The sequence below is a fragment of the Cervus canadensis genome, chromosome 8 (genome assembly GCF_019320065.1).
Source record: "Cervus canadensis isolate Bull #8, Minnesota chromosome 8, ASM1932006v1, whole genome shotgun sequence".
NCBI lineage: Eukaryota > Metazoa > Chordata > Mammalia > Artiodactyla > Cervidae > Cervus > Cervus canadensis.
Genome location: NC_057393.1, coordinates 62,477,237 through 62,547,901, shown reverse-complemented (window position 1 = coordinate 62,547,901; position 70,665 = coordinate 62,477,237). Strand labels below are relative to the sequence as shown.

At 48.3% G+C, this 70,665-nt stretch overlaps 2 protein-coding genes and 1 long non-coding RNA gene across 6 annotated transcripts in view; 2 read left to right on the top strand and 1 right to left on the bottom strand.

The window, feature by feature from the left end:
• Window positions 1–33,869: 33,869 nt before the first annotated feature.
• ZNF503 (zinc finger protein 503) lies at window positions 33,870–38,239 on the bottom strand. The gene is made up of 2 exons (XM_043476456.1): window positions 37,161–38,239; window positions 33,870–36,425 (listed from the first exon to the last, which is right to left on the bottom strand). Exons 1-2 carry the CDS (start codon window positions 37,461–37,463, stop codon window positions 34,788–34,790), a joined length of 1,941 nt encoding a protein of 646 aa, XP_043332391.1. The 5' UTR covers window positions 37,464–38,239; the 3' UTR covers window positions 33,870–34,787.
• A 7,629-nt stretch (window positions 38,240–45,868) lies between these two features.
• Window positions 45,869–67,299, top strand: LOC122446357. Of its 3 annotated transcripts, none has more exons than XR_006270854.1 (5): window positions 45,869–46,022; window positions 51,869–52,017; window positions 56,332–56,563; window positions 64,819–64,935; window positions 65,632–67,299. It is a non-coding gene; the product is annotated as an uncharacterized LOC122446357 (long non-coding RNA). The 3 variants fall into 3 exon arrangements; XR_006270855.1 differs by having other exon boundaries at window positions 64,819–65,983; window positions 66,724–67,299; XR_006270853.1 differs by having other exon boundaries at window positions 64,819–67,299.
• A 1,125-nt stretch (window positions 67,300–68,424) lies between these two features.
• Window positions 68,425–70,665, top strand: part of LRMDA (leucine rich melanocyte differentiation associated) — a 1,119,641-nt gene continuing 1,117,400 nt past the window's right edge. Inside the window, exon 1 of one of the 2 annotated variants that reach the window (XM_043476453.1) lies at window positions 68,425–68,666. In XM_043476453.1, coding sequence (XP_043332388.1) covers window positions 68,637–68,666 — 30 coding nt within the window. In that variant the 5' untranslated portion in view covers window positions 68,425–68,636. The remainder of the gene's footprint in view (window positions 68,667–70,665) is intronic. The other variant, XM_043476454.1, reaches the window with a different exon arrangement.

Genomic DNA, 70,665 nt, shown 5'->3' with positions numbered 1-70,665 from the left:
CCTACACCCAACCAACCTCAAGTCCCTTGGATCTCTAGTGCGGAGGTCCCGAGAGAGATAAGCCCATGCCCTGGGGGAGATTCTAGTTGTGACAGAGGGAGAAAAACACTCTACAAGGGTGTTATGGGTCTGCAAAAGTCACAGATGAAACACCGGAGGAGCACATTGCTTCTGACTCTGCACTTCTCGGAAGGTTAGTGGATAAGTTGGTGCCTAAGGGCAGAGATGGAGAGGAGGTGATATGGAGGATGGGGTTGCCCAAGAAGGGGAATGGTAGGAGCAAAGGTATGGAGGTGAGAATGCTTGGAGAATGGGAGGGGGTAGAGGAAAGATTACTCTGAAAGGATGGAGTCGGAGCAAGAAGCACTGTCACTGTGGGGCCGGACTCGGAGGGCAGGGCTGAGAGAGAGAAGGGGCTTTGTACTGAGTGCTGGGCAGGTTCCCTGGCTGGATTGGAGTGGCTGAGCTCAGAGGCAGGGAGCCCAGGCGGATGTCTCTGCTGGTCCAGATATGAGGCCGTAAAGGCTGGACTGGGGCAGGAGTGGGAAGAAAGGGATGAAGGAAGGAAGCAGTAAAGAGAAATCAAGATGAGGCTGGGAACCACCAGAGGTGGGAGAGTCTGGAGCCGCCGATGCCGCTAAGGTAGTGGTTCTTAGTGGTGCACTGCTGCCCAGGGGCTCGTTTGGGCATTTGTGGGGGTTACTTGTGGTAATAATGTTGGCATTTAGTGTGTGGGGAGGGGACCAGGATTGCGTTCTGTATACCACAATGTGCAGGACAGTCTCACACAGTGAAGAACTCTCCCTCATCCCATGTAACTTCAAAAATTCCTTCTGCACAACAAGGGAAACTATAAGCAAGGTGAAAAGACAACCTTCAGGATGGGAGAAAATAATAGCCACGAAGCAACTGACAGAGAATTAATCTCAAAAGTATACAAGCAGCTCATGCAGCTCAATACCAGGAAAGTAAATGACCCAATCAAAAAATGGGCCAAAGAACTAAACAGACATTTCTCCAAAGAAAACATACAGATGGCTAACGAACACATGAAAAGATGCTCAACATCACTCATTATCAGAGAAACGCAAATCAAAACCACAACGAGGTACCATCTCACGCCAGTCAGAATGGCTGCTATCAGAAAGTCTACAAACAATAAATGCTGGAGAGGGTGCAGAGAAAAGGGAACCCTCTTACACTGTTGGTGGGAATGCAAACTAGTGCAGCCTCTTTGGAGAACAGTATGGAGATTCCTTAAAAAACTGGTAATAGAACTGCCATACGACCCAGCAATCCCACTGCTAGGCATACGCACTGAGGAAACCAGAATTGAAAGAGACATGTGTACCCCAGTGTTCATCACAGCACTGTTTACAATAGCAAGGACATGGAAGCAGCCATCGGCAGATGAATGGATAAGAAAGCTGTGGTACATATACACAATGGAATATTACTCAGCCATTAAAAAGAATACATTTGAGTCAGTTCTAATGAGGTGGATGAAACTGGAGCCTATTGTACAGAGTGAAGTATCAGAAAGAAAAACACCAACATAGTATATTAATGCATATATATGGAATTTAGAAATATGGTAACGATTACCCTATATACGAGACAGCAAAAGAGACACAGATATAAAGAACAGACTTCTCTCTGGGAGAGAAGGCGAGGGTGGGATGATTTGAGAGAATAGCATTGAAACATGTATATTACCACATGTGAAATAGGTCACCAGTCCAGGTTCGATTCATGAGACAGGGCGCTCAGGGCTGGTACACTGGCCCTGAGGGATGGGATGGGGAGGGAGGTGGGAGGGAGGGTCAGGATGGGGGACACATGTACACCCATGGCTGATTCATGTCAATGTATGGCAAAAACCACTACAATATTGTAAAGTAATTAGCCTCCAATTAAATAAATTAAAAAAAGAGAATTCATGAGAGTTAAACATTATCACTAGAGTGACTAAATATCAGATTTTTCTGTAAAAAAAAAAAAAATTTTCCAAGCAAGTACCTGTGGACCCTGCAACCCTAGGGGCCACTACAGTAAGTTCCCAACTTACCAACTTTCAAGTTGCGAACTTTCAAATACGTGAACCTGCGTTTGCATGTCCAGTCCCGTGTTAGTTCATGTGGTTAGTTCTGGCGTACGTGGTCACATGCACGCCTCCTCTCTAAGTGGCTGTGCTTTTGTGTACTTACCGGTACTGTGGCTTTGCAGTGCAAGGAGCTTAATGGTGAGGAGCTGATAGAATTGGAGGCCCTGAGAGGATTAGAGAAAGGACAAAGAGAGACAAGAGGAAGAAGTCCCTGAAGAACCAAAGAGGTTCACAATGCAGGAAATGGCAAGGGGTTTTCTTTACTTGAGGAGGCACTGTTAGTTTTTCAGGCACAGGACCCAGACGTGGAATGGTACATAAAAGTGCAGCAGGCATTCAAAGAATGCAGTCCAGTGCTACTGAGTCATCAATGAGGAGGAAAAAAAAAAGCTACTACCCAGACATCCCTGGATCATTTTTTCAAGAGGGTAGGTAGAATTGAATCCAGTAAGGAACCAGAACCTGGGCCATTAACGTCAGGCATGAGTGAGATTGCGGGTTGCCCTCCGTCTGTGGCTGATGATCCTTCAGCCCTACCATCTCCCACCTTGTTCCCCTCCTCCAGTCGGTAACTCTTCTTGCTTCTTCACTTGATGCTAGCCCCTGTATGCCAGCTGTCGTACCGTCCTACTATACTTTTCAAGGTTCTGTAAGATTAAATATGTTTTTATTTTCTGTGCTTTTTTAAAATATTTGTGTGAAAAGTATCATAAACCTATTTCAGTACAGCAATATATAGACAGTTGTATTAGTTAGGGTGCCTAGGCTAATTTTGTTGGACTTAAGAACAAATTAGACTTACAAATGTGCCCTTGGAACAGAATTCATTCATACATAGGGGACTAACTGTATTCACTTGTGTGATGAAGTAAATGATTGTGCAGTGCCCAACCTGTACAACCGGCAATTGGTCCTAGGTGTGACATTGATCCTGGTGGAAAAATTTGTTTACAATGACATGAGTCTAAATCCAGCTTTGTTTTACATACATACACAGAATATCTTTGCATGGTTTTAATATACTCTGAATTTTCTAGGAATGGAACTCCCATGACAACTGAGGGGACAATTGTCTTCTGTTCTGAATCTCTGTACTGAACTTTACCAAGAGTTGGTCACCATTTCAGAAACCGCTGTTCATAATGGGCACAGTACTCATGGCCCTTAAGTCACCAGCACACCCCTCTCCATGGCCAGAGGCACTGACAGCCATCCCCTCATGTGGTTTCATGTTTAGGTGTAGGTATTTGACTTCCTTATTGTTGCTGAGCATTTACATATTGAAATATATATTATTTTATTGTAAGTTACTTTGATTTCTCCTTTATATTATAGTTGGGTCAATATATTGATTTTTTGGAAATTATGTGGATAGATTGGTTATATTATCTCTGCTTTCCATCCTGGGATAGTAAATGAGGCGTGACAAACTTGATAATAAAAGGAGGCTGTGGGTCTGATCGGCTGAGAGCTACAGTTGGGAGAATTCCAGCCTTCTCCAAGAAGCCTGTCTGGCCACTTTAATCCCACAGTCCCACTGAAGCCTCCTTTTCTGCCTTCCTAAATGAAGTTCTTTGTTAGATCTATTTTCTACTTCTTTCCATGATTGTCATCTCCTGAACAATCTTGTCAACTGTGTTCCCATAAACACAGTTTATATATTTTTAACCTCCCCAGAGACAACCTTGCAGGGATCACTCTTTATGGCCCTACCCAGGCTCTGAAGAGAGGAGCCTTGCTGACTGAAGTGTACAACTCAGGTAGAGATGAGGCTCCTGTGGGTCAACACAAGAAAAGGGGCATCCGCTGCAAGTAACGCAAAATTCAGAAAACCCCATCACTCAGCGTGAGAGAGACCCTTGACTCTAGAATAGAAATTTCACAAGTCTCGTCAGTGTAAAGACTGATTTGTGTGTGTGCTAAGCTGCTTCAGTCATGTCCGACTCTTTGCGACCCTGTGTGCTGTAGCCCGCCAGATTCCTCCTTTCATGAGATTCTCCAGGTAAGAATACTGAACTGGGTTGCCATTTCCTCCTCCAGGGGATCTTCCCTGTCCCAGGGATCAAACCCATGTCTCTTATGTCACCTGCATTGGAAGGCGAGTTCTTTATGACTAACACCACCAAAGGCTGATTAGGGGGGAAAAAATTAGTGTGAAATCACGGAAAAAACAAACAAGCCACCCCAGTTCTGGGATCGTTGGAAAACAATGTATCGGCAGTTCAAAGACTGGACATGTTGAGGACTTGAAAAAAAAATCTGATGTGGTGAGATAGTAACTTCAAAGCGACTTGTGCAGGCAAAGAGGCTTCCTTTGTAGATGGGAAGATTGGTCAAGCACAGAGACAGGGTTTAGATAAGTTAATGGATGACAGGATCGTCAAGGGTGATTAAGGGGAACTTGGCTCCTCTGGAGGTAAGCGGTGTCCTGGCGTCCTCACCTGAGGTGGACAATGAACCTGGGCCCTGGAAGGAAGGAGGCAACGCCGGGGTCTCAGTTATTTCTAGGGGTCCCCTGAAAGGATGCAACAATCTACTTCCATTTTTTAAAAAGAAAAGAATAAAAAGAGAGGTGGTTAGATCACACACAGTCTGAGTCTTTAGAAAGAGGTTTTTTTTGTGTGTGTGTGGGTATTTCAGTTCAGGGGAAGCATGAGACAGAACTCAATGGGAGTGCAGAGGGTGTCCAGAATTCCTAATGTAGTTGATGTCATCACTGAAGTTCTAGGACTCAGACTGCCTGTGTTCACATCCTGGCTCCATCGTTGAGTAGCTGGGTGACCTTAGCAAGTTACCTAACTTCCCTGTGCCTCACTTTTATCCCATAAAATGGACATAATGGTATTGTTACCAAACTCAACCGCTCACCACTTGAAAGCCAACACTCAAGAGACTAGGGTTCACAGGAAAGGAAAGTTTGCTTTATTCAGGAGGCTGGCAACCTGGGGAGAAGGTAGACTTGTGTACAGAGGCCAACACCCCATTACTGATCAGGGGTCAAGAGCTTTTAAAGAAGAGTTTCAGGGGTGCAGCAAAGTGAATCAGTTATACATGTATATACATCCACTCTTTTTTAGATTCTTTTCCCATATAGACCATTAGAGTATTGAGTAGGGTTCCCTGTGCTATACAGTAGGTCCTTATTAGTTAATATGTCTTATATGTGAAAGTGAAAGTGAAAGTTGCTCAGTCGTGTCTGACTCTTTGTGACTCCATGGATGGATAGTTCATGGAATTCTATAGGCCAGAATACTGAAGTGGGTAGCTGTTCCCTTCTTCAAGGTGTCTTCCCAACCCAGGGATCGAACCCAGGTCTCCCAGCTCTCTCTCTTATATATAGTGTGTATACATCAATCTCAATCTTCCAGTTTGTCCTTCCCTCCACCCTTAGCCTCTAGTAGCCATAAGTTTGCTTCCGACATTTGAGACTGTTTCTGCTTTGTAGGTAAGTTCATTTGTATGCATTTTTTAAGATTCCGCATACAAACTGTCTTTCTCAAACTTCAAACATTGTAAATCAACTATACTCCAATAAAAGATTTTTAAAAATCAATCAATGTAATTAACTATATTAGCAAACTGAAAAATAAAAACAAACCATGGTATAAAAAGAAAAAAAGAGGAGCTTAAGGGTGTGGAATGACACAGTTCTGATAATCATCTTGAAATCGGTCTTGCAGTAGATCTGCATTATCTTGCTTGTTTTAGGTACAGTTAATCTTCAGTTCCAGGGTCAGTTTGTTTCCATTTCCTTGGGGCCCTTTCTTGGAATTGTGTACCATGGAGCAGCTTATGTCACAGCTGCAGCCCAGTCACCATGTAGCTAACTTCTTCCACCTGGCGGGAGTTTCCATATCTGCAAAACAGCTTAAAGGAAAGGGCTCAGAATATTATCTACAGCCCTTGAGGGGAAATGAGAAGTCCTTGACTTTGTTTAGTGGTTAACTATTATTATTTTGTCTTGTTTGACTGTTTTCCTTTCTTTCTGCATTTTCTCACTTCTCTGATTAAATTTATTCTTTGGCTAAAGTTTCTCAACAGACAGGAGGCATGGCGGGGGTGGGGGAATGGGGGTGGAGCGGGAATCTGTCCTGGGAAGGCCTGTTAAGGTCCTGTTCCATTACAGGATTACTTTACTGAGTTGTGAAGATAAAAGTAGTTACCATGATATATGAAAATGTTTAGAACAGCACATGGTATATGTAGTGTTTGATACACATGTGTGACAGTTGTTCTTATTACTGCTGAGAACAGGGCCAAGCCTCATTAGCCCCACCTCCCTCCCTACGATGAACCGATGAAGTGTGGCTCTGGGGAGCCAAGGGAGGAGCTGGGAGTCAGAGAAGTCAAGGCATGGAGGTCAAGTGCCTTGGCCCTGGTTCTCTAAGCACTGTCTAGAGTAGCAAAGGCATTAGAAGTGGAGGTTAGCCCCTTGGCCTCAAAGATTCAGCTCAGTAGGGGGCAAAGAGTGACTGTGTGCCCCCAAAACATTGGATTGGAGAATGTGGCACTCAGGAGGGGGACTCTCTCTGGTTTCATCTCTTATGTATGAGCCATTGCTTAGAAGCAATCCTATTGAGAGGGTTGCTGAATCCTAGATTCAGGGGAGAAAGTGCCAGGATGGCTGGAGGGGATGAAACCCAGGCAGCTCATAAGAGCCTGGGTCCCTGGATGCAGCAGGGTGGGGAAAGGCAAGCATCCTGACTTCTCATTCCTCCTCTGCCAGGCTCAATGGCCCCAAGTGTGTTATCCCACTTACCCTCTCGCCTGTTTCTCCCTGTATAAATGCCGTAGAGGGCATTGTTTCCCAAGGGTGCTAGGGAACTGTAGGACTTTAGACCTGTAAGGGGTCCTAGAGGGTACAGCAGACACTGCCAGTACCCACCCCATCCCCTCGTCTTTACCACATGGGTGCTCTGAGCCTGACTTCTGGCTCCAGCATCTGCAGTTCTTTGCCCGAGAGTTTTCTCCAGCCACTGATGCACCTTTGTGTGCAGCAGCTCAGAAGCAGCTCTCCACCAGAGACCAACAGGATCATTGTATAAATATCCTAGCTCCTCCAGCCCATGGATGGGAATGGCTCTGAGATGTTGTCCTATGTTGTCCCCCAGAATGTCCCCAGTGGGAGTGAGCTCCAGGTACCCACAGGACTAACTTGCTTCATAACTCACCCCTTATCCTTTTCTTCCCTTTCCTGATTCACTTTCCTACTCCTGGGGTCACCTCCCAAATAAGCTACCTGCCCAAAGCTTCATCTCAGTGTCTGCTTCTGCTGCACTAAGGCAGAGGTTATCTGGCTGAACGACTTGGGGTTACTGAAGTGAGATAATCACCAGAACACGCTTGCCTGTGTGCAGGGAGTAATAAATGCCCACCTAGCAGGGCCCAGGGCCAGAAAGCATCAGAACATTTGCATCATTAGGAAGACGTCCCTCCCTCCGCTCAGGAAATGATCATCCCTCCATCCCCAATCTGGGGAATCTTGTTGGAGGCAAAAGCTCTATAGTGAGACCTCCTTCTGGCTTCCCTCTCACCAGCCGTCTGTTCCTAATAACCCCACCCACGCACTGGAGCCTCTCTGGCTTGATAGTGCAGGACGCTGTCACTTGAAATTAATTGCAACTAATTAAAAATGATCCGGTTAGGACAATTGCACAATGGCGCTCCGGAGACCGCTTCATTCCCAGAGGTTCGGTGGCGTTTGCGGCTGCCGCAGCCCCAGTGGGCCATACAGGGCCATACATCATCATGTCATTTTACATTGTTATTTCTCTGAAAGCAGCAATTTAAAAGAGTCTCAGATGAACCTTGAGCAACTTCGCACTAAAAAGAAAAATGTTACTGTCCGAGATCTGTAAAATAGGCTATCCTAACATATAGGCTCAAAGAGGCTGCTTGACATGAAAAGCGGCCTTAAGTTTGTGCTGTGATTTGCATATAATATATAATGTTGTAGTAAAAGGAACCCACAAAGCAGGCAGTGGCTGTGAACCATCGATCCTCAGCCTCTTTGTTCAAACTGGGTCACCTACTGTTCCCAGTTATTATTTTATCATGGCCATTCCTCATGTGAGGAGACGGGGTGGCACCTAATCCACTGAGTTCTAGGCACTGCCGTCTCTCCGCCATACTAGTGGGAGACCCTGGGTCCTTCTGGAGTCTGACTCTGGAAGCATTGCAAGTCCCAAGTTGCCCTGTCGCTTTCCAAGCTGATGCCACTAGGACAAGAGGCAGTTGGGAGACTTGGAAGTCCTGCTGAGCAACCTAGCAGACCCCCGCATCTCATTTCAAGGAAACCTAGACAGCCCAGTAGTGAATTGTGAGCCTATGTATTTGGGCTACAAACCTCTCCTTTCAAGCCCTCAGCCGCCTCACCTCACTTTTGTGGGCTCCATGGCACCAAACCTCTCCACATCTACACGGCAGGGGAAAAGCAGGCATTTGAACAGAAAAGGGTACGTCAGAAAAAAGCATCTTCCAAAGTTATTTTTCTAATGCTCTGGTTCATTCTGCAATTTTTAAAAAATGAGGTGACTTTCTAGGGTACTAACAAAAATAAACCTCTGCAAAAGAGAAAAAGAAGTTCGAAAATTAAAAATCAAGATCTTTAAAGTTAAAGGGCTAGGAGAAATGTAAGAGACTACACAGATGAGAGGGGAAAAAATGGCAAGCGGGTATGCATACCAAATTTTATGTAATTACTAAAATTGGGCTCTGGGCTTCCTGGACACCAGAGCAAAAATGGAAAATAAGAAACATGATTAATTATCAATGTCAAGTGATCCTTAAAACAAGCGAACCAGCTCCTTAGAAGAAACAAGACATTTTTTTGCTTGGATCTCGTGTGGGTCATGCAGTGGTCACTATCCTCATGGCATCCTGGTGGCTGAGGCAGGGGCAAGGCTTGTGAAGACCTCTGCATTGGAAATTGGGGCCATAATCTGGTGAAGTCATCTCTCTGGGAGATCCAGGAGATGAGGATTAAATGTGCAGTTCACCATTGGCTGGCTTTATTCAGGGATAAGACATAGGTACTACAGGAATGCAGGGACTAATCCCAGCCTCAAATACTATATGACACACTCATATGTGGAATCTAATTTTAAAAAATGATACAAATGAACTTATTTACAAGACAAAAATAGACCCACAGACATAGAAAACAAATTTACGGTTACCAAAGCAGAAAGTGGGGAGGGGATGGGGATAAATTACAGATCAGGGATTAACATATACACACATCCCCAAATTACTCTCCATGAATAGTGTTTCTTTATAGCAGCTCTTCTTTTTTCCTTTAGCATCTTTTTTTTTTTTTTAATTTAAGTATAGTTGATTTATAGTGTTGTATTAGTTTAAGGTGTATAGCACAAAGATTCAATTAAACATATATATACACACATATATATATAGTATGTATACATATTCTTTTTCAGATTCTCTTTCCTTATAGGTTATTAAAAATATTGATTATAGTTTCCAATGCTATATAGGAGGTCCTTGTTGTTTATTTTATAAATGGTAGTGTGTATATGTTAATCCCAAATTCCTAATTTATCCCCATCCCCTCCCCGCTTTCCGCTTTGGTAACCGTAAATTTGTTTTCTATGTCTGTGGGTCTATCTTTGTTTTGTAAATAAGTTCATTTGTATCATTTTTTAAAATTAAATTCCACATATGAGTGTGTCATATAGTATTTGTCTTCCTCTGTCTGACTTACTTCAATTAGTATCATAATCTCAAGGTTCATCCATGTTGCTGCAAATGGCATTATTTTGTTCTTTTTAATGGTGAATAATATCCATTGTTTATATGTACCACCTCTTCTCTTTTAAAAATTTATTTTTTTTATTGAAGGATAATTGCTTTATAGAATTTTGTTCTTTTCTGTCAAACCTCAACATGAATCAGCCATAGGTATATATATATCCCCTCCTTTTTGAACCTCCCTCCCCATCCCACCCCTCTAAATTGATATAGGTTGATCTATGCCAAAGCCTTTGACTGTGTGGATCACAATAAACTGTGAAAAATTCTGAAAGAGATGGGAATACCAGACCACCTGACCGACCTCTTGAAAAACCTATATGCAGGTCAGGAAGCAACAGTTAAAACTGGACATGGACCAACAGACTGGTTCCAAATAGGAAAAGGAGTATGTCAAGGCTGTATATTGTCACCCTGCTTATTTAACTTATATGCACAGTACATCATGAGAAACGCTGGGCTGGAAGAAGCACAAGCTGGAATCAAGATTGCCGGGAGAAATATCAATAACCTCAGATATGCAGATGACACCCCCCTTATGGCAGAAAGTGAAGAGGAACTGAAAAGCCTCTTGATGAAAGTGAAAGAGGAGAGTGAAAAAGTTGGCTTAAAGCTCAACATTCAGTGCTCGCTTCGGCAGCACATATACTAAAATTGGAACCAATGAGGTACCATTACACGCCAGTCAGGATGGCTGCTATCCAAAAGTCTACAAGCAATAAATGCTGGAGAGGGTGTGGAGAAAAGGGAACCCTCTTACACTGTTGATGGGAATGCAAACTAGTACAGCCGCTATGGAAAACAGTGTGGAGATTTCTTAAAAAACTGGAAATAGAACTGCCATATGACCCAGCAATCCCACTTCTGGGATACACACTGAGGAAACCAGATCTGAAAGAGACACGTGCACCCCAATGTTCATCGCAGCACTGTTTATAATAGCCAGGACATGGAAGCAACCTAGATGCCCATCAGCAGATGAATGGATAAGGAAGCTGTGGTACATATACACCATGGAATATTACTCAAAAAAAAAAAGAATTCATTTGAACCAGTTCTAATGAGATGGATGAAACTGGAGCCCATTATACAGAGTGAAGTAAGCCAGAAAGATAAAGAACATTACAGCATACTAACACATATATATGGAATTTAGAAAGATGGTAACGATAACCCTATATGCAAAACAGAAAAACAGACACAGAAATACAGAACAGACTTTTGAACTCTGTGGGAGAATGTGAGGGTGGGATGTTTCAAAAGAACAGCATGTATATTATCTATGGTGAAACAGATCACCAGCCCAGGTGGGATGCATGAGACAAGTGCTCGGGCCTGGTGCACTGGGAAGACCCAGAGGAATCGGGTGGAGAGGGAGGTGGGAGGGGGGATCGGGATGGGGAATACGTGTAAATCTATGGCTGATTCATATCAATGTATGACAAAACCCACTGAAAAAATAAATAAATAAAGGGGGAAAAAAAAAACTCAACATTCAGAAAACTAAGATCATGGCATCCGGTCCCATCACTTCATGGGAAATAGATGGGGAAACAGTGGAAGCAGTGTCAGACTTTATTTTTTGGGGGGCTCCAAAATCACTGCAGATGGTGATCACAGCCATGAAATTAAAAGATGCTTACTCCTTGGAAGGAAAGTTATGACCAACCTAGATGGCATGTTAAAAAGCAGAGACGTTACTTTGCCAACAAAGGTCCGTCTGGTCAAGGCTATGGTTTTTCCAGTGGTCATGTATGGATGTGAGAGCTGGACAGTGTAGAAAGCTGAGTGCCAAAGAATTGATGCTTATGAACTGTGGTGTTGGAGAAGAATCTTGAGAGTCCCTTGGACTGCAAGGAGATCCAACCAGTCCATCCTAAAGGAGATCCGTCCTGGGTGTTCATTGGAAGGACTGATGCTTCCAATACTGAAGCTGAAACTCCAATACTTTGGCCACCTCATGTGAAGAGTTGACTCATTGGAAAAGACCCTGATGCTGGGAGGGATTGGGGGCAGGAGGAGAAAGGGACGACCGAGGATGAGATGGCTGGATGGCATCACTGACCTGATGGACATAAGTGTGAGTAAACTCCAGGAGTTGGTGATGGATAGGGAGGCCTGGCGTGCTGTGATTCATGGGGTCGCAATGAGTCGGATATGACTGAGTGACTGAACTGAACTGAGGCTGAATGATAGTCTGTTGTTTATATGTACCACCTCTTCTTTATCCATTCATCTGTCAATGGACATTTAGGTTGCATCCATGTCTTGGTTATTGTATATAATGGTGCAATGAACATTGGGGTGCATATATCTTTTTGAATTATAATTTTCTCCTTACTATCATTATGTATTATTTGGGAGTTTTAAAAATAATTTTTTAAAAGTCAAGAAAACAATGCAATTTTGTTAAGAAGAATGAAGCATATCAGTGTTACTGAAAAAGTAAGATGGGAAGAGAAAATCTGGGTAAATGTAGATCAGATGTCTAAAAGTGGTTGTCTTGGGGAGCTAAGATTATAGAAGACTTTCATTTTCAAGTTAATCCTTTCTGTAATATTTTTATAATAGATATTTCAAAACAATTTTTTTTTAATGGCTGCACTGGATCTTTGTTGCACTGCACAGGCTTCTCATTGTGGTGGCTTCTCTTGTTGCAGAGCACAGGCTCTAGGACACGGGCTTCAGTAGTTGTGGCTCTCAGGCTTAGTTGCCCTGCAGTATGTGGGGATCTTCCTGGACTAGGGATCAAACCCATGTCCCCTGCATTGGTAGGAAGATTCTTAACCACTGAACCACTAGGGAAATACCAGTATTTATATATTTTTAAGTTACTGTAATAATAATAATTTAAAAAGCAACATTTTAAGTCAACCTGGGGGATTGTCAGATTGACTACCTTTTATGAAAATTAAGAAACCTAATCAAGACTTATCCAAATGAATGGGTACCCTACTTCTGTTGGGCAGTGAGCCAGAAGAGAATCTGTAAGAAAGATAAGAATTTTTCTCAAGGAAACAGTAGCTGTCTGTTCTGGCACACAAGATGAATGATCCCCACTCTGGCCTCTCAGAGTACTGATGCTTACCTGGGTTGGAGCTTATGGCAAAATCCAGAGGCTGGTGTGGTTCTGAAAAAAATCACACTTAAAAATTATTGTTGTTTCATGGTAAAATAATATATTTGAATTATTACTTAATTTTTAACATTCTGGCTATTTCCTTCTCTTTGTCTCTCCCCGACTCCCTCTCTTTTCAAGGTAGCCTGTTCTATACTGCGTGCCTCAGGGAAGAGAGGGAAGGAAAAAAAAAGGCTCATCCTTGCTTTTGACTTTCAAAGACTTAGGGACAAAGACCCAGGGAAAGAAAAAATAATGATCAGAGAGACTATCTTACTCTCAAGAGTAGAAAATGGGGAAACAGGAGGATTAGAGGGGAGGATGCTAGGAGGTTTGAGGCTGATGCTGGTGGTGCAGAGACAGCCTCTAGGGAGCTCAGAACTTCCTCTCAGAGAAGATGAATCAACACCCTGGTCCACAGCCTCCGTCTAAGGGCTGGGAGGGGCTTCAGGAAAGTCCTGGAGTCCTGCAGGGCTTCAGGAGAGGGTAGCTCCCACTTCTCTCTCTAGGCAACTGTTTTAGTCTTTTCTCTCACTGTCAAACATCTTTTCTTGTTCCTCTTTCTGGTTGGCTGAACATGCTGCTTCCAGGTTTCCTGCCTTGATTTAACACCCAGAGCCAGGCTGACTTCTCTCTTGATTCTCTAACCCTTGCTCCTGGAGCCATCTGTGATTGGCCTAGCTTGGATCAGGTGCCCAACAGGCATCCCCAGGCACCCCTGGACCATTCTGCTGTTTTTAGGGGCTGAGATCTCTGTTGCAGTCACATTTGGTGTCAGCTTTCCCTTTAACCCAGTCCTGACTTCCTAGTTTCCTTACAGGTGGCACTTCCCCATAAACCTGCTATGTGCAGCTCTCCATCATCTCAGCATCTATTTCCAATCTAAGATACTTGCCTTGCAGACTTTGTCCCTATAGGATATCTGGGGTCAACACTAAGGGCTGTGGTCACTTACCTGTCTGGAAAGTGCTTCCTTGGAAAGCGAGGGGGCTCCAAACACCATTCCACATCAGTAGACAGTGGGAGATTGAGGGAAAAGCACTGGGATGAGAGAGTTTGGGAGCCCTGGGTTCTGCCATTGGTGAACTGTGTGACTTGGCCAGTCAGTTACTCCTCTGACTCACAAGTTTCTCAAATGCAAAACAAGGATAGGAATTTCCCACCTCATAGGGTTAATTCAGAGTTCATTTAGAGGATCTAAGTAAATGGGTCTCTAACAGTGCTTGGCACAAAGTAGAAATATGATACATATGTGAAAAGGTTGGCTTTCAGAACTTCCTGCCCATCTCCATACCTTCCTCCCTCTGTCCCCACACCCATCCCACTCTTTCATACCAGGACAGGTGTGGCCATCAGCAGAAGGACCACATGACCCTCACCAGGAACCTATAGCTTCATGACCTGTTATCACTTTCTTTGGCACGCTGCAGAGACTTTGCATACATTGTATGCATGTTAAGTTATTCTGAAAAAACAAGTCATAGTGTGTCATGTTCTCTGCTCAGAAGGCTTCCCATCCCACTTAGGATCTAGCACGCTGGCCCTATTGTCATTCTGATCCTTTTCTGCTCTTCATCCTCTCACTTTCTCTAGCCATATTTGTCTCCTAGCTATGTGTCAAACACACTAGGCATATTGCCACCCCAGGGCCTTTGCACACACCACTCCCTCTGGCTGCAGTGCTCTTCCACCTGGCTCAGTCTCTCACACCTTCAGGTTCTTACATAAAGTCAGTGAGACCTTTCCCGACATCCCCATCCCCATTTAAAATAGCAAATTTTATTTGCATTAAATAAAATTTAATTTTAGCATTGCCTCTTAACATTGCCTTAGCATTGCCTCTCCCCTCTCTACTTTAGCGCTCGTTAACATCTGACATGCCTTGTATTTTATTTATTCATTGTTTATCTTTATTAGAATGTAGACTCCATGACGGGGAAGGCAATGGCACCCCACTCCAGTACTCTTGCCTGGAAAATGCCATGGACAGAGGAGCCTGGTAGGCTACACTCCATGGGGTCGTGAAGAGTCGAACATGACTGAGCGACTTCACTTTCACTTTTCACTTTCATGCATTGGAGAAGGAAATGGCAGCCCACTCCAGTGTTCTTGCCTGGAGAATCCCAGGGACGGGAGCCTGGTGGGCTGCTGTCTATGGGGTCACACAGAGTTGGACATGACTGACATGACTTAGCAGCAGCAGACTCCATGAGGACAGGGCATTTTGCCCATTTTATTCTCTACTATGGCCCGTGACAGTATCTGGCATTCTATAAATGCTTAGTATAATTTTGTTAAATGAATGAATGAATGTGTTTACAGGCACTTGAAACTGAAGAGAGCAAGCCTACTATTGAAAGCAATGGTAAATCAGTGTCAGCCCATGGGAAATGAGGGACAAAAGACCCAAGCTTAGCTAGAATCTCTAAGGTTTCTTGCCAGGCCAAAGCAGGAGCCAGGCTCTGCCCTGCTGCACCTGCCTGAGAGTGTGTTGCGGGCAGGAGCCACCTGTCTGTTAGCTGAGTGTCCGCCTTAGTCCCTAGCAGGTAGCAGATGCTCAGTGAATGTTTGCTGGTTATGCCAATGCATCAGGGTGCTGGGAGCCGAGGGGCAGTAGCTATGCCTTTGGTCACAGAGGAAAAGATGCTGATATATTCACCTGCCTCTTATCTCAGCCCTTGGCATTGGCCAGTGTTTCCCAACGTGTGTTCTGTAGAACCCCAGTGCTAATTCGTGTTATGGATGCCAATAGGTGTTAAGTGGGAAAAGTGTTTTATGGTCAAAACAAACTTGAGAAATGCTGGATTAAATAACGTAAAACAAGTTTCCTGACTTTGGGACTCTTAAGAGCCTTTAATATGTCAATATAAATTATAAATCCAAGAGGGGGCTTATATTTTGAAAATGTTTCCATACTTATCTGACCACAAAACACATTTTTCAAAGAGAGTGGGGTTCCACTGAGTTTTCTTTGGGAAACACTGACCTGGCTCACACCTCTCAGACACAGGAGAGATTTGGGAGGAAATCTAGTGCATCACACCCTCTTCACAGAGGAGGCAAGAGAGGCGAAGACCAAAGAGGTATAAATGGATGGATTGCAGTAAACACAGCGAGCTGGGTTCTGAGCTAAAATTCAGCTCTGGTCTCCAGGACACTTGCTGCCTTTCGTTGTAACTTCTATGGTTCTGAACTCTGGCTTGTCAGGCCCACTTTGCTTACTTGCACTCTCAGAGTCACAGAGACTAGGAATAGGAAGGCCCTCAGAGACATGGAAGTTCCACTCCTAACCTCACTGCCTGTTTGTGACCCCAGCTTCCTGGCCATGACCCACCTCTGGGTTTGTAACGTGTACCCGGCTATCCAGTGCTCCTCACCAACACCTCCCCCTCTGCCCATCAACCCTGGTTTTCAAAGTGTGGCCCCAGGACCAGCAACATCAGTACCATCTGAGAACTTGCTAGAAATACAATTCTTTGACCTAACCTCGGACTTACTGAATAAGAAACTCAGGAGGCAGAGGCCAGCAATCTGTGTTTTAAAAAGCCCTCAGGTGGTGCTTCTTTTTAATTTTATTGGATTATAGTTAATTTACAATTTTGTGTGAGTTCTGGTGGACAGCAAATTGATTCAGTTATAGATATACATATATTCATTCTTTTTCAGATTCTTTCCCCATATAGGTTATGGAAGAATATTGAGTAGAGTTCCCTGTGCTGTATAGCAGGTCCTTGTTAGTTACCTGTTTTATATATGTGTGTATATATATATATAAAATATATATAAAAATATTACACACTACATACATAAATGTATATATGTGTGTGTGTAGTGTGTATGTTAATCCCATAGTGTGTATGTTGATCCCCAGCTCCTAGTTTATCCTTCCCCCCAGCCCATGTTTCCTCTTTCATAAACATAAGTTTGTTTTCATTATCTATATTTATAAAACAGAACTTATTTTCTGCTTTGTAAATAAGTTCATTTGCATCATTTTTCAAAATTAGATTCCATGTATGAGTGATGTCATGTAATAGCTGTCTTTCTCTTGTCTGACTTCACTTTAGTATGATAATCTCTAGATCCATGCATGTTGCTGAAAATGGCATTATTTCATTCTTTTTTGTGGCCAAGTAATATTCCATTGTATATATGCACCACACCTTCTTTATCCGTTCTTCTGTTGATGGGCATTTAGGTTGTGTCCACGTCTTGGCTACTGTAAATAGTGCTGCCATGAACTTAGGGGTCCATGTATCTTTTTGAATGATGATTTTCTCTGGATACATGCCCAAGATTGGGATTGTTGGATCACATGGTAGTTCTATTTTTAGTTTTTTTTTTTTTTTTCCAAGGAGCCTCCATACTATTCTGTATAGTGGTTGTACCAATTTGCCCTTAGATGCTTTTGACTCACATTGAGGTTTACCAACCGCTGCTCTCAGCTGGCTGACTGCTCAAGCAGCTGAGAGAAAGGCCTTTTCTTAACCTCCAGGCCCTCCAGTAAGCAGAGCAGACACCTTCTCTTTTCTCAGTAAGGGTCATGGAAAACTCCAGACACAAAATCTTTTTTAGAGATTCCTGTAGTTCAGTGGGTTCCAACCACTTGAACTCGGTGCCCTGAAGTGAACCTAAGCCCTGAAATTAATTTATATCAGCCCCATTTTATTAGTTGGTCTAACTGATAGATACAATTTTATAAAACAGCCCTGGGTTGGAGGTGGTTCCGGGCTGAGTTGCATCTGTCAACACAGTCAGCAGCCCCTCTGAAAGAAATCACGGTGGGAGGACGGCTGTGCTTGGCCTGCTTTGAGGGATCTGGACATGGCTGAGGCTTACCTCAGTCCCCTCAAGCCGAGGTGGGACCCTTTCAGTGCACCAGGAGAAGTGCTTCAGTTGGATTTAGTAACTCAGTTCTGGGACATTTTCCTCTCAAATCTATCTGCTTCCTATATTTCCCTCCAGGCTGATGTGGGCCTGACTCAATGGTGACCTCAGGGTTGCTGCACTGAATAATTCTCAGGAATGCCATTGTGTGCAATGCAAAGTCTATGTGGCCAGAAGTGGTGGTCCTCAGACCCCTATTCTCTTCCTTCAGAGAGAGGATAACCCCTCTTCCTGCTCTCCACCCACTCCTCGTTCTTCAGGTGAACGGGAAGGCCTTCAGAAGGGCCCATTGGAAGGTTGGCTGAGAGAAGGGGGGGTGGTTCTATCTGCTTGCTTCTGAGAGACGCAGCCGTGAAAGTCTCCATGTTGCATCTCCTGTCATGGGGAGAGTATTGGTCACCCACTCACTCATTCACTCACTGACTCACTCACTCAGCCCGGGCAGCAGAGCCAGCTGCTGTGGCAGCCCTCCATCCATCCTCGTCATTCAGGGGCCTCTGAAAGTGCGCCTGTCAATATAATGCACGGCCTGTTGAGGGGAAGTGACATTTTGAATAGTGGACACTTTTCCAGGAGCATTCATCCTGGGTCAGCCTCATGATAAATAAACACGTGTGGCGTCTGGAGTCAGCAGGCAGGATACAGTGACCGAGACGCCGGCCCAGATGCACATACCATAAGGCTGCGCTGATGGGGTAGAGGTAGGATGTGAGAGCAGGGGGAGAGGGAAGGCTCTGGGAGCCGACTTGGGGAAGAATTTATCTCCCTTCTTCCTGGCACCGCCGGGGGAAACAGGAAGCAAAGGGAGCTTCAATTTCCCTTTATCCCTGAACCACCAGAGGGGGGTTCCCATCACCCGCTTTGCTCCTCACCTGTCCACCCCCCTGCAAGAAGAACCCCAGTCCCTATCTTAATTACCCCTAACAGTGTCCTAAACAAAGTATTTATAAGGCTTACTGCGTTTGTCTTCCCATTCCTATTAATAAAGTCTGGGAATGGAGGGAAGAAATATGGGTGGGTGACAGAGTTTTTAATGGTGCCTCACCTTAAATGCATTTTAAAATATGTAAATCAATAAAAAAATTATTTGTAATAGCAGCCTAAGAGTGCTGGTTAGCCTGGCGCGGAGTGAAATGCATGCTACAAGCCCTATTACCATACATCCTGGGAGCTGTAGTTAGGATTAATCTGTCAAAGGGGATGGTTTAGTGTTGATGAATATGACATGTGACCATTAACGATGTTGATTTTATCTCCCGAGATTAGCATGATTTACTTCGGATGGATAATAATGTCATTTGCTTGATGCAGTAGATCTGTTTACGAGCTGATTAAATTGTAAGGCCTTGCCTCATTTCACGCTATTTGGTTTACAGCTTCATTACCACAATCACAAAAGCTGGGGAAATGTCCCACATTCCATGTCACAATAAATCACTGCTTCCCGTTGCTGGGATGGATTTTAGCAGTTCTGCCCAGCACGGACCATTCTTGGCTCCCTACTAATCTGTGATCCAGAATACATTAGGGGGATCTTCAGGAACACTGGAATGAGAAGGGGCAGGAATCCTCTTGGATCTTTTAATTGAGATTAAGGAAGTCCTTGAGTAATTAGCTGTAACAAATTAGCTTATCATTTAGACAGTGAAGTCACTGTTTTTGTTGCAGGGACGATTACCATAAATACACAGAAAAGTGATGCTTAATGAATCGGAGGGATGCTCATAAGCAAATTTCATTTTCACCCTGTTATCCTTTGCTCTGGGAGAGGGGTGACCTGGATGCAAGGTGTGTGTGGGGAGTGTGTGCGTTAGATTCTCAACCCTGCCATGCTTCTTCAAAGTGGACAGGGTGGGCCTGTGCACCACGCACCCACAGCAGAGCCCTGGCCGCCTCAGCACCTTGGGGTGGGGTGTGCTGACGCAGAGGGAAGAGTGGAGGGCACCTGGGTCAGAAGAGAAGCGTGTAAATCACAGACCTGTTCATGCCAACTCTGCATCCAGAGTGACCTGGCAGCGGGCTTCTCTACTCTGTGTGTAGGAGAAGGAGGGGGCACGTGGAATGGAAAAGACAGAGCCCTTTACCCCTCAAGAAGCTGGGGAGGCAGAAAACAGGCTGGAATGACTGTGTTTCTAATAACACCATTTCTAATAACATCTAAGACTTTTTGAGTTCTTAGTAAATGCCAGGTCTTATTCTCACCACAGAGACCACTCTGTGAGGTTGGGATTATTATTCTCACCGCATGTTATAGATGAAGAGATGGAGCCTCTGTGGGAGGTTAAACACATGCCTAAGGTCACAGAGCTGGTCAGAGCAGAGGCGGAATTTGAACCCAGGTGACAGGGCCCTGGAGCTTGGCACGGTGCCTGTAGGCTGATATTGTCTTTGGTTCAGAATGAGGCAATTGGGGCAAGGGCGGAGACTTTTCAGGACTTTCACTTCTTACTCCTGAATTGAAGCCTGTGACCTTGAATGGGTCCTGTCTGCAATTAATTAGGATCAGCAGTAAACAGGAGTGCTGAGGTCAGGTCTTAAATAGGAACTTTAGTCAGATTTTGTGATGAGCACTCACGAAAGATGCAAAACTATACTTTCTGAAGGTCAGGTCTTTGGGAATAAAAGCAATCATTTCAATGGGCACAGGTAACCTCTCTTTTGGCTGAGTACCTCCCTAGGATGCTATGGGTCGAAGGGAAAGATTGTGAACCTCTGAAAGTTCTGCAGAAGAGGTGGTCCCATTCCAAAGCTCCATGCACATTCACTTCTGAACTTGAGATGTGGTCCTCAGATGCCTGCATCCCTTAACCAGAGCTCATCACTGTCCCTTACAGCAGAGGCCACATGGCCCTCCAGTCTCCATTCTCCTTTTGTCCTGTCCTGGAACCCCAATGTATGATTGACTTCAACAAAATGCATTTCCAAGCCTCTCTTGCAGCTAGATGAGCCATGTGACTGATACAGCTGCCATTTACTAAGCATTTATTCTGAGCCAGACCCTGTACTAAGTGTTGGTTGAGACAAAGATACATAAGGTTCAAACATAGTCCTCAGACAACCTGGCTGCCACCTGTCTGTCATTCGTTGATTTGGCAGTCTGTCAAGTGTTTAATTGATCTATCAATCAATCAGCATTTCAGCTACTTGATCAATGGCCAGACGTTTGGCCCATCAGGAATTAGTCCTAGTATTGAACCCTCCAGGTGCATAGAGAACAGACTGGCCACAGACGTGGGATGTGTAGAATTTGATGCCAGGCATAGGGATAAATGCCCAAGAAATCAACATGCTCTTATCTTACACATATGAAAAAGTTAACTAAAGACTTAAATGTAAGACTTTTATGTTGCCATAAAACTCCTAAAAGAAAACGTAAGGACACACACATAGGCACAGTAACTATGTGAGCTGGTGAATGTGTTAACTAACCTGATTGTGGTGATCATTTCACAAGCTACCCCAATAATGCTGTGGCTGTGAAACCATGCTCACCTCCTTACCAAGCCCCACCCAGCCACTGCTGCCTAGTTGGGGGTCATGGCTCTGGAGCCAAGTCCCCCCTGAGGTCTCTTATCCCCCAAGAATGTGGTGCTTCTAACCACCTTCTTATCCCTGATCCCCTGGGTCTAACTCTTGGCCACAGAGGTTTCCCCTGTGACCTCCATCCCTCTGTCTCTCCAAGTTCGACATTTGTTCCTTATGCAGATATTCTAAGGGGAAGTGAATATATTAAAGGGAACACAGCAACTCTCCCATCCCTTGTGTTTGAAGACCTCCTGCTCCCCTACCATTTCTCTGCCACTGACTGTCCTCTTGGCCCTCTGGGGATGGAGAGAGAAAGGGTGCAGCCTGGGAGTGTCCTTTGTGGGGAGGACAGTGAGACCCAGCCTAAAGGGGGCCAGAGGCAGCCATGCTGGGGGTCCCGAGGCTGGTCAAAGCAACAAGCTGGGGGCTAGATAAACGGACATGTCACGGCAGGAGAAGGGTCAAGCAGAAGACAAACAGAGAAGTATGGGGATGGGCAAGGTCAACCCAGGGTCATCCCTTTTCTGTGAGGTTTGGGGTAGTCTCCTAGGGTGGGAAAAGGGAGTCTGACCTGTATCAGTTACCTATTGTTACAAGAAAAAGACTCCAAAATTTAGTGGCTTAAAACAATAACATTTATTTGGTTCATGCATCGGCAACTTGAGTGGAGCTTTGTGGGGAGGACTTGTCTCTGCTCCTGTCAGGATCCCCTGAGGTGGCCTGAAGGCTGGGGGCTGGGATCGCCCGAGTCTCATCACTCCATGCTGGCTGTTGATGCTCCTGTGGGCTGAGACCTCAGCTGGGCTGTTGCCACAACACCTACATGTAGTCTGTCCATGCGGACATTTGGTTTCTTCACAGCACAGGGTTCCCAGGATGAGCATCCCTAGAGGAAGTGGCATCACCTATCCTGACAGCCTCAGTCACATGGTATCATTTCTGCTCTCATCACAGGCCTGCCCAGGTTCAAGGGCAGGAAACTCGAGCCCCACCACTTGAAAGAAGAGTGACAACTTCATAGCATAAGAAAAATACACGGGACGGGATGTATGGCCACCATCTTTGGAAAATACTATTGGCAAAAGATATGGAAGCATCCTAAGTGCTCATCAACAGATGACTACATGAAGAAGATGGTACATATACACAATGAAATATTACTCAGTCCCCCAAAGAATGAAATTCTGCCATTTGCAACAATGTGGATGGACTCAGAGAGTATGTTGCTTAGTGCAATAAGTCAAAGACAAATATTCTGTTATTACTTATATGTGAAGTCTTAAAAAAAATAAAATGAATATATATGACAAAACAGAAACAGACTCACAGATACAGAGAATAAACTAGTGGTTACCCCTGAGGAAAGGGAAGTTTGGAAGGGTGAGATAAAGGTATGGGATTAAGAGACACAAATTACTATGAATAAAATAAATAAGCAACAAGGGTATGTTATAGAGCACAGGGAAATATAGACATTATTTTGTAATAGCTTTAAATGGAGTATAGTCTATAAAACTGTGAATCAAAATGTAGTACACCTGAAACTAATATAATATTAAACATCAACTACACTTCAATTTAAAAAAAAATTTTAAAAAAAGCAACTATTGGGTTAGCCAAAATATTTGTTTGGGGTTTTTGCAACATTTTACGGAAAGCCCCAAACTAATTTTTGGCTAACCCAATGCTATTGGCAAAAGGACTATTCCTCATAGGACTTTCTCAAGAGTCTCAGGCTCCATGGTTAGCCCAATTTTCTTCTTCTTCCCTTGCACTTCAGATTTCAGCTCTCTCTTCTGCTAACTACTCACAAACTTATATTTCCACCCCCTGCAGGTATGAGAAACTTAACCCACACAAAATCTACACTGTGTATTCTCTGCCAAAGCCTGCTGCCCCTCGGAATTTTTTCTAGGTACCCAGACGTGGTGACTCCTGGTTAGCCCTCCGACCCCAGGTCTATTCTCCCCTTCTTCCTTGCACATGGTCACAGGGCAGAAATAACATTTCACAGCCTCCCTTTGCAGCTGGCCAGGTGACTATGAGCAACGTCTTCCTCACTTGTTCAGAAGGACACTGCTTGCCCCAGACTTCCCCGCTCTCCCCGTCCCCTGGGTAGGAATAGCACCCATATTTAATCACACCAGTGAGCACAGCATCCTGAGGGGAAGAAGGAACACCAAGATGGAAGGCACTTGGGCCCCTGAATGACGTCACGGAGCAGAGCAGCCTCACAAGCATAGATGACAGAGGTCTGAGAGAAACTTCCTTCTGATTTAAGTCACTGTATTTGGGGAAGGGGCTTGCTTTCTTTCTTCTATATTTTTTACAGCCTTTACATAGGCTAAGACCTCAGGATCATATGTGCCTTTCCCCTCTCCTTTCCAACCCCTGCCCTTCACCGAGTCCAGTCCATCCTACCCCCTTGCCATCCCCTGGGAAGGTAATGGCTTTGTGTGTCCTGCAGCCACCCCCCCGGCTTTCATCTCTCACCTTCTTCTCTCTGAACCACCTGATGTCTTAGTCTCTTTTTCTCCAATCTCGTTGTTCTATCCCATAATGGTACTCCTCTGCTCAAAGACCTCTGATGTCTCCCCATTGCTTACTGAAGGACAGGACACCATCTGTTCCCACCACGCTCCCACCCACTTCCCTTACCACCACCACATCCCTGCCAAACACCCTCATGGGCAGTCCTGCCTCCATGCCTTTGATCTCATTCATCTGTTCTCCTGATTCCCAAGATCCCCCATTTGCCACCCATTAAATGCCTAATCATTGTCCAAACCCAGATCAAGTGCTGTCTCCTCCCTGAAGATTTCTGCATCCTCCTGTAGAAATTAACCCAATGCCTCCAGTGAGATAGCCCTTGTCACAGGTCACCTTAAGGCAGTAATAGACTGGACAGTAAGTTATCTGAGGGCAGACCTGGTGTATCCTAGTCATCTTCCCACTGCCTCCATGCCTAAGAGAAGGCCGTGTATGCAGCAGGCCCTGCATACAGGGCCTGATGTGCTTGCCAGTGAATACTCGCTTTCTATGTCTGGTGGACCACACCTTGGACTGGGCAGTGGTTTTGCTACAGGTGACCAAGGTTGTCTTCCCTCTGCCCTTGGAGATGTCCCCAGGGAACCCCAAGGGAGGCCAGAGGGGCTGCCCTTCCCACATTTCCCTGGGGGGCTGGGGAAGGAAGCAGAACCTGTCAGTTGAAGTACACAGGTTTTAAGGCATGGGCTTTGGAGTGAGACAGCTCTGGCCTTGAATTTTCGCTCACCACTTGGCTGTGTGACTTCCGGCATGTTACCTAACCTTTCTGAATCTCAGTTTTCTAACAGGGGGTTAATATAGCACTATCTCCTAGGGATCTTGTAGGGATTTAAAAAAGATAATATAAAGTAATATAAAGCTCTTGGCACGAGGAAAATGCTCACTAAATGATAATAATCATAATAATCCATTTCTTTCCTGTGGTCTGAGAGTCTGCTTGGTGAGGGCACCAGGGAAGCCTCCACCCTAGGCCTGGCCCACTGGAATCCTTGCTGCTGGATGGGGTTTCTCTATGGACCAAAGGTAGAGAGTGCACATTGTCACCACTGTCTTGGTCACAGCTGGGCAGTTTGCTGGCTGCTCCCAGAAGGTAGTGGAGAGGGAGCAGGGCTGGTTTCTAGTGAGGCTGGAGGAAGGGTCCAGCTGCCTGTGGCTCACCCCAAAGGGAAAGGGTTAAACTAGAGCTGGCTGGTGTTAGTTGCTAAGGGTCCAGTGGCAGGGGTACTGAGCTGGGAAGGCCACTGAAGCTTCTGGGCAGCCAAGCACCACCCCCCACCTGCCATATCAGGTGGGCTGCCAGGTGCTGTAAAGGATCTGGATTCCAGGTGACCAGTCCCAGGTTCTAGGACAGGTAAGGGCAACTGGAAGATAGCCTACCTACTCTGGGGTCAGAGAGGAGGCTGCATTCTCCCTAATTACCCCCTGCACTAAGCCTGGGGGAAGCAGACCCCATCCAAATCCTCCTCACTGACTGGAAGGAAGATCCTCGCTTCCCACGGACTCGGGGTCTGAGTGGTTGGATGTGCAGGTTGCAGTGGGACTAGAGTATGTGTGTCCAGTGGTGTGCTAATAAATGCTTAATAATCAGCTCTCTTGGGAAAAAAAAGCCTTCACTTACAGTGTTTGCAAATTGCTATGGTGTAAATATTCCCACCATGGCAAATTTCAAGCTATCAACATAATACCACAGAATGAGGAGTTGGGAAGAGAGGTGCACAGCTGGCTCTTGTGAGCCAGTATGAGCCAGTTCCGGCATGCTGCTGGGTGGGCCTGATACCTGCATTAGGGTTAGGCAAGTTTATGGGGCTTCAGTGTACAGAGAAGTAAGGGCCACCCCACAGTGGGGAACAGTGTGCAACGAATGGCCCTGGACTCTTAACAGCCTATAACACGATCTCAGCTCTGCCACTTCCTGGCTGTGTGATCTTGGGCAAGTCATTTTAACCTCTCTGTGCCTCAGTTTCCTCACCATAAAGTGGGGCCAATGATAGTGCCCACTTCATAGAATTATTGTGAGGGTTGCAAAGGTTAACACTGGCCTGTGGTAGGTTGACATAAGTTGTTAGAGTTAATTGCTACAGAGTAGTTGGAATGTAGCCTTGGTGAGAAAAATTTAGAAAGGAAAGCCCAGAGTCCCTCAGGGTGTTTCCCAAGGGCATTTTTTTTTTTTTTTAAAGCTTGGATTTCCTTTAAGATCAAGGATTGAAAATCTGCAGGTCCATGAGCCCCCTGAAATTATTTTTCCAATGTTGAGTATGTGTATTTATTTCTATAAAGAGGGGCCATTGCTTTTATCGAATTTTCAAAAAAGGTTGTGGTTTCTGCGTCCTTCCCTCAACCCACAAAGGGCTTAAGAACTAGTGATGTGGAGGGTATAGAATTCCCATACCACAGGAATCGCCCCTGTAGAATGTTAGGGAGAGATGTTTACGAAGCATGTGAAAGAAAAATGGCAGAGAAATAGAGAGACGTGCAAAGTCAGCCCAGAACCCTGAAATGTTTCCCTTTTTGAGACCTAAGGCTGAGGAGGCTTCCAGCAACAGGGCAGCCAATCTGCTCACGTGCACAGATCTCTGTGCCCGCTTTGTCCTTACCCTTTCCAGCCCTAGGAGTCTCCTCTTGCCTTCCCTACTCCGCCACCTCTCCTCACTCCCCAGGGCCCTGTTCCAAGGACCACTGCTGTCTGGGTGTATGGAGGCATGATTAGAACCCACTCGGGTGTCACTATGATTCAGCAATAATGTTTGGTTGGTTGTGTCTTGTTTCTTTTACATTTCTGTAGTTACACTATAATTATTTAAGGTAAAGTCAGTGCAAAGTTACATGAGCACTGGGCTGTCTCTGCTTTGAGTTGGAGACTATATTTTTGCAAATAACGTGGAAGGAGGTAGGGGGTAAGTTTACAATGCTACTCCCTTTCACCCTTTGAGATTTTTGTTTTCCTTGTTGTTGTTGCTGTTTTTTTTTTTTTTTTTTTTTAAACAAATATGATCCCTTCTTCTTAGCTTAGTATTTTGTGTGGGGTGCAGGACCAAAATGAACGGGTCTCTAACTGAAGATCTTTATAGGAATAAAAATTACTTTTTGATAAATCCCACTCTAAATCACTGCAGTATACAACTCCAAACACCTAGAGGGAACAAGAATTACAACTTCTGAGGGCTTATAAGTACGACCCCTGCCCAGTTTATCAATAAGGATCTGTGGTTTAAAGAAGCAAGTCATCAAATAGTGACCCCCTGGAAGGCCACCACCAAGAAAGCTCTCTCTGGATTCCAGTTCTAGGTTCACCTATCTGTGGATTGCAGGGGAGTCTGCTAATGTCCTGTCCCAGTTCCCACCCTTTTTGCTCCCTTGAGTATCAGAACCCTGACTTTACTTGCGGCAGCAGTGCACCCAGCTAACATTATGTTCCCCAGCTTCCTTTGCAGCTAAGGAAATCTTGGCCACATGACTAGATTCTTCCTAATGGGGTGTAAGCTGAGGAGTTGTCTGTGGATTCCAGAAAGACCCATTAAAAAGGAGTGGACCCTTTTTACCTCTTCTCCCTCCTCCTTCCGGCTGACTGTAATGAGGTGATAATGGCTGAGCCCCAGCAGGCATCCTGAACTCAGAGACCACATGAGGATCAAGTCTTCCTGATTGAGCTGGTATTGAGGAAGGCAGAGGACCCTGGGTCCTTCATGACTGAGGGCCATTTTTAGCTTGGACCGTCCACCTGCAGACTGAGAGAAGAGAATATTTATCTACTTCAAGCCACTCTTTCAGGGTCTTCATTATTGTCAGCAAATGCAGTTTCTAACTGATGTGTGGAAACTTCCCAGGCCTCATTTTGTGCCGTGGGCAAAGACATCAAAGTCCACTGCTGCTGCTCCTCCTCTCTTCGGAAGGGTCATCCTGCCCAAGCCAGCCCAGTTCTCTTGCATCGTTCCTCCATTCTGTCTTTTTGTTTTCCTCTGTCTTCCTCTCCCTCTCTCTCTTTTTTACCTCCCTTTCCTTCCTTCCCTCTAACATTTACTGAACATCTACTAGGTTCCAGGAACCAAGCCAGCTGGCGCTACTAGAAACGGGAAGAGGAGACAGTCCCTCCTCTCCAGTGCCTCAGAGTTCAGGCTGGGAGCAAAATGTAAAGAGAGTATGATGGGATGGACAGGTGCCACAGGAGCAAAGAGAAGGGCACTGAATCCAGTGGAAGGACCTGGGGGACTTCCCAGAGGCGGTGACACTGCCTGAGGTTTGAAATAGGAGTTTTGAGTTACTGGCAATTAGGAAAAGAAGGCCAAGGACCAAGATTCCAGGCCCAGGAACTAGCACAGTGCAGCACAGTGGTTAAGGACCCCATTGCTGGAGCAGACATGTGACTTCTCTCTAATGCTCAGTTTCCTCACCTGTAAAAGGACAGAGGTAGTAATAGGGCTAGATGAGTGCCTGGAAGTAGACATGCAATGCATGCTGCTTATTAAAATATTGCTGTTGGTAAATGTGCGTAGACAAATATCAGTTTGGGAGACTAGTTTCACAGAGGCCATAAGTGATTTGTCCATGGTCAATAACCATGAAGAGGCACCAGTCAAACCCAAGGGTCCTCATCCCTAGTCTGGTGGCCTTTATTCATCCACCTTTTGTCATTGCATTAAGTGCTGAGTGAAAGATCAGTGTGTGGTCAGGGGGAAACCTGGAGGGCTTCCTGGAAGAGATGGGTCTTGAGAAAGTTTGGAAGGGTGGGGAAGGAGGAAGGCATTCCAGGGAAGTAGTGTATGATGAGCACCATCATCAAAGGGGCTGGGGGGCTAGCTGGCTGGCAGAGGGTCTGGACTGTGAAGACTGGTGAGACACAAGGTAGAACAGGCAAAGAGAGGCCAGGTCAGAAGATGAACCATGGCCAGATGGCCAGATAGTAGAGTGAGAATTTGACCCAGTGAACCACAAGGAGCCACAGTTAGTTCTTGAGCAATGGGGCTGATCATAATGAAACTATACTTTGGAAAGAGAAGAAGGAAAGAAATCTGTCTTCACTAAAAGCCAGTATGGGCCAGACAGAAGATTGGGGATTTTCACGTTAATTATTTCACTGAAGCCTCACAACAACCCTATAAAGTTGGCATCAGTTGGTAGCTCAGACGGTAAAGAATCTGCCTGTAATGCAGGAAACCCAGATTCGATCCCTGGGTTGGGAAGATACCCTGGAGAAGGAAATGACAAACCACTCCAGTATTCTTGCCTGGAAAATTCCATGAACAGAGACAAGCCTGGGGATGAAAGTGTTAGTTGCTCCGTCATGTCTGACTCTGCAATGCCATGGGTTTCATCCCCACTTTACAGAGGAGACAACTGAGGCTCAAATAAATTGAGTCATAGAGTTTGAACCAGGGGTGGGTGTAGCTAAAAGTTCAATTTTAGACCAGTCTGACCCCAAATGTGTGCTCTTCACACTGTACCATGTGGCTTTAAGCTGTTCTCACTCTCAGGATGCCCTTTGCGCTGTGAGTATCCCATAGTCCTGCTGCTTCACCAGGGACTCAAGACTCAAGAGTCTTTCTACAGCCCAGACAACCCCTGGGTAAGCCCTGGGTTCACACTGGGGAGAGAGAGATCAGTAGCCCCAGGACTTTGGGGGATTCCCCAGCACAGGGTTGGTGAAGTGCTCGGGCTCTGGGTCTGATAGAAATGGGTTTGAACCCCAGCTTTGCTGTGCACTCACTGAATTGAAGCCTCAGCTGAGAGGGGGGATGAGCCCTAGCTTGGGAGCCTGGCAGGAAGTGACAAACATCTAAGGATGTGAAATGACAGGATGTCTGTATTCACTTCCAATTAATGGTGTGGGAGAAGCAAATAGGAGAAGTAGAGAAGAAACAAGATTGGTCATAAACTGATACCTGTTGAGCCTGGGTGATGGGTTTGTGGGGCTCTAGTATACCATTCCTTCTACTTTCGTGGATGTTCCAAAACCTCCATAATAAAAAGTAAAATAAGGGACTGCCCTGGCAGTCCAGCAGTTAAGACTCCACGCTTCCACTGCAGGGAGCACAGGTTTGAATCCTGGTCAGGAAACTAAGATCCCACATGCCGGGTGGCCAAAAAGTTCAGGGGAAAAAAAGTAACATAACAACAACAAGATGCTAAGAACTTAAAAAGAAAAATAAAACAATTCTGTCTACCACACTCTCTCCCAGGTGAATCAGAGTCTCTGCCTTCCAGGCATTGTTATACTTTAAAATCATCTCAGGTGACAGCAGCCAAGGTGAGAACCTCTGCCTTGACTCCATCATTCACTAGCTAGTATCCTTTCCCTGCTGAGCCTCAGTTTCCTCATCTGTAAAATGGGGGTAAAGCTTCTATCAACCTCATGGAATTGCTGTGAAGTTTAAATGGGATAATACAGGATAGTATGGCTGGACATAAGCATGAGCAGGTCAGTCTGCATTTTACAGTCACTCTGAGCATCACCAGGCCTCTAGGCATGGGAGGTGAGGAGCCTTAAGCCAATACGGTAGAAGAGGCCGGCCATCAGGTAGCCTCACAGGGACAGGCCTTGTCTTCTGGGCAATTTTTATACCTTTTCCAAAGCACAATGGCTTTTTTTTTTTTTTTAAATCTGCTTTTCCTCACTGCTTAAAGACCACCCAGCACAAAGACATCAGGGTCACTCAATGTCACTGCCAGAGGTACAGATGGGTGGAGGGGTTGAATGGAGAGAAAGGCTTGGGCTTTCTCTGCTGGTCTTGCCCTTGGCTTCCAGGATTTAGCCTTAGTTTCTCCATCTGTGTCAGGAATGAATAGAGATGGGAAGCCCTTGGCGAGGGGTTGCTGCTGCTGCTGCTAAGTCACTTCAGTCGTGTCCGACTCTGTGCGACCCCATAGACGGCAGCCCACCAGGCTCCCCCTTCCCTGGGATTCTCCAGGCAAAAATACTGGAGTGGGTTGCCATTTCCTTCTCCAATGCATGAAAGTAAAAAGTGAAAGTGAAGTTGTTCAGTCGTGTCCGACTCTTACCGACCCCATGGACCGCAGCCTACCAGGCTCCTCCATCCAAGGGATTTTCCAGGCAAGAGTACTGGAATGGGGTGCCATTGCCTTCTCGGCGAGGGGTTAGGTCATAGGAAATAATCAGAGAATGGAAGTGAATGGATGCATGAATGGGTGAGATTCACTTCACTATGACAAAGTGACCTGTCAGAGCCTTGATGATGGTGGTGGGCGCTCCCCGGCTTGCAGAGGGGCCCTGGACACCTGGGCCAACTCCTCTGGGGTAGAGAAAGAGCACGAGGAACACAACAGCAGAAGCTAGAGCAGGTGGAGAACCGCAGAGGACGTGGTTCGGAGCCGGAGAGGAGCGAGGAACTACCAGGAGAGAGCTACCGGACACCGCTCAGAAAACCGTGCTAACGTGGAGGCGCGGGGTCTCTGTCTGACCACCCAGCCTGCGTCCCGCGCGCTGGCCAGGGTTCCGGGTCTCCCGCCCGCTCCGCCGGGCTCCGCAGCGCCGCCTGGCGGACACACTGCGCTCCGCTCTGGCTTTGGCGGTAGCCGCCGGGCGCGCGGGGCATCCTGCCGCAGTTCCGCAGACAGGCGGAGAGAGCCAGGGGCCCGCAGTTAGGATGGGGCGTCTTTTTCCCGAGGGGGTCGCGCCTGGACTGGACTTGCAGCACATACCGGCACCCTCTCCTTACCAACCCCGGGCCTGGGGTGACAGCTCCGTCGCACACGTCGGGGGACCATCCCCGATCCTCGGCCCTAGCTCCAGAATTTTGCTGCCTCTGAGTAACTTCTCCGGGAAGGAGGTCTCATTAAAATTTTAAGGCGTTTTGGGTTTGATTTTTGTTACTATACTAAAATACCAAGAGAGGGCGTAAAGGCACGAGAGGGCCTAGTTTGTCTCCCTGACGGTCCCAGGCCTGAAATTCCAGGGCTGGGGGGAATTTCTAGGCCCTTCCCGCCCAAGTGGGTCCCTGTTGGCGAGGCGTGGTGTCCCTGTCGGAAGATGCGAGGCCAAGGAAGGCGAAGCGTGTGGGTCGGAATGACCAGGGGCTTGGGGCTGGTGCTGGTGAGGGGTGAACAAGGGCCTAGCTTTCACGTCGCAAGCGTGGGCACTTGAGTCCCCGGGACTCGGGCCGCACCACCTCCTCGAAGGTCCTTCTATCCTGAGTGTGTGTGTGTGTGTGTCCGAGAGCCTGGAGATGACAAGCAACCCCATCGGCCGGGGTTCTCGATAAGCCGGGCCCAGCCAGGCCCAGCCCAGCTTCTCTTAGCCGGATCAGAGTGGGAGCTGGGCTGCAGCGTCCCGGGCGCGAGGCGGGCAGGCGGCTCGGAGGCGCTGGAGGCTGCCCCCTCCGGGTAGGCGGTACGGAGCCCGAGTCTTCCTCTATGAAGTCTTCTCCAGGCGGAGGCCTGAGAGGCGTCCCGGAGGTCGCCGGGCCCGCTTTGCGTGCAACCCGGGAAAAGGCCCTGCAGGCGTGAGACTGATGCTGGGAGGAGGGTGGAAAAATCTGAGTCACCAACCCCCGAACAAATGGCGGCGGGGGCCGTGCAGTTGACTGACCGAGGCCCGAGGCCGAAGGCGGCCTTTGAGCGGCGGTGAGCTTCCCGAGGCAGCAGGGGGAGCCTGACGCCGAGGGAGGCCGGTGGCTCGGAGAACCCAGAACGGCCTGACCCTGGGGAGAGGAGAGTTCGGGGTCCGCGCTCAGCGCCGCGACTCCGAGGTCCCAGGATCCCAGAAAAGGTGCGCTCTGGACCAAACTCCCACGGACCCGGTGGGGAGAGCGCCCCAACAACCAGAGAGCAGGACTCGCGCCCGGGTCTGGGGTGTGAGTGTGTGATCGCGGTCGGGATGGGGGCTGGGCCTTGGGCCCCCCCACTCCCACCCCGCCCCAAAACATACAGACGCGCGCGCGCACACACACACACACACGAAGATTAGACCTCTTCTCTGCCTGGTTCCAGGGGCTCTTCAGGCAGCTCAGTCCCGCCGCGCAAGCTGGGGAGAAGGTAGCGGTGCGCGCTGCGGGAATCGCTCCGGGACGGAGGGTCACGCCGCGACTTTGCCGAGCGGAGCTCGCGACCCAGAACTGCGCTCCGCGTCCACCAGGTCGCCCCAGCGAGGCTGACAATGGGCGCCAGGACCCTTGCGGGGTCGAACTGGAAGGGGCTTCCGGGTCCCGGGCCCCGGCGCTTTCTCCTGCGGCGCAGACTGGGATAGAGAGTAGACTGCAGAGAAATCGGGATTCGGAAAAGCAGCTTCGGCGCCGGCCTGACGCGGGTCCCGACTCGGGAGAGAGGAAGGAACCCTGGGGGGAGAGGGTTGGCTGGAGGGGTCGGCTGGTGGCCGCCTCTAGCCCTCGGCAGCCAGATGAAGAAAAGGAAAGCGAACTCATTTTCCTCGGAAGGACAAGAGGGCTCCAGCGCGCTCTCCTCCCCAGGCCTAGGAAACAGGTTCCCAAGCACCCTCCGACCGCCAGTCGATCCCGGCTGCCCGCCCGTAACCGATGATGGTAGGAAAGCAGAGAGGAACTGCGGGCAGCGGCACCTCCCCCGGGCCGAAGCTGGGCGGGCGAGTCCGGACCTGCGCCGCTCTCTGCACAAAACGAAACCCAAACTCCTCAAAATCTTAAGAGGGAAATTTTTTTAAATCCCCCCTTTCCCCTTTCACTTTTAACAAACCAGCTACTGGGAGAAAAAAACGAAATGAGCGATAGCTAAGAACACTATCTTTCCAAATTGTGAAATCCCGTTTAAAAATATTTCCTCCAAGGCCAGCCCTTCTGAAGCCTTTGCCTCTTCCTGAAGATCACAACAAAACAATCGGAATTTCGACCACGGTCCTGGGAAGAAGGAATAGCCGTGAAGCCCAGGGAACCCACTGTGGCCGAAATTGCCATGCTCTTCTTTAACCAAAAAAAAAAGATAAGAAGAAGTAGTAAAACCTTTTAATACATCAAATATACGGAATTTTAATCTTTAAAGCGATACATTGTCTATTATTTTAGTACATGACGTAAACCTTGTCCCCTTTTCAGCGGGTGGACTTAAAAATTAAAAATAGTTAAGTGTTCCTTTTAAAGAACAAAATAAGGCAAATGAGGTTTTGGAATAGAATTGTTTTTCCTTTTTTTTTTTGTTTTCTTCCAGAATACATACAAAAAAATACCCATTCTCTTTTGATGGTATACACCTTAAAAATAATTGCAATTTGAAATCAGAGCTGACAAATTGTGACTTGTTTTCTTTTTTTTTCATTTTTGTAACAAACATGCATGTAAATTTGTGTTTCAATCAGACATTAAATAAGAACGTACAATACAATCATAGCAATTTTAAAGTAACATTAAAGAGAAGACCTCTAGTTCTGTGGCGGTTTTGTATTTATTTATAATCTACAAGGGATGGGAGGGTTTGTTTTCCACATTTTTAACCCTCAAGTTTTAATTTTTCCCCCTTCTTCCTTTTTACCTACAGAGCTCAAACTAAGTAATGCACTTTTGAACCACGGGTCCGCTTGGAGCTAACATAAATAAATACCAGTGTCCACCGATGCAGTCCTCAGATGAACACTTTCTCAATTATTTTTTCCTTCTTTTTCTATAAAAAGTCAAATGATATTTTTTTTCCAACTTTTATAAAGTTTGGGTAGGGAGATGAGAGGTGGGGGAAAGGGGACTTTCCCACCGGGTCTCGGTCGCTGTTTCGAGTAGATAGATACAGTATATATATATTTTTTCCTTTCCTGGCCCGGGTCATCCCCACGCGCGGGTGACAGTCGCCTCGGTCCTGTTCCCGCCCCTCCCTCGGCCCCTCCTCACCCCCCAGTTCTTTTCTTTCCCTCGATAGCCCTGGAGGCCGCCCTCACTGGTACCCCAGCGCCGAGGCCGTGGTCAGTCTCTGTCCGTAGAGGGCATAGGGGGAATAGTACGGTCCGGTGGCGGCGGGCACGGGCACGGGCGCACCCGGCGTGGGGAGCGGGCTCTTGGAGTAGGGGTGGTAGCGGCTGCTGAGTCCCAGCGCGTGGTGGGGGCTGCGCAGCGCCAGCGTCCCGGGGCTGCCCGGAGCGCCCGACGTGGGGATGTGCATGTGGCAGGCCATGGCGGCCGCGGCGGCGCTGGCCAGAGACGAGGAGCTGGGGTAGCCCGACAGCAGTTTGTCTGTCCCGGGGAAGGCCGTGTGGGTCCGCAAGTGGCTCAGCAGCTCTTCAGACGTAGCGAAGCGCTTGTCGCAAGGCCCGTTGGCCGACACCCAGTTGCAGATGTGCGGGAGCGGGTCGTTAGGGAGCATGAAGCCGTAGGGGTAGAGGGGGTGGCCGGCCAAAGACGGCGGTGTGGCGCCGGCGGCCGCGGCCGCGGTGAGCGAGGAGTGCACGCCGTGCAGCGGGTGCGTGGGGTACACCAGCGGGTATCCGGACTTGAGGGCCGCGGCCGCCGCGGCTGGGTCGTGAGCGCACGACGCGCTGGCTGCCGCCGCCCCAGCCAGGTGACTGGCACAGTGGTAGCTGAGGCAGTAGGGGTCCCGGCACAAGCTGGCTGTCATCACGGACGGCGGTGACGCTCCGGCCAAGGGGCTCGAGCCCGCGGGCTTGCTGCAGCCCAGAGAGCCCGCCGCGGCCGCCGCCAGCTGAGCCCCCACTAGGCTGCCCGGCTTGGTGGGGTCGAGCGCCACGCCGTGTGGCAGGAACTGGGGCGGGTAGCCGGCGTAGGCCCCAGCCAGGCTCCCTGGGTAGGTCATGCCCGCGGGAGGCAGAGGGAACACTGTCTGGCCCGGCTTGTAGGGCGACACGGGCGCCACCAGCCCAGAGCCCAACACCGAGGAGGAGGTGGGCGCGCTGGGGCCGGAGCCAGAGCCGGAGCCCGATGAGCCGCCGCAGTCCGAGCCTAGAGCCTTGCCCCCGGGGCCCCCATCTGGGTGTTGGTTCACGTCCACATTGATCCCGCCGCCACAGCTAATCCGGCCGTGCGCCAGCCCCGTGGGTCCCCCTTCAGCCGAGGCGCCCCCGGAGCCCTTGCTGCCGCCACCGCCGCCGCCCGCCTCGGGGTCCTTCTTGTCGTCCTTGCCGTCCGGGCCGCCCCCGGCCGAAGGCAGCATGCCTCCTGGCGAGCAGGCCGAGGCGCTGGAGCTTGGGCTGCCTGTCCTGGGCGTGAATGGCTGGCAGGTGGCGCTCGGTACCCGGAATCCGGACTTCTCCGCCGAAACCCCCCCGCCGCCGCCCCCGCCGCCCCCTCCTCCGCCGCCACCGCCGCCTCCCGGCTCTTTCTTATCCGAGCCGGGTTTGGAGTACGGCTTGAAACTCGACTTGTCTTCCACGCCGATGTCGCTCAGCTTGAGGGGGCCCGACTTGGCGTCCTTGTCGCCCCCGGCGCCGCCGCCGGCACCGCCAGTGCCGCCCCCGTTGGAGGCGACTGAGGAGAGTTTGGAGGAGGGCGAGGGGTCGGGCTTCCCGATCTGTGAGCATGTTTGGGCCAACAGCGCCAGCGGGCTCTTCTTGGCATCGAGCTGCAGGGTCAGACGTGGGGAGGGGGGGGGCACAAAGAAAGAAGGGGAAACCCTTTAGAATCCTGCCTTCTAGGTTCCGAGAGCACCTCCGCCACGACCCGTAAAGATCCTTCCAGCCCCAAGGCGCAAATCTAGGCGACACCCCTTCTACACACACATTCTCTTTCTTGAGAAAGGCCACGACACTCCCCACCCCACCCCCAGCCCCGCCACCAGGATCTTTCCCGTCCTCTCTAAGCGATAACTGGATTTAAAAAAAACAAACTCGAAAAATGTTTTGGTTTCTGACTCTTTGACCCAGAACTGTACTCCCCACCCCCCATCCCTAATACTTCAGAGTAAGGGCTCGGGTCGTTGGCGCCTTAGAGGCTGTGTACAAATACCAGCTTCTGGGGAACCGGAGGACCGGGACTTTGGAACCGTATTTTGGACTCCCGTCTGTCTTCTGGCCTGAGAGTGAGGGGGCCTGGGTCGAGGTAGGGGCTTTAACACCAAAGGGAGAGACAAGTTTTGATTACCTTGGCTCCTAGCATTCACACCCCATTCTACCTCCTCCCTTCTTTCCGCCCTAGTTTAAGGCGCGGGAGCACGATCCTCTCCCCTCATCCCGGAGCTGAATCACTCCGAACCACCCCACCCCCCCACCTTCACCCCCTGCAGATCCCAAGAGAAAGAAATCCCGTGGAGGGCAGCCAAGGTGGTGGTCCCAGCGCGATCCGGGGATAGGGTCCTTACCTCTATGGGGCTGACGGGAGTGGAAGGCAGGGGCTGCAGGTACTCAGGGTGCAAAATGTGGCCAGTCCGTGCCGTCAGCATCTTCAGCACCTTGATGGGCAGGCGGTTAGCCTGGCGGAGAGGGTCAGAGGGGGGCACGGCGTGCACAAAAGGCTTGGTGCTGCCGGCCGGGGACGAGCCTGGGCCGGGGCCGGAGCTATTTCCAGAGAGCGCGCTGGTCCAGGCAGGGTCCGCACTGCCGCCGCCGCCGCCGCCGCTGTGCTTACTGCTTCTTAAGGCAGAAAGCGAGGGCGCTGTGCTCATGACCCACCCGCGCGCATGGGAGCAGCGGGGGGAGGGCTCCAGGAGGCGCGGGGCGGGCTCCGGGCTGCGCTCTCGCCCGGGGAGCAGGAGCAGCAGGAGGAGGTGGAGCTGGCGCGGCGGTCACCGGCGCCCAGCGCGCCTTCTTGGCGCCTGGAGCCACAAGCGAATAATCCTGGGTGGCCCGCTGCGGAGCCGTGGCCGAGCGGGAGGAGCCGGCCCGACTGCGGGAGTGCCGGGTGGCTAGCTGTGTCGGCCTCGGGCTGTGCCCCTGCGCTGCGCACTCGCGGCCCGGCGCTGGCGCTGCTCTCCGCGATGTGAGCCTCTGCCTGTCCAGCCGGGGCTCTGGCGAGGAAACTCACTTCAAAAGCAGCTGCACCGAGGGGGAGATTAAAGCCTTTGCCGCCTTCCAATCAAATGGGAGCCCGAGGTGATTGGAGGGTCAAGGGGATGTGACGCGTCCCGCGCCGCCGCCGCCGCCAGGACTCTCAGCGCTGGTTTTAATGGGCAGCTCCGTCTTCGCCGCTCCCCCAGCTTGTCCCCTCCCTTGATTTCGCTCGGAGGACGAGCTGGACATTTATTCTACGTTTGCTATCTGCCGCCTCCCTCTCTTTTCTTCCTCGTCGTCCTTCCTTTTGCCCAGCTGGAGAATAAACTGAAACCTTCTTTTGCAGGAGGTTGCTTGCAAGGAACAGTTTGAGGGTGTTCAGAAGGAGCACTAGCAGGAGTCTGGACTACAGCCGGACTGTCAACTCCAGGGCCGCAAAGGAGGTCCGCACCCCCAAGTATTCTCTCCCCCGCCTCAGTAATTGAAATCTCCTGCGGTGCAGCCGCCTGGGTAAGGAAAGGTGGGGAGCGAGTGTTGGAGGAAGTCCGCCCGCCCGCTTTGATTTCCCGGGATTCGGCGGCGGAGAAACCAGAAGCTAGGTGGGCAGCGGAGGCGGTGGAGGCACGTCTCGGCTCTCTGCTAGGTTCCCCGCCCTTCCCGGCCACGTGACGCCCGGAGATGCGCAGATTGGGGCAGGAGGGGGGTCACATGTTTCCTCTGTTTCACACTCTGCCCCCCCCCTCCCCAATTCTTACTCTCCCCTGCCACCCTCTCTTCTCCTACCAGCGTCCCCCCTCCCGAGTTCTCTGGGCATCTCCACCCCTCCATCAATTGTCAATGTTCCCCGACCGCAATCAATCAGTTATTTGTCAGCTCTTGTCAATCCGCCGGTGATTTATGTCAGCTTTTGTTGCTGATTACAAGGCGGGTGCGACTTGAAGGGAAAAAGGGAGAGGGAGAGAGAGACGCAGAGGAAGGAAGAGACTGAGGGGGAACTGAAGGAGGGGGAAAGAGGAGCAGCCTCCCGGGATGAGAGGCGGGGGCTCTAAGAAAAAGAATGAAAGAGGAGAAAGAGGCGCTCAGTGTCAGGAAAATGAATAGTGAGAGTAAAGTGCGCAGGTGCGCCCAGAGCGCTGAGAAGGGTGCACTGGCCTGGGGTGTGCGCCTCGCTCCTCTAGGTATTGGAGAGAGAGAGAGAACACCCTTCCACCTCTGGGGATCCCGTTCCTTTGGGGCCGCGCGCAGAGTTCCGAGCGCTCTCGGTACCCGAGACAGGCGGTGGCGACGTCCAACACGGGAGATTTTTACCTCCCCCCCCCCCGCCCCCGCCAAGCTATGGTAGTCCCTTCGGGGCTCGCAGAGTGCAGCCGTCAGTGCCAGCTGGCCCCCTCTCCCCTCTCCCTAGTGCCCTGACTCCAAACTCGGAGGCTTCTTTCTAAGAGCCACATTACCAACGTAGCCTTGGGTTCTGGAGGTCAGTGGTGGGGTACCCCCGCCTCAGTTCTTTGACACCCGTCCCCCGTCGTGGCTAGGGCTGAGAGGCTGCGAAGAAGAGGCCTGACGTGTGTGTTCGGGGTAGATACGTTCCAGGCTCACTCAGGTCCCCTCTCCAGCCCTCCCTCACCCCCTGCAATCCCCGCGGTCTTGGTAGCCAGGGTTGCTCCGGGCTGCTCGCTCGAATTGATTGAAACGCCGAGCCAGGACTGACCAGCTCGGGGAGAGCGGAGGGAAGAAGCAAGAAAGAGGGGGCGGGTGGTGTGTGTGTTGGGGGGGTGGGGGCGGCTGCCTGTGGAAACAACCGGCTCTCCCAGGGAAGCGGAGCGGGACCGCCGCGTTCCCCTCGATTTGCACCGTCACTCGGGCCGTTGGGAAGGCAGAGGGGAGGCGCTCCGCGTGCCTCCGTGTACCTGGATCTGAGTGCAGAAGTGTGTGTGAATGCCTGTGCCGCTGTGTGAGTTGTCAGGGCTTTGGTAGCGTCCGGAGCGAATTCGAGGGGGTGGGGTGACCTCCAAAAACTCGCAGAAACTGGAAGGGGGCGAGAGGAGGGTACATCCCCTTCCTCGGAAGGACTTGGAAGACTTTGACTCTCCCCTCCCCCCCTTTTCCGCCCCGGCTCTTCTTTTGTTGTCAAGTCCTTTTGATAAATGGTGGGGCTGGGAGCGCTGGGGAGCCGGGAGCCAGTCTGTACCCGCGCTGGGGGGCGGGGGGCGGGGGCCGGGACTTGAGACCCGATTTCCACCCTCGCTCGCCCAGCCGGTGCCCCGTCGGCGCCGAAGTCGGGTCTGGGACCTGCCCTCGGGGTGCTCGCGTTCTCCACTCTCACCACCCCATTCCTCCCTCCCTCATTTTTGTCTCTGTCTCCCACTCCGCACAGGTACCGAGAACTTTCTAGGGGTGAGTTTTAGAATTTCTCGTAGGCATTCTTCTTACGCGTTTTAATTTTATCCCTTGATTCTTTAGGTTGGTAAACTTCATGAGATGGTAACTTGACTAAAGATAATCTGGAGAAGCGGGGAGTGAGGCGGTGTGTATATGAAGAGTTTGTCGGTGTATGTGTGCGTGTGTTTAGGTGTAAGAACACACCTCCGTTCAAGGGGCTTTGGAGTGTCTGCCGGTGCGACAGCGGAGGAAGGTGAGGCCATGAGACTGTGGCGAAGTTGTGAAGGCTGTCTGAAATAACCTTTGGGGAGCGAGTCCCAGGTGCCGGTTTCTGACAGCCGGACGGCTCTGTCTCTGCAGAGCAGACCCTTTGAGGCTGCCTGTATCCTGCTGCTCTGTTAGTGTCTGAGTCACTGGGTTAGTGGTTGTCGAAGTGTCGCCCAGATCAACTGTAGATCTCCCAGCCCCGCGAACCCAGCCATGGGCCCCGCGTCGCCGCAGCCTCCCGGACACAGGATGCTGGGGGCGTCGTTCAGAGATGGAGGTGAGGTGACCGCGGGGGACCCTCCCTTCCCCCCTCTCCCAGCCCTCCAGCCAGCCGTCTCCAGACTCTGTCCTTTCCCTCTCCTGGAATTCCAGCAGCTTTCTTTTTACCCCCGGCAGCTGGGGGAACCAGAGAGTGGCCCCTGTGTCCCTTGGAATGGCGGGCCACGGTGTGGTCGCACATGCTCTCAGGCCTGTGCGATGCAGCGCGCGCGCGCGCGGATCTTGGTCTTCGCGCATTAGCTCTTCGAAAAATCGAACTCCGAAGGTCCGAGCGCACGGGGGCGCCTGGGGGTCTGCACTCCCAGGGTTTTCGGGAGGCTGCAGCATCCGAACCTGCGCACCTCGAAGGGGAGGTCAAATCCCCGAAGGCCGTGAGGCCGTGGGGGTTGGGGGGGGGTTATTAATGACCCCGCGCTTGGCCTAATGCCTCCAACCCCCAGCGGCGATTGGCGTGGATGTCCTGTGGATTTTATTTGCACACAATGGAAATGATTTGTTTTCTCTAAAAAAGGAGTGGGCTTGGCAGATATTTGAGGAGGGGGTGGGAGGAGAAGGAAAGAGAGAGAGCTGAGGAAAAAAGTTTGAAAATGCCTTGAACTATTCACTGTCGAGATGGCTAATCAGTATTGAGGCCGGAGGGCAGGCGGGCCGCCTTTCACCGCCGCTTCCCTTTCATCTCGGGCTCGGCGGAGGCGCTCAATTAAAAGCCTATCAGTTTGTAAGTAAATCAACGCCTATCAGAGTTGTCACATCAAACAAAACGATTATTATTGCAGCCCGCCTCCCCTATTAATCTCCCTCGAAGATAATCCGGCTGACAGGTCAGGCCTGGCGAGCTGGAAAGCCTGGCCCAGAGCGGCCAAACAGTCCTGGACTGGCGCGCGCCCCTTGGGGGCACCCCCTGTTCCCCGTCCCGCCCCGCCTCGTGGTCCCCCGGGAGTGGGGAGAGAAAGGGCGCACGGAGGCCACTGGACCCAGGCCCGCCTGTCCGGACTGGGAGCCGAGCCGAGATTCGCTGGGCTGGTGGGGGACGGTCCCCGGCGGCACTAGCCTCCTCTGGGGCCGGGGAGGTACCAGGTTTGCCGTTGCCAGCGCCTGGCCTGGTCCCTGGGCCTCACCAAGGCCTGCGCTCTTCTCGGCTCACCTCCTCTGATTCTTCCCCCACCCCCTTGTCGTTTTTGTTTCCTCTTTTGACTCTTTCTTGGCTCTCAGCCTTTTCTTCCTTTCCCCCCTCTTCATTTATGCTTCTTCTACTAGCCAGGGAATGTTTCCTGTTCTCTCTCCCTCCTCTCACTATATGGTATATACCACTTCAGCGCAACCACACTCTCTGAAGCAGGGCATTCTCAGGGCCCGGGTTACTTCTCTGCGGCAGGGCTGCCTCAGGAGTGTGTGCAATTCTCTGGAATTCAGGACCAAGTCCTAGTTTCTCCTCAAGCAGGAATTGTCAGAAGTTCTGTGCCTGTTTAAGGGTTGGGTGTATTTGGAGGGGTGAGAAAAAAAAAAAAAAGACCAGGTGGTGAGATGGGTGGAGGGTCGCAGGCTCCCTATTCTGGAATTAGCATTTGGTGTTGGAATTCCACAGCTGCAGTGTTTCTGACCTAGCTGGTGGCGTTGCCTGGGCTTTGCAAATATGCGGGGGAGACCTATGGGGCATCTGGGCCTCTGTACTGGGTATGTGAGGGGGTGCCTAACATTTCATAATTAAACACGCCCAGATAACTGCTTCTGTAGCCTCAGCTGGCCTTCCAAGGGCCGGGCGCGGCTTGGATTCCACACGGGTGTGAAATCGTGGCCTTCTTCCGTTTGGCCTGTGACTTCGAGTTTTGAGGTGCCTCGGAACCAAGCAAGACCCGCCCTGTTCGCTTTTACTCCAAACCGATAGGCCTAAATGCGCACTGCTCGAGCCCAGAATTAAGGTGTACTTCAAGTGTCCGAGGGGGAGGGGCTCCCCGCAGGACCTGAGGCCCTGGTACCTGGAGTGCTGGCTTCAGCGCTTCGGAATCTTCACGCGTTATCTGGGAGAACCCCTAAGGTGCGGCATTGTTGCCTGTTCCGGCGGAGACTCTCCCAGTAGTCGCCCCAAGGTCCGAGGCAGCAGGTATCCCAGTACTGCCCACCTCAGCTTGCTGAGCGCCCGTAGCTGCAGAACCTGTGGCCCCTTCCACGCGTTCCCGAAAGCCCCCCTATTTGCTTACACTTTCCACAACCAACTTAGTAGTAATATTTATTTCCTTGTTGTAATCCGTGCAGTGGCTCAATTATCTGCGCGCCTGCTTTTCTTAAATGTATTTATATCACTTCTGCCACGCCGCAGATATTTAAAGAGGTACACATACCGCGGCACACCTCGACGATGCGGAACTCGCTCTGTCTGTAGGATATATTCACTGGGTAGTTATTTGGAAGTAAGCGCTATCTCGAGCCCAGATTACACCCAAGCAGAGGCTGTAAAATGACACTTGCTCCAGAATTTTCCCAACTTAACTATATGTGCACACACCGAGAATTTAATACTATTTTTTATATCCCTCTACAGATCTAAATATTCAGATGTTATGTTACATGCCCTTGAAGCCGGAAGCGATCCTGCAGTTCACACTGGACTTGGAGCTGTTTGTATAATTTTCATCACCCTGCACTTACACATGAATCTTAATCTAATAAATTCAACCTTGTCATTTTTAGAATCGACGTAGTTTCTCTGGCTGCGGGTGTGCTGCCTGTATCAGAATAAATCCAGCTCTCAGGCATCCAGCGGGAAACGGCTCCCGGCTCCCGGGTGTGGAGACGCCCCATCCACCGAGCGCAGGACGCGAGGTGGCTCCTCGAGCTCAGAAGGCTGCAGGTCTGGCCTCTGAGGGAGGCTGGACTAGCAGCGTCCGCGGCCTTAGCAGTCTCTCCCGATCGGCAGTGCCCCTCAGCCCCCACCCTCTGCCGGTGCTTCGGAAACCCGCCGGGGCCGAGTCCGCCCGGGGCGAAAATTGAAAGCAAATTCCACGGCAGACGGAGCTCGAACTTTCTTCAAAGCAAGTTTGCAGCAGAGATTCGGCGGTCGCTTTGAGACGACAGCGCGCTTTAGGGGTGTGTCCGAGCGCACAGTGGGGAGGTGGGCAAAGAGGGTACCTGGTGGCCGAGCTTGGTCCGCGGTAAAACGCGAAGGAAGGCGCCTCCCTTTCCTTATTTCTCGCCAGCTTCTTGGGCCCTGCCCCGTAAAAAAATAGTTTCCAACGTGCCGCGGACTCCCAGGATGCGTTTATGGTAATCGCACCAGGGAGGAGGCGACTTTTGTAAAAGTTGCAGAAAGCTTTGTCCACAAGCGTCCGCCCAGCAGGGCTCAAGAAAGCTTGGGACCAACTCGACTTCTCCCGGGCAGAATGAGCCCCCCTGGAGAGTCCCCTGCCCGGCACTTTCCCCTCACCTCGAAACCGCACGTAAATAACCTCCTGCTGCCTTGCACTGCAAACTTCCCCGCGCGCTGCAGCGGTTGGCGGGCGAGGCCCGGACGCAGAGCCAGACCGCAAGGCCGCTCGTCTGCCTGCTCATCCCAGCCTTGAGATAGGCTTGCGCGGAGATGAGAGGATGAGTGTGGTTCTGTCTCCCACTGGGCTGCCCACTTGGCTGCCCAGACCATCACCGTGGACCTCCCAGAGCAGCGTTTCCCCTGGGGAGCGGTGGTGTTGGGGGGCTGACGAGGGCGCAAACTGCGCGTCCGGGGGGAGAGGGGGCCGCCGGTCTCTCCGCGGGGCCTGTCGCCCGGCCGGCCGCGGCGGGTGAGTGATGAGGGCAGAGAAGGGCGCCCATAAATCGCGGGTGTCAGGGCGAAAAACTCTCTTTATTGTCTGCGTGATGGATGGGCCCGGGGACGAGACACCAAATACTTCGTATCGCCTTTAAATGGGAACACATTTTCCGCGGCCATAATTCATGTTTTTTAAATAGAAAGTTTGAAATGTTGCCTATATTTCACCGGCCCTGACATATTTATGAATCGCTCCCTGCATGCAAATATCATTATTTAAAGCGCCGGGGAGAGCTCAGGGGAGGGGAGGAGGCGCGGCCCCCGGGGCGTGGGGGTGGTGAACCGGGGAGAAGCGAATGGATTGGAGGGGGGAACACACCGTCGCCCCAAAGTGCGGACAATGAGGCGCAGAGGAAAGCCGCAACCGGAAGCCCAGCGCCCTGGGGGGCTCCCCCACCGCTGCTGGATCCCTCACAGCAGCTCGGGGAAGTTTGCACTGCTTGGGATCCCTCCCCATGCCGGGAGCCCAGGGGGCATTTTGAGTCCGTCTCCGAGGCTCTGATCCTAGCCACCTTTTCCAAGAAGGAAGTTTAAAAAAATAATACTTTTAACAAACGCAAATAATAACAACCAAAGTGTTTCATGTTCGTTGCCATTGCGTCGGTTTTTATTGATTTTCATTCAGGAAACCTAAGACTGCGCGCCCGGGCGGGGCGACTGTCAGACCGCAGTCACCTCGGGGAGCGGGTGGGGGTATAACCGTCCGCTGCCGCGGCCTCGACCCGCCCCCACCCAACCAGCTCATCACTTCTGAGACACAACAGAGCCTGCGCAAGACGCGGGGACACGAATGATCGGCCCCCAAGCTCTGGGGGCTTCAGTCCCGCCCCCTCTGTCACCCCGGTGCTGTGCAGGGCTCCTGGGTTCTGCGTCCGCCCTCCCCGAGCCCCACAATCAATACAATCACTCTGATTTAAAAAAAAAAAAAAGCCGGGCACGTGCTGTCAGCCTCTCCCCTACCCGTCCAGCCTGGGAGGGACCCACACCTGCGCCCTCTCTAGCCGAGTCTTTACCTGTGCGGTTCCCCGCGGCGCCTGCTGCCGCGCCGATAACGCAGGAATGGAAGGGAGGGCGGGGGAGTGAAAGGGACATAACGTACCACCCGGGACAGCCAGATACGCAGACCCGGGGGCCTCCTCTCCGGACTGGTGGTGGGGCCCCGGCCCTACACGCCCTAGAGTCGAACTGCGCTGGGCAGAGCGGGCCGGGGGAAGGGCGAGGGGAATCAGCCTCCGGTGGGAGGGGCGGGCCCAGCGGCACTTCCGCCGGGGGCGGGGCCGCGGACTGCAGTGCCGGTCCCACCCCTCCGCGCGGCCGGCCCGCCCCCGGCTCGCCAGGCTCCGCCCCCGCCGGCTGGGCCGCGGGATGTCGCAGCGCGATTCAGCGCCTTGGCGCACTACCCGACTCACAGGAGGACAGTGGACAGGTCCTTTCCCCTGCCTAACGTTGTATCTGAGGATTTTTAAATCAAAGGGCTACAAGCACATACCCCGGCCCAAACTCTCAGGTAAAACTTTGTCTAACTTTGGTCTTTTGGTAATCCCGAGACCTGACTGGCTCAGGGGTTCTCGAACATTCTGTGGTATCTGAGACCAGGCATACCTCAGACAGCAGGGAAAACATTTTCGTGCCCAGAGGGTCCCACCTGTCTTTCAGGAAGGTAAAAACAAAAGCTAACTCTGTTAGAACGGTTGTTTTCTGTCGGACACTAATTAACATTAACTCTGAGGTAAGTACCGTGAATGGCCTGTTTTATAAAGAAATTGAGGCCTGGAGAGAAGAAATTGGCCTTGCCTCGGGGCATCTCATCCGTATCCTCGTTCCTCCTTTCCGTCAGACCCCCAGCAACTCAACTCATCACTCTTGAGGAATCTTGCTGGGCTTTTACTTACTTTGTGGGGGAGTGTCTGCTGTCTTGTTAACTGCATCTACCTGCATCTGAGGCCTTGCTGAGCAGGAGGGGCCCACACAGAGGAGGAGAAAGGAATAAATAAACTGGGCTCAGCTCAACTCCTGGACAGCTCCCAGTCTGATGGGGAAACTGGACCTTTGAGCTCCCTCCTTGTTTCTCTTCTAGCTCTTCAGCAGCCAGAGTGATCTTTAAAAATTGTTTTAAAAGGCAGACTAGGTTTCTCTTGTCTCCTTCTGCCCCGCATCTGAGTTTTTGCCACCCGTGGCTGCATTTTGGTTACTCAGAGGTGCCATACAGCATCTCACCTCAGGACCTTGCTAAGGCTTTCTCTTCTATGTAGAGTGAACTTCTGGCCTCCTCTTTACCTGGCTCACTGCACTTACCACATGGGATTTTCTGTTGAGAGTCTCTCTTCACTGGATGGTAACTTGACAGGGCAGGGACTGGAGCTGTCCTTTCAAGAAATGAATGAAGAAAAGGGCACTGATTAGGACCATCAGCTGTGCTGAATGAACGATATCTTTGGGGATTCACTTCACTTTTTGGGGGTTACCAGTAAGCATTCTTTGTTGTCTCATATCTCGGGGTGTTTTTTTTTCAGTTTAATAAGGGAGATAGCACAAACTTATGGAAAAATAATGACTATTCTGAGTCTTTATATTGTAAATATAAAACAAGTCAATGATCAAGGAGGTTGGGGAAGAAAATATACCAATATCTATGGTTTTCCAGTTATTTATTTTGGTTTTCAAAGTGCATGATGTGTTGGTTGACACAGTTCAATGGAGACATTCCTCCCCCATCACTGCTCCTTCCACCCTCCATTCACGTATGTCCTAAGGCTCTAGCCTGGGCTCCTTCTTTTTCTCATTTCACATATTACTGCTATGTGTTATTAGCCCTGTATTATTAGTCCATTATTTAATCTTCTGGCTGAGCTGCTACAGCACGAACCTTCTAATTATTCTGTGTATCCTTGGCCTCTCTTGCCCCTGATGTATTATACATCCTGCTACCAGCTTAATTTTCTTGCTCCCATCGTTCCTTGGCCCCCAAATATTCAGTGACTCTCCTCTGTCCACATGTAACACTTGACACTTTGTAATTTAGTTCTAAACTTCTTTTAAACCACTTTCATTAAGTTGCATTTCAAAGTTATAAACGATATCTATGTTCACTTCAACCAGCAAAGCTCTCAAGATACATAAAGAAAAACATGATCTCACCCATTTCCTCTCCATTTCCCACCCTGTCTCCTGAGATATACAGTGTTAACAGCCTGGGGTGTAACTTCTGTCCCTGCACCATGCTCAGCATTCTCATATAAATTACACTCAAATGTGTGCGGCTCTTATGTTATTGCTTGTTTATACAAAAATGGTTATACTAGAGTTGTCTGCAATTTGTTCATTCTTTCTCAGTAAAAAAATGAGTCTATAGATAGAGAGCTAATTTATTCCTTTTTTTAGCTGCATAGTACAATGACTTATGATGGAATTACCTGATAAACCCATCCTAGCTTCCCGGGTAGTTCAGCTGGTAAAGTTGAACATATCATCCAGTTGAAAACGTATTTAATATTTCTAATCTACCAACACCATAGTTCAGCCTAGCCTACCTTAAATGTGCTCAGTAGACTTCCATAAGTCTACAGTTGGGCAAAATCACCTAATACAGGTGTATTTTATAATAGAGTGTTGAATATCTCATGTAATTTATTGAATACTGTACTGAAAGTGAAAAGAAATAAAGGTTGTACGGGTATAGAATGGTTGTAATGTATCAGTTTTTTCCCATTGTGATCGTGGGGCTGACTGGGAGAGGCAGCTCACTGCTGCTATTCAGCATCAGGAAACTATCATACTGCATATCAGTAGCCTGGGAAAAAATCAAAATTGAAAATTCAAAGTATAGTTTCTACTGTTTGTCTGTCACTTTCATACCACTGTAAAGTTGAAAAAATCCTAAGTCAAACCGTTGAAATCAAGGACCTCCTGTATTCCATACAGTGGATATACCTCACTTAATCAGCCACTTCCCTGTTGATGGTCATATAGGTTGTTAACAGAATTTTTTCTCTAATATATTTTTTTGTGTCTATATCCTTGAAATCAATTGTTTTACTTCTATAGGATAGATTATCAAAAGTACAACTGTCTACACCCCAGTCAAATCTAATGTTCTCTCTACATGCTCTGTGTTTTTCTGCTCCTCTGTCCCTTAGTCCTGGAAGGCCCTTGTTCCCTATGCTTACGTGTCCAACTTCTGATCCTAAAATGCCCAAATCTGATACCACAATTTAGTTAAGTTATCCAATATCCACCTCCTTCCTTCTTCCTCAGCTTAACATTGTAGCAGTGTGTCTGGGTTAGGCAGTGGTGCAAAATTGGTGGGCGCCAATCATGACAATCTTGTTTTCATTTTGTCTGATTATTCTTGCAGCCAGGGATGGGCAAATGTGACCCAGTCTGGGCAAATGAAGCACATGTAGCACATGTAGCAAAGTAGGAGGGGGAGCTTTGGAAAACATTGTTTTCTTGATCAAAGGAAATGATGCAGTTGTTTTGACCCTTCCCATTCCTTTCTTTCTCCTTTCTTCCTTTTGTGGGCTTGGATACAATATCCAGAACCATAGCAGCCATCTTGTGACCATGAGGAAAAATCCAAGAGACTAGCAGAGAGACTTAATCCTGATGTCTCTGAGACACAACAATTTCTAGGAATCACCTGCCTCCAAAACTTTTGTTATATTAGAAAAATAAAATCCCTATTTGTTTAAGTCAATGAAATTGTTTTTTTTTTTTTTTTTAATATTTGCATCCAAGCATATCATTTACCTGTCCCACCTGACTAACCTTATTTCCATTTGGTGTTACCACCATTGGGAGCTTTCCAAGTGGCACTGGTGGCAAAGAACCTGTCTGCCAATGCAGGAGACTTCAGAGATGTGGGTTCAGTCCCTGAATTGGGAAGATCCTCTGGAGGAGGGCACAACAACCCACTCCAGTATTCTTGCCTGGAGAATCCCATGAACAGAGGAGCCTGGCGGGCTGCAGTCCATGGGGTCGCAAAGAGTCAGACACGAGGGGAGCAACTTAGCACAGCACGGCGCTACCACCGTTGGAATGTCACACAGTGGTCCAAAACAGTTTCAGAAGCCTGTTAGACACTTGCCTTCAAAGGGTCTTGAGGTAAGGGTTTCCAAAGTCACTTGGGAGTGAAGTTTGGTCATACCCCTCACCCTTAGTGTTATCTCCTTTTTTATGCCTAGCATCTGAATCCTGCTTCCTGCTTGTTGGAATAAAGGACCTGTTTCCAGCTACAGAAGCTGAAGGGGTCACATCCTCCTTCTCCCTGTCCCTGACAGTTTAGGCTCCTCAAGAGGTGAGCAGAGGTTTAGGGTGGATTATAAACCCTTTCAGCAGCAGTATTGAACCTAATACAATGGCATTAATTGTCCAGGGACGCAGTGAAGCAAGCGGCCAGTTGCTGCTGCATCCACTGTGATAATGGCAGCTGCTCAGGCAGTGTCTAATCAGACTGTTGAAGTAGTATGACCAGTGACATCCTCCATCCCCGAGCCCCTCTCTGTACTGTTTCCCAAGTCTGAGGCTCTAGACCTTTTACTGATTTTCTGAGCTTCCTGATATCCTTTTGATAGGTTTCTTTTCTTGCTTAAATTAGCCAGAGCCGGTTTACATCACTCACAATCAATAATATATGTTGGTTTGCCCTAGCCTGGCTTTTGGATGACTTCTAAACAGTTCTGATGGTGACTACTTTTCTCCCTCTCCGTCTTTTTTAAATTGAAGTATAGTTGGTTTACAGTGGTGTGTTAATTTCTGCTGTACAGCTAAATCACTCAGTTATTCACAATACACATTCCTTTTTTAAATATTCTTTTTCCATTATGGTTTATCCCAGGAGATTGGATATAGTTTCCTGTGCTATACAGTAGGATCTTATTTATCCATTCTAAATGTAACAGTTTGTATCTACTAATCCCAAACTCCCAGTCCATCCCTCTCCCTCCCCTGCTCCCCCTTGGCAACCACAAGTCTATTCTCTATTTTTGTGATTCTGTTTCATAGATAAATTCATTTTGGTCATATTTTAGATTCCATATCTAAGTGATATCATATGATGTTTGTCTTTCTCTGCCTGACTTTACTTAGTATGATAATCTCTAGTTGTATCTGTGTTGCTGCAAATGATGTAATTTCATTCTTTTTTATGGCTGAGTAGTATTCCAGAGTGTGTGTGTGTGTGTGTGTGTGTGTGTGTGTGTGTGTGTGTGTATTTATGACATCTTCTCTATTCATTTATCCTGTGATGGATATTTTGGTTTTTTCAATGCTTTGGCTATTGTGACTAGTGCTGCTATGAGCACATAAATGCATGTTTTTTTGTTTGTTTTGTTTTTTGCAAAAAAACCTCCACACTTTATTTCAACCTTTATCCAAAAATGTAACAAATGTTAAAAATGTGTAGTCCTGAGCTTTAGGTGCTCCAACCTCATAGGCAAGTGAGGAGAGAGAGGATAGAAGTTCAGAGTTCCTCCCGTTCCTGGAGAAAAGGGAAGCCCAGGTGGGGTACATGATTAGAAGACCAAGGCCCTATGGAGAATGGGGCCCCCTCTCTTCTAGCACCAGACCAAGGCCCCACGCACCCCACCCCACCCCACCACTACCCATCCTCTTCAATGGAGAAGTCACACAGTTCCTGAAACTTGTACAGGAACACGGTATGTGGTGCATGTGGCCAGCAGCTAGCTCACCAGAGAGGGTTAGAGCCTGCACCCCTGCTTGTCAGCAGGCAGGATGGGGCATAACTCAGCTTCCTCCTCCTCACTCCCCTCCTCTTTGCGCTCTTCCTCAGAAAGATCATTGCTTGTAGTAACAATGTGGTGCCGCCCAGTGATTTGCGTGGGGCCAGAACCTGACATCAGGCAGAAGGTTATGGGTGGTTGGAGCTGGAAGTCATCCAAACTGAACATAGGTTGGCAGGACGACTTCAGGTTGGCCACAGGGACTTCGATCTCTTCGTGGTCATGGTTCCGTGCTACGACTTCTACCACGTTATTCTCTCAGTGAGGCAGAGTATGGTCAAAGCCAGCAGGAGCTCTGTATCATCCTCTTCTTCTGCTTTGAAGCTGAAAGAGTAGGTGTGGCCTGAGAGCTCACAGCCAAAGAAAAAACGATCCATAGTGACTGGACCAGGACTCACAGACTGCCCGTCGACCCTCCCCTCCCCCACCCCCCACCCCAAACTCCACTCTCCTGCCTCAAAAACACCAGGGCAGCAGCAGCACCAATGGCCATGCTGCAAGGGCTGTCTTTTAAAATTATTGTTTAGTCCAGATATATGTGCAGAGTGGGATTTCTGGGGCATATGAAGTTCTATTTTTAGTTTTTTGAGGGATCTCCACACTTTTTTCATAGTGGCTGCACCAGCTTAAATCCCCGTGATGGTGATTACTTCTTAGATGTGCCCATGGGCTCCTCGGGTGATACTGGTGAGGACTCCAACACTAAGCAGTCTGACTGAATGTCTACAACCTCGCCAGGCAACAATTTCAACAGAAAAACTGGTAAGTTCAGTAATGAGAGTCAGGCCAGAATTGAGTGAGAAAACATAATGTTCAGATGAGTTTATAAGATGCCTACTTGGTCTTCTACACTGTCCTATGTAGCCTCACAATGTTACATTATTTACCTCTTACCAAAGCCCAGTGAGAATAAAATGATTATCCCCTTCTGGTTTGAGATGTACAGAATTTCTCCCTTTCACTTCTAGTTTTCTCTCCCCACAAGCCTCAGTGGCACTCAGTGAGTCTGATTAAAGTTTCTAAGGCATCAGAGATACTGTCAAATCAACCACCTTAGGTGACAATCAACTCTCATTCTTCTCAGCAGAGTTCAGTAGCTTAAGTGCCTAGCACTTGAGTGCTCAAAAGATGTTTATGGAATGCAATCAATGGCCCAATGGCATGGGAACACCTCTGGGCCACGTTTCCTTGGGGCAAGTGGTGGCCTGAAACATTTGAGGTCTTCTGTTTGAGTACAGGGCAGACTCACGGAAATTGTTGTTCAGTCTCTCAGTCGTCTCCGACTTTTTTCGACTCCATGGACTGCAGCACGCCAGGCTTCCCTGTCCTTCACCAGCTCCTGGAGCTTGCTCAAACTCATGTCTGTTGAGTCGGTAATGCCATCCAACTACCTCATCCTCTGTCATCCCCTTCTCCTCCTGCCTTCAATCTTTCCCAGCATCAGTCTTTTCTAATGAGTTGGCTCTTCACATCAGGTGGCCAAAGTATTGGAGCTTCAACTTCAGCATCAGCCCTTCCAATAAATATTCAGGCCTGATCTCCTTTAGGATTGACTGGTTTGATCTCCTTGCAGTCCAAGGGACTCTCAAGGGTCTTCTCCCAACACCACAGTTCAAAAGCATCAATTCTTTAGTGGTCAGCCTTCTTTATGGTCCGATGCTCGTATCCATATGTGACTACTGGAGAAACCATGGCTTGTTAGGAGGTTTTCCCTCCATGCTTTCCCCAGTCCCTGACTTTGGCCAGGGTGCTTCATGTCTCAGGGGTTAGTGTTTCTTCTTTTCCTGTTTCTATTTCTAGCTTTACTTTTTCCATTTCTTCTCCCTTACCTTTTCCACAGCATTATTTAAAAGCACAAATGATGTCACCCTACTTTTGTTCTCTGCAGAGTCTGCCGTATACACCAACAATATTCAGTAAATATTGGGTACATTAACACATCTTCAAAGGTTTTTCTTTCGCTGTCCCCACCTTTGCTGCTGAGCCTTCTTTCTACCACGGGGCTCTTCTGTCACATTCTCCAAGTTTTGCTTGTAGAGTCAAAGGCCTTGGCATATCTTCAGTTTCCCTGCCCTGCTTCTTCAGAAGAAAAGGGCGCCTTTTTGCCATTTGCTGGTGGGGGCCTGGCCTTTTCAGCAAGGATGGTGGGATGTGGAGGTGAGAAGTGGAAGCAATGGCCTGAGGAGCTGGCTGATGTGGGGAGACTTGTCCCCCATCAGGCTTGAGAGGTGGGGAAATTGGGGAGTCTGGTGAGGATTAGCTTTGCTGGATTATCAGCAGCATCTTCAGCCTCCTCCCCTTTCTAACTAGCCACCAAGTTGTGCAGATTGATTTTCCCTTTGATGTGGGAGCTTCACAAGCATTTCTGGAATAAATGAATGATCTATCCCTTGCAGAACTGAAGTGTGAAATAAGTCAGCAAACATGCCAAAAGGAGGCTGGAGGCTATGGAAACCAATGTAGATTGGCTCAAAATGTCATGAAAATGAAAAAGTTGAGGGACAAGGGCTTTCTAGGGAGAATGGTGGTCCCCCTCCCCCTAGGTGCTTCTGCTTCAGTCCACCTCACCTTCATCTAATAGCCTCCTGAAGTGTCTCCTCTCAGGCCCACTTCCCCAAAACTGCTTTAATTGGACCTTCTGTTGCCTCAAGCCCTCCTGGGTGACCTGTGTTCTGCCAAGAAAAAAAAAAGAAGTTTCAAAAAAAAAAAAGAAGTTTCGTATGCCTTAGCTCCTCCCTTTCCACCTTCTTACTGCCCACCCAGACTGGCCATCCAGCCAGAGTGGGATCTTCTCCCTCACACCAGGACACCCTCCTTAGTCTCATCTTTGCTTCTGAGGCTCCCTTTTGTAGTATGCAGCTTCCCCTCCCCTACCTCCATCAGAGTAGATCATAGTGCTTCAGTGTGGTGGGTGCCCCGGGTCCAGCTGCTTGATTCCACACTGCCACACTTCCTAGATTGTGTGACTTGGAGCAGGGTTCTTAACCTCTCTGAGGTTTCAATTTCCTCCTGTGCAAAATGGATGTAATAATGGTATCTACCTCTTAAGTCACTGGGTGAATGAAATACAACAATGCTTGTGTGTGCCTGGCACATAGAAAGTGCTCAATGTGGTTATTACTATTATCCCCCGGGTTCTTTCTTACCTTTGAATTCCTGGAGTACTGTCTGGGCCACTCATCTGGCACTTAATTATCTACTAACTGATGATATCTTTTATTAGCTATTCTTATCGTTTAACTTTTGTGTGTGTGTGTTCAACTTCCCAATTAGATTTTAAGCTTCTCTAGGGCTGAACCAGATGACTTCTTTTCTGGAAGCACAGAGTCTTAACCACTGGACCACCAGGGAAGTTCCACAAATGAATACTTACTAAAACAAGGGATAAAATATCCAGTGCTTGCATAGTCCTTTCATAACCATGATTTCCCTTACATTATCACAATAATCTTATAAAGCATGCAGTGTTATTTTCATCTTCTAGATGAAAATAGGTTTGTAGAGAGGAAGGTTTGTAGAGAGGAAGTCACTTGAGTTCCAAAGGTCAGGGCTTTTTCCTGCTTCACAGTGGCCTCCTTCAGGTTTCAGAAATTCTGGCAATGGCTTCCTCTTATGCTCTAATCGCCAAAGACGCCTCTCTGGTAGTCTAGGTCAGTATCTCTGACAGCTTTCTTTTCACGGGCCCATGGAGAGAGCCATTTGATATATTTCATGAAATGGAAAAAGCTGATTTATGAAAGAGCAGGGGCATACACACACCCATGGATAATTTATGTCACCTCGGGACTTCCCTGGCTGTCCAGTTAAGGACAGTTAAAGGTCTACCCTTCCACTGCAGGGGTTGAGGGTTCAATCCCTGGTCTGGGAACTAAGATCCCACATGCTCTGTGGCCAAAAATAAGTAAATAAATAAAATTTAAAAATGCATGTCATCTAGAAAGCAGGCTGTAAGGTGTTTATGTGACCAACATCTGGTCACCTAAGGGGGTGGAATTATGAGTGATTTTAGCTTTCTTCTTACCTGCTTACTGTGGTTTCTATTGCAGACACTTATCACCGTTATGCTATGCTGTGCTGAGTCGCTCAGTCATGTCCGACTCTTTGTGATCCCATGAACTGTAGCCCGCCAGGCTCCTCTGTCCATGGGGATTCTCCTGGCAAGAATACAGGAGTGTGTTGCCATGCCCTCCTTCAGGGTATCTTCCCAATGCAGGGATTGAACCCAGGTTTCCTACATTGCGGGCAGATTCTTTACCATCTGAGCCACCAGGGAAGCTGAAGAATACTAGAGTGGGTAGCCTATCCCTTCTCCAGGGGATCTTCCTGACCCAGGAATCGAACCCGGATCTCCTGCATTGCAGGCGTATTCTTTACTGATCTATGAGGGAAGCCCTTATCACCTTTATAAACAGAGGTAAAACAATAGGAGTTTTGTTTGTTTAACGGAGAGGAGGCAGCGCTGTCAGAACTCTCTTTGCTCCCTTGCCCTTTCCAGTTTCCTTTAACTAAAACCTGCTCCCCATCAGAGGCAACCTCTTTCCTCTCCTTCCTTCCTCCAGGCACTCAGCCAGGTGGGCAGAGGCCCATCCCTGGTACTCAATTAGTCACAGGTTTGAAATGCAGGGGAGGGTTGGAGAGGGAGGAGTGATTGGTGTGGGGTGGGAATTTGGGGATTCTTTTATCCCCAGCATCTCAAAGGCTGACAGGCTCTTGAGGAGTGGAAATGACTGGTAATTAGTGAACCTTCTATGCACGCACTAAAGACTAAAGACGCACTTCACAGTCTGCATGACCTCTGCAGCCTGGTGAGGCTTTGTTATGTAGATGCTCTTAATTGGGTGAGTCACTTACTGCAAACAGCTTTGGGAGAGAGCACCCTGGGCTGTTTCTGGAAGGCTTCCTACCAGAGGTTCTGACTCAGGAACTGGGGGTGCTGGCAGCAGTGGCCTCTTAGAGGCTCCACTCAGACCGGTAGAAGTGGTCCCCACGTCTGGGAGTCAGCACGGTGAGCCCTTAGGGGGCATGTTAAATGTTGGCCTTCATCTTCTTCCTGCCCCGTCCTTCTCTCCTTCTCAGTTTATAGATCACCTCTTCTGGGCAAGGCTGAGAGTATTTTGACATATAAACTGGATTCCCTACAGTCAAGGAATTGACCACCTAGTTGGGAAGATTGTGGCAGAAATAAATGTACATAACAACATCAAGTTGCAAGCATCAATGTCAAGCACACAGGAGAGGCTTTTAATGATGTTTCAGACCCCAAAGCAGTCATTGAAGGTTGGAACATTGGAGAACACTTGTCAACAAGGTGAGCAGCCCTTGGAAGTGGTTTGGGGAGAAGAATTTCCCAGGATGAGGAGACTTTATGAACAAAGGTATCACCAGGTCACTATCACCCCATAGTCAGAGCCCCCAGCACTCTGAGCTTGGCTTGGATGTCAGGTGCATGGAGTGCAATGGGTGTGGTTCACCAGGTCCTCAAGTGTGCTGCATTTACATTATTGTCACATGCTGCTGTTGACTCTAGGATGTCCTGTTTGCTGCTTTCCTCAAAGGAGGGCACAATGTATGTAGACTTTATTATTTTAAAAATTGAAGTATGATTGATATACAGTATTGTGTTATTACTGCTATACAGTAAAGTGATTCACTTATACATATATATAGTACATTCTTTTTTAATATGTTCTTTTCCAGTATGATTTATCATACGATACTGAATATAGTTCTCTGTCTTATACAGTAGGACCTTATTATTTATCCATTCTATATGCAAAAGCTTTCATCTGCTAACCTCAGTCTTTTATACCATCCCCCCAACCCCCACCACCTTGGCAATCACTGGTCTGTTCTCTATGTCTGTGAGTCTGTTTCTGTTTCATAGATAGGTTCAGTTGTGTCATATTTTAGATTCCACATATAAGTGATATCATGAGATATTTGTTTTTCTCTGACTGACTTCAATTAGTATGATGCCCTCTAGTTGTATTCATTTTGCTACAAATAGCATCATTTCATTCTTTTTTATGGCTGAGTAATATTCCATTGTGTATATACACCACGTCTTCTTTATCCATTCCTCTGTTGATGGACATTTAGATTGTTTTCATGTCTATTGTGAATAGTGCTGCTATGAGCATTGGGGTGCATGTATCTTTATGAATTTGTAGACTTTTAATGCATCAGGTCCCTCTGCCCCTTCCCAACCTGTTATTTTGGTGAATGGCATAATCTTGGCTCCCTCACCCCTGACTCCCAAATAGACATCAACTCTTGGCAATTGGGCTGCAGTCTTTTTGCAGTCTCTCCTATCAGGCCCCCACCACCCTTCATGGGGGGTGGGAGTGTACTTTCAGAGCCTGTGAGGAGATTTTCCTATCCCTGCTCTCCCCTTCCTGATCTGTCCTTCCCATTACTGTGAGACCAATGGTCCTCCAAGATGAATGTGTTGTATTCACAGTGGGATCTGTTCAGCTCTTTATGATTTGGCCTTTGCCTACTTCTGCTCTCTTCCTATCTGCAAGATCACCAGTGACTTCCCTGTTGTTAAACCCAATGGTGACTTCTCTGTCCTCAATTTACTTGACCTTTAGTAGCACTGGACAGGTTAATCACTCCTTCTTTTATTCCAATATTTTATTTACAAAAAATTTCTAACATGAAAAATTTAAGAACAGGATAATGAATGCCCAGTACCTTCACCTAGACTCTTTATCTGTTAATGTTACCATGTAACATGTCATTTTCTCTCTCTCTTATACACATACACATATTTCCCTCCAACCCCAAATCATTTGCAAGCTGTAGACATCTTGATGTTTATCTTAATTTCTTCAGCTCACATCTCTTAAAGAGAGAACATTCTCTTATGAAACTTCAATTATCACACCTGAGAAAAATGATGTTAATTTAATATAATCAGTTATATCATTAAAAGGTTCTGATTTAAACATTCCAGTTATCTGAAATGTCTTTTTAATTTTTCCCCCAGTTCCAAGAGCCAGTAAAAGATTGTGCGTTGCTCCTGGTTGTCATGTCTCTCTAGTGCATTTTAATCTAGAACACTCAGCCCCCCTTTTGGCCCCATGATATGACATTTTGGACAGTATAGTCCCAAGGTCTTTTTTTTTTTTAACTTATTAAAATTGAGATATAGTTCATTTGTAATATTATAATAAGTCTCAAGTGTATAATATAGTAACTCACAAATTTAAAGATTATGTTCCATTTGTAATTATTAAAAAATTGACTGTATTCTCTGTGCTGTACATATATCCTTGTAGTTTATTTATTTTATTCATACTTGTTTGTTCCTCTTAATTCCCTACCCTGATCTTCCCCTCTCCCTGCTTCTCTCTCCCCACTGGTAACCACTAGTTTGTTCTTTTATATCTGTACTCTGTCTCTTTATTTAAAAAATATTCACTAGTTTGTTTTACTTTTTTAGATTCCATAGGTGAGTGATAAGGTACAATATTTGTGTTTCTCTGTCTGACTTATTCCACTAAGCATAATACCCTCCAAGTTAGGACCGTTGTCTTAAAGAATGTTCCACTTTTTGATTTGTCTGTTTCCTTATGAGTAGATTCTGGCCAAACATTTTGGCAAGAGCAGCATGTGGGTGGCGTGGCGTGTGCTTCCTCTTGTATCACATCAGAGGTGTGTGTTGTCGGTTGTCTCATCACTGGATGCCAAGTTGAACTCTTGGATAGGTGGTGACTGCCAGATCTCTTCAGTGTAAAGGTACGCTCTTCTCTTTGTAATTTATAGGCAATCTGTGGAATGGTACTTTGAGACCATGTGAATTTCCTGTTTACCCAATGCTTTCAACAGCCTCTGCTGATCCTTGACTGAGTTGGTCACTATGCTGGAACTCCATCCCTTTGATCACTTTCTTTCTTTGGCTTCTGGGGTCTGACTTGCTTTTGGTTTGTCCTTACCTCTCCAGCTGCTCATTCTCAGTCTCTCTGTGGTTCTTCCCCTTTTCCTTGACTTCTAACTGTTAGTACTCTAGGGCCCAATCTTCAGCTCTCTCTCCTCTCTTGTGGCTTTAAATGACATCTAAAAGCTGAGGACTCTGAAATTTCTAACTCTGGTACAGATCTGTTTCCTTCACTTTCATATGTTCAACTTTCTCCTTGACATTTCCACTTGTCTGTCTCAAAGTCGTATCAAACTTCTCAGGTCAAGTGATCCCGATTCCCTGCTTCCCTTAATTTGCTCATCCATTTCAGTGTGACAGCTCCATCCTTTTAGTTGCTCAGGTCAAAATCTTGGACTTATCCTTGACTCCTGTGTTTCTCATACCCTCCATGTCATATCCATCAGGAAGCTCTGTTCATGCCATCTTCAAGATGTATTTGGGTGCTGTTCCTGTCTCCAGGATTCTTGCCATAGCCTGCTGTTTGGTTTCCCTGCTTCTGCCCTTCCCTTCCCTGGTCCGTTGTAAATACAGTAGCCAGAACAATACTTACAAAATGTGGGTCCTCTGCTCATGCCACCTTATTCCCCATCTTGGAGTGCAAGGCCAAGTCCCAACTTTAGTCTGTCAGGTGATAGATGATCTGCCCCCCATCCCCACCCTAAACCCTGCCCTGTGATTTCATTTACTGTTATTTTTGCCCTTGCTCACTCCACTCTAGCCACTCTGACATGTTTGCTGTTTCCCAAACCTGCCAAGGCCTGCTTGGCAGGGACTTGGCACTTCCTCATCTGGTTGCCTGGAACATTTTTCTCCTAGATGTCTACCTGGTTCTCCCTTACTTCCTGCAAGTCTTGGCCTAAATACCACTTTCTTAGTGGGGCCTTCTGATCACCCTATCTACCCCTAACACTTTTCTTTTTTGTTGTACCATGTGGTGTGTGGGATCTTAGTTCCTTGACCAGGGGTCGAACCCATCCCTCTACAGTGGAAGCGTGAAGTCTTAACTGGATCGCCTACCCTGGTACTTTTTATCCCCCTTCTCTGCTGTATTGTTCCCTTACTTAGCACCACCTGACGTATTCTGTATTTTCTTTTTTATATCTACCTCCACTAAGGTCTTCCCTGTAGCTCAAATGGTAAAGAATCTGCCTGTAACATAGCAGACCCGGGTTCAATCCCTGGGTTGGGAAGATCCTCTGGAGAAAGGAATGACAACCCACTCCAGTATTCTTGCCTGGAGAATTCCATGGATAGAGGAGCCTGGCAGGCTACAGTCTATGAAATCGCAAAGAGTTGGATACAACTGAGTGACTAACACTACCGCTACTACTACTGAGAGTAAACTCTGCAAGAGTAGAAACTTTATTTTCTGTACTACCCTGTCCCGATGTTAGCGTCAAGCATACAGCCAGCACTCAGTAAATATTTTTGAATGAATGAATTGAATGAATGAATTTCCATTACCTCAGGATAAGCTATAACCCTCTGAATTCAAGTAATCAACCAGATCCCTGGTCAGGGAACTAAGATCCCACACACCACATGGTTCAATAATCTGGGAATTCCCTGATGGTCCAGTGGTTAGGACTCCATTCTTCTACCGCAGGGGGCACCGATTCGATCCCTGGTTGCGGAACCAAGATCCCGCATGCCATGCAGTATGGCCAAAAAGAAAAAAAAAAAAACACCCTAGAACAAATAAGTACCAAAAATCTAAAGTGTCTGTATTCTTTGCCTGCCAGTATAGCTATTACAGTAGATGGGCAACCAAGGCGTGTCTCAGATTGGGGTTCAGGGCTGAGATCACAACCATGAGATGGAATCCATGAATCTAGTATTGGCATGTGTCTCTTGTGAATGCACTTATGTCTATTTGTGTGTGTGTGTGTGTGTGTGCTTTTGTGTGTCTGTGAGAATGTGCCACTGTAGTCACGTATCGGTGATCCTTCTGTGTTTTCTTCTCCAAGAAGACTGCAGGTGCTTCATAGGGCTGTAGAATGTCTGTGTGCCTGTGACTGTCTCTGCTTCTGGCTGCAGCATCTTGAAGCCTCAGCCCACCTGTGCTCTGAAGCTGAGGAGCCATCTCAAGCCTGGAGCGGCTGTCTTGGGTACTCATCTTTCTGGTTGGGATATCCCTTTACCCTTGGAAGCACTTGAGTTCAGGTTCACCACGAAAGCACAGCAAAGTGAGAACATGACAACACAGCACTGAGAGAACACTCAGAGCTTTTGCATTTGCTGTTCCCTCTGCCTGGAAAACCCTTCTACCAAGTCTTCTCATAGCTGGCCCCATCTTACTATTCAGACTTTGGCTCCAATATTGCTTCCCTTAGAGAAGCCTCCCCAGAACACCCCACAGCCATCTGAAGCTGTGCAGTTTGTGTCCCCCCAAGTTAGCACCCTGTCCCCACTCTTTATCACATTGTCTACTTTTGTCTTTATAGCAGATGTCAGTGCTACCTGAAATTATGTATTTCACATACTTGAAATTGTATTATTTATCTGCTTGTTACCTGTGTCTTCCATGTAAACCTCTTGGGAGTAAGGACTGTATTTGTCTTGGTCCTTATTTTACGCCTAGTGCCTGCCATGTAGTAGGTGCTCAGTAAATTTATTGACATTCTCTCTCCTTATTTTGGGGAGCTGTACCTACTTATGTGTGTGATGTGTGCAAGTTGTTCAGTTGTGTCTGACTCTTTGTGACCCCATGGACTATACAGTCCATGGAATTCTCCAGGCCAGAATACTGGAGTGGGGAGCCATTCCCTTTTCTAGGGGATCTTCCCAACCCAGGGATTAAACCCAGGTCTCCTGCATTGCAGGCGAATTCTTGACCCGCTGAGCCATCAGGGAAGTCCTATTTAACTTGTATTTTTATTTTACTAATAAATAGTTTCTTAGATTCGTTAGTTTACATTTAGGGAAACTGAGGATATTAGGAGTGAAAGATTCTGCATGGGCTCCCAGCTGGCTAGAACAGAGCTAGGTCTTGAACTCCTAGGCCAGGGTGTTGGCCACTCTAAGGCATGACCAGCCTTTCATCTGACCCTCAGCACCGGTGAGGTCAGGTGTAGCTGCCACCTGTTTGGCCCCTGGCTCAGAGCTGCAGAGAAAGCTGGGGTTCCTTCCAAAGAAGTGAGAAGAGACGCAGAATTAATATTGGTAAATTATGCCAGAACCCTTGCATGCACGTTATTATTATTGCCCCCATATATTCTAAAATAATCCCTGTAAATAATTATAAAAATAAATCTCAGTGACAAATTTTTTCTTTTCTTTTCTTCCCAGGAACACATTTATTCATCCTAATCTCTTCATGGGTAGGACAAATTGGAGCACTGGGTAGTGAATACAATTTGCAAATAGGCAATATAAGTAGAGAGAAAATTAATATGTATTCCTCAGCACTCTAAAAGGAGAGGAAGAACATTAATAGCCATTTCCTTGCAGATATAACTTTGAAAATGTTATTTCTGATCCATCAGCGTGGGGCTCCATATGAGGAAAATGGTTACAACGTGACAAGAAGTGATTAGATGTGAAATGGCATCTTTCTGGCGCTCCTCCCGTCTCTTTATCCTGTTCTTACTGGGACTTAGGAGGAATTCTGTTTTATTTTGTTAAGAAGATCACAGCGCTGGCCTGGGGTCTGCTGCTCATTGGCTGGGTGACCTTGGGCTGTTTCCTTTTACTCTCTCAGCCTTGGTCTCCACATCAGTAGCTGGAGCAGATGACTTCTGAAGCCACAGTGAGTTTGGGTGATTACAGGTCCTCACTACTTGAAGTACCTGAGAAAAATAAGAGATGCTAGGGCACCACCTACTGAATCAGAATCTCATTTTCTGAGTTTCATATACTTTTTTAAAAGTGACATGCCTGACGTCTCATAATTTTTAAAAAAATTTTTATTGAGGTATAGTTGATTTACAGTGTTGTGTTACTTTCAGGTGTTGTTTTTTGTTTAGTTGCTTAGACGTGTCCCAACTCTTTTGCAACCCTATGGACTATAACCTGCCAGGATTTCCTAGGCAAGAATACTGGAGTGGGTTGCCATTTCCTCCTCCAGGGGATCTTCTTGACCACCAGTGGATTCTTTACCACTGAGCGGCCAGGGAAGCCCAGTTTCAGGTATGCAGCAAAGTGAATCTCATATGCAAATGCATACATTTGCTCTTTTTTAGATTATTTTCCCATGTAGGCCATTACAGAATACTGAGTAGAGTTGCCTGTGTTACACAGTAGGTCCTTATTAGTTATATATTTTATATACAGTAGTATGAATGTGTCGATCCCAGTCTTCCAGTTTATCCCTCCCCCCTCCTTACCTCCCAGTGGCAGTAAGTTTATTTTCTATATCTGTAACTCTGTTTCAGTTTTGTTAATAAGTTCATTTGTATCCTTTTTAAAGATTCCATATATAAGCAATATCACATGATACTTGTCTTTCTCTGGTGAGTTCTATATATATTAATCGAAGTTGGGGGAGGTTTTTCCTCTAAGTGACAGAAACTTGCCAGGCAAAGCTGGGATTCTGGAAGGGTCACTGGATCTTAGACCCTGCTCCCTTCTTCCCCACCGGCCAGTATAAAGTCCAGCAGTGTTGCCTGGTCAAGGATTCCTTTCCCTTTCCAAATCTGAATCCCTGTCGCCACATCAGGGATGAATCTCTCCTGAGCTCAGCTAAGGACCTGGAGTATCTGGCAAGTTCCAGGCAAATTGGGGAATATGATTTGTTTTTCACTGCTGTCTTCAGGATTTGTGAAAATAATGGTAAGACATCAGTAGATAGCAGTCTCATTTGTAAATTCTTATTTTTTTCCCCTGCTGGTCTCCTCCTGTCTTGTCTTTAATTACAGAAGTAGTAAGTGCAGGTTGCAGAAATCACAGAAGGAAAGCAGAAGCTCCTTCCCACACCCCTTCCCCAAACCTGCTCCTTTCTCTGCTCCTGGTGGATATTTGCACTTTAGCAGAGAGACAACAACAGAACCTTTTAAGATCTAAAGAGAAGGGAAATCGGAGGTGCTGAGAATTAAATAATAGTAATTATATTTAGGATACTAGTAAATAATAACAATAAACTAATATCTGCAACAAATACTCATGCCAGACATTATGATGACATTTAATATACATGAAACAAATGAATTGTTCAGAATAGGAAAGTAGAGAGGTGTTCTGAAGTATAGATCATCCTCAAGTCACCTCACTAGTGTGCACAAACTGCCCAGAGGGCCCTGGAAACTCCCCTCTTTCCTATACTTCCCCAATCCCTTTTAGGCTGAAATGAATCTGCTTCAGCGACAAAGAGCATTTTGTATGCAGACATCCTGCTTTTTTTTAATTGAAATCTGAATGTGGTGAGTCTGAACTAGGGGCTGGGGTGTGATTAATTACAGCAGCCATCTTAACCTGCTCAGAGGCTGGGCCTGAAAGAGACGAGGCGAGGTCAATCAGAAATTCGGTTAAGGAGAGGGAGGAATGTAAATAAAACCTTGTTAACTGGCCCCTGTCTTTCTTTCCGCTGCTGATGCGTGGAGTTGGAAGATTTAAGGAATCAGTTCCTGTTTCTCTGGTTCTGGCCGACCCTAGAATCAACTCCCTTGATTGGAAATAAACAGGATTTTCCTTTCTGTCCCCAGGAATGTGACGGAGGAAGGAGTCTAGGGGAAAAGGCCTCGTCTGCCAAAGAAGAAGAATAATAACAAAGATGACAGTAGGAATAAAATATTGCCCTCTTCATCAAGGGTGATAAGGAAGTATCCAGTTATATGTGTTGAGCCTTCTCACTCTCCATATACATATGTTAGAACTTCAGAATTTAGCTCAGGTTTGATTTGAACTTTCTGTCCTGTGGTCGTCTTGAGTGTACTGAACAAATTGGGCTACATGTCTCACCTTTGGTTTCAGAAAATAGGACCCCAATTACAGCACTTCATGTTGACATAGTACCTTAAATGTCTGAGTATGAACCTCTTTCCTGGAGGGTGTGTCTGTGAAATGTGTGCCCCCAGTGCCTGGCATGGGGCCTAGCCTTTGGAAACTGGGGCAGAGGGACTGTGATATAAATGGGTGAGGCAGGGAGTCCTCCAGCTCCCTCTCTCTTGGCTGAGGAGTGGGATGAACCCCGGATGACTGCATGAACGTTCCCTTCCCCTTGGTGCTCCTGGGGCAGGGACAGGAAGAGTTTTATGCAGGGAGAAACCCCAATAAGACTCAGCCTCTCTGTTGATTTCTGCAAACTCCTCGTGTTCCAAGGGAATCATTTGCCCACTTCTGGGCCAGCTGTATATGAGTTTGCTCTCTCCCCTCCTAAGGGGAGGTCCATGTTACCTGAAGAAACTTAAACTTTTGCTATTTCTATTAAACTTCCCTTTTTGGTTAAGAAGGTGATGAGGTAGAAGAATGTCCCTGCCCTGATCACTCTTCCAATCTTCCTTGATTCAGATATACAGGTACTTTTTCTCCTCCTCCTCTCCTGCTCCTTCTCCTTGTTCCTCTGTTCTGCAGACTAACTTCCCAAAGCTGAGGGGAATAAGGAGAGGTGAATCCAGTCTGTTCCTAGAGGAGCCCTCCTCCACTACATTAAACAAATTTTCACTCTGCTGAATAACTTTCAATAGCTCCCTATTGTCATCAATTTACATTTCTAACATTAAAGCCCAACTTTAATATGAGCTGTCTTGAACTTTGTTCTTTGTGATTTCCCAATGCTCTCTCCCCGGAGTCAACTGGCCTTCCCAATGTATTCACTTAGAGGAGATGAGTGGTTGGAGACGCATTTGAGGCAAAACCAACAACGAAAAGGTAAGCAGAGGATGAGACAAGCAGGAAAGGAGGCAGGAGAGGTAAAGGTTGATGGGATATAAAAGGTCTTGAGGGACATTAGTATGATGATTTGGGGCTCAAGACTTTGGGCTGTATTATTAGATTGGGAGGAGGCCATTGAAAGATTTCAGGTGGGGTCAAATCCAGCTTTTAGAATGATAGCTCTGGGGCTATGTAGAAAAGGGAACTGCAGTGAGGGGGTTTGGAAAAGTGCCAGAGACCCCTGCTGACTTTGGTGTCATTGGTGGATAGGGTCTGCAGAACAGACTTTCTGTGCTCAGAAGACACAGCCATGTATGGAGGCAGGGGCATGGATGAAATGACCTTAGGCACCCTCCTCCTGGTGGGAGGGAAGAGTGGGGTTCCAGTTTATTTCCACATGTTGTCTCCTTTGGGTCAAAGCCCTTTTAGGAAGGCCAAGGGGAAAGGTCCCCGGGGAGGGCAGAGTACCACTTCCTCTTTTTCAGGCAGGAAAGGCAGACAAAAGTGGACAATGGACCAGAGAGGGTGCGTCCAGCAGAGAAGGAAGGAGGAGCCGGAGGAGCTGGCCCAGGGCAGGAGGCCTTAGAAGATTCCCTTTGATCCCCCTTATCTCTGGAGGGCAAGCTTGCTTATTTGGCCAGTGGGGCCTTTTGTTACAGCATTTCCTGGAGCCCCCCAAAGTAAACACAACCAAGTCTGTGTTCTTACAGCTCTACTGTGTCTGCTCCTTCCAACAGAGAGAAAGGGCAGGTGGGTCAACCCTCAGAAGTCACCCCTACTCATCAGAATGCTGACAATAAAGATGCCTGTTACAGTGCATTAGCACCACGCCTGAGAGACAACTGTGATGGCCACGAAGTGCTGAACCACCATCATAATCATCATCATCAACTGCACAACTGGGGCTTTCTAAAATCTAAGGTTTAGATCTATGGAGTAATAAAACAGGAACAATGGAAAGGCCTGTGAACACCCTCTTTAATGGAGGTGGGAAGCTATAGTCATCAATAAGTCTACTGAACTGAGGTACTTGCAGTGCCCATGAGACCTGGAGTCTGGTGTGGCAGGAGTCAGTTTTCCCTTTTCTGTTCAAATGGTGCTTGTGCCCCTGGAAGAAAGGGGTGGAAAGGCTAGTTACTGCTGGGCTGGCTCTCAGTTGCAATAGGGGATGAGTGATACATGAAATTGAACTGGAATCTGGTAATTTTTTTTTGCCAGCAAAAGTCTGTCCAGTCAAAGATACGGTTTTTCCAGTGGTCATGTATGGATGTGAGAGTTGGACCATAAAGAAAGCTGAGTGCCGAAGAATTGATGCTTTGGAACTGAGGTGTTGGAGAAGACTCTTGAGAGTCCCTTGGACTGCAAGGAGATCTAACCAGTCAATCCTAAAGGAAATCAGTCCTGAATATTCACTGGAAGGACTGATGCTGAAGCTGAAACTCCAATACTTTGGCCACCTGATGCAAAGAACTGACTCATTTGAAAAGACCCTGATGCTGGGAAAGATTGAAGGCCGGAGGAGAAGGGGACGACAGAGGACGAGATGGTTGGGTGGCATTAATGCCTCCATGAACACGAGTTTGAGTGAGCTCCAGGAATTGGTGATGGACAGGGAGGCCTGGCGTGCTGCAGCCCATGAGGTTGCAAAGAGTCGGACGCGACTGAACTGAATAGCTTTGTGCATCCTGGTGATGGAGGTGTGAAGGCAAAAACAGGCATGGAGAAAATTGGGGCCCTTTCAGTGGAGGACAGGCATGAACTTCCATTGGTGTGCCCACAGGGTCTGACTTCATCCAGACAGGAGGCAGCAGAGGCCACCCTTCACTTCCAGATGCAGGGAAGGTGTGTGTGGAGAGCTCACTCCTCCAATGACTTGCAGCCTCACATTTAACATTTCCCTGTGAGATGAGAGAATAAATTTGGGAACATCATTTGACTTTTCCTGGAGTGTCAAGTGGGGTGCTACTAGCCGAGCCAGTGCTTTACTTACAGAAAAATTCAATTTCCTCCTGCTTCCCATGCAAACGGAAACTACATCAAGTGCCCTTTGAATCTCTTAACTATCCCCCTTCCCTCATCCCCTCAAAGTTGGGGAGAGGAGTTTCCACCAAGACGCCCCTCCTCCCTGCAGTTGAGGACAGTTATGTAATCTGGATTGTGACACAGAGGAAAGTCCTAGCTAGCTCTCCACGCTCCTGGCTAACGGTTCAGATGGGGAGCTCGTGATGGGAGACCTCCCCACTCCACTATCCTCCAGTGTGCCCCCACCAACGCAGCAGGGCTCTGGGCGTGAGATGGGGAACCTATTCCTGTTGTCTTGAACCCTCTTGAACGATAGGGTCCTGGGACGCCCGGGGGTGGGGCACCGAGAAGCCAGGTGGTTCCCCCGCCCCCGCGCCGAGGTGGGGGCGCAGGAGCGGCGGGCACCTGTTGCGGCGCGCCGGGCGGTGGCTGAGGCTCACCTGCGCGAGGCCCGGCCCAGGGCGGGCGGCGGGCGCACAACTGAGCCGAGGTTCCGACGCTCGGTCCGCGCCTCGGGCTTCCGCCGGGTCAGCTGACCGCCCAGTGCGGAACTAAGCGCCGGCCGCGAGCTGCCTGCCGCCACCGCGCTCCTGCTCGGCACTCGGTACCGCGCGCCCGCCCCGTCGCCATGGCCGGGCTTGTGGTCAGTGGAACTCAAGTAAGTCCGCTGGGGCCACCCCGTCCCCTCCTGGGCACGGTCGCTCTGAGGAGGGAGCTCTGGGGCGAGTGGCGTCCAGAGGTCAGACGGGTGCTCCCTGCCCCACCTCGGTGTTGTGTCTGCAGCAGCGGAGTGAGGCAGGCCTGAGGGGAGCACAGACGCGGTTTTGCACCTGGCGCACCCCCTGGGTGGGAGGAGAGGGGGGAAGACCCTCAGGTCGCCCGGACCCCTCCAGCCCCAGCGCTCAATGACCAGAGGCCAGCCAGCGGACCTCTCCATCAGGTGGAGTGGGCACCTCTCACAACCCACGGTACTTTTCTGAGCCACAAAAAAGTTGTAATTTCTTTCATAATCTGAAGGAAAAAAGGAACATTGTTAAAAGAAACGTTTTGATATATTTGTCTTTACACCAATGCAGTTGTAAAATAGAAATGGTAGTTTTAGAGTTTTCTTTTTCTTCTTCCCGACAACGGAGGTAGGAGCCTCTGAAAGACAGAGAATCACGATGCGACCGTGCAGGCGCTGGGTTGCAGGGCTTCGCTGCAGACTTGCTCCTGTTCCTAACCCTAGATCCCTTATCAAAGACCGGTAGAAGGCTACAGTGCTCCAGTTTTCGGCACCTGACTTCTTTAACGGGCGTCCTTGGGGATGGCAACACTCTAGTTTCCACCCGGGGTGATAGACACCCAGCTTTACTTACTGTCAGCCTTGTAGTGACGCTTTAGTTGTTTTTAGTCATTGCTGGAGGGTTGGACTCAACTACTAGGGGGCCAGGTGCCTTTTACTTGCTGGAGAAGCCAGGAGTCCCTTATAAGCTCTGAATGAGCCGGCCCTCCTCCTCCCCTGCTTTTCCCAGATGCCCTAGAGAAATGGTTCTGAGGTTTTGCAGCTCTCCCCTTGGATTGCTTGAGGCATGTAGTGTCAGGCACAATTAGATTTTGAGATTACTTTGGGCTTAGGGAATGTTTCTCCCTTCTTAAAGTTCAGGAGTTAGTAGGCCAGGGAAGTACTAGCCTGGGAAAGAGGTTAAAATGAAGTGTCTTTTTTAGCTGGCAGGGAAAAGGGACTTTCTGGGAGTTAATAAGGCTGCAGAAGGAAGGGCTAGAGGAAAGGGCCTCTGCCCAAGCCGGGTCCCTGACCCTCAGAACCTAGGTCTCTGCATTTCAGAGCCAGGAGTCTCTGGGTGTAGCTGCTTCCAGCTTCATGGAAGACTTGACATGGGCCTGCCAGTCTTCCTGTGCTTCCCTTTCTCATCCTCTATTTCCACAGCTCAGTTTTATTTATTAGTTTTTCTCTTGAGCCCCTTGAATTTAGCCCATCCCAAACAGCCCAAGGGCAGTGACCTGCGAGTGAGGCATTTTGGTCCCTTGGGGACTGTTCTAAACAAATGGAGCTGCCAGGGGAAGAGCTGAGCAGGCAAGTTGGGGAAAATGCCCTTGTGTCACAGGTGCCCTGTATTCTAAACGTCCAAGGTCAGTGAATCTGAGTGGTGGCTCAGGGCTTTAGGTCTTTTTAACGTTCTGCCTCTAGCAGCCATTATAAGATGTAGCACCTTGAATGTGTATCACATGGTCCTTCTCAAACTTGGGGTCCTTCTAAAGGGTGGGGGGAGGAAACCCACTTCTCATGAGCCAACACTGTTACTGCTTTTATTTCAATATTACTTAAGTATACAATCATAAAACCAGATAAAACTTTTTCTAAGTTCATATTTAGAGAGCTATAAACCCCCCAAAAGGGATGGCTTAAGTGTAAAAACGAAAACAATAACACCCATAAAATTAAAATAAACAATGAAATGGATGATGTTTGCTGAAACTCGGTCACTGCTTTTGATGCTGCTGTGGCCTGACGGCTGTGGCCCTGAATTTTAGGAGTTGCTCAAACCTGTAACACCACATGCTTGGGGATGTTGCTGTCCTCCCTCCATTTTTCTCTGTACAAAGTTTCAACATGGATCTGACTCCATTTGGCCTTCTGTTGACATGAATGCATCATT

What these genes read in the sequence shown, in the direction of transcription:
- ZNF503 (XM_043476456.1), bottom strand. Translation starts at nt 37,463, where the DNA reads ATGAGCACAGCGCCCTCGCTTTCTGCCTTAAGAAGCAGTAAGCACAGC. An exon ending in CTCCCGTCAGCCCCATAGAG is followed by an intron (nt 36,426 to 37,160) that starts GTAAGGACCCTA and finishes CTGACCCTGCAG; the next exon opens with CTCGATGCCAAGAAGAGCCC.